The sequence below is a fragment of the Brassica napus genome, chromosome C6 (genome assembly GCF_020379485.1).
Source record: "Brassica napus cultivar Da-Ae chromosome C6, Da-Ae, whole genome shotgun sequence".
In the NCBI taxonomy this organism is placed as follows: Eukaryota; Viridiplantae; Streptophyta; class Magnoliopsida; order Brassicales; family Brassicaceae; genus Brassica; species Brassica napus.
Window position 1 is genome coordinate 3,849,425 of NC_063449.1, and position 72,089 is coordinate 3,921,513.

The window sequence follows — 72,089 nt, forward strand, 5'->3', positions numbered from 1 at the left end:
ATCACTCATATGAAATATCCCAGCTCTCTCCTTTCCGTGTTGAGACTATATATATATATATATATATATATCCCAACCCAACAATCCCTTGCTCAGCAAACGCATCCCAGCACTATGGCAAATCAAACGACAGTCACCACCGTGCAAGCCATTCTCCACTTTTGTTTCACCAGGACCAGGAGATTCCAAGTTGATGTTTAGGCTACTCCATTTCTGAGAAACTTCCATTAAATCCAAAGGAGGCATCCTTATCGGAACCAAGTACGTGACAGTCGATTTCTTTAATCATCATCATCCACAGTAACTTGATCGCTTTGGTTACAGAATCGACCGGTGGAGAAAATATTAGAGACTTAGACTCAATTCTTTATTGACTTCGTCATGGAGAAAAAGATTAGGAGTGGTTATGGGAGTTATAGAAGGTATGTTTTATCTATTGGAACAATGGCATAAGATTACATTTGATCTGAATACAAGCAGTGTTTTGTTATTGATGATGATCAAGAACCATTGATTTCTCAATTCATGATTGGAGATGAAACCAACTCATCAAGTAATGGCTCTTTCTTCGAAAATATAAAATACAAAAAATTCAAAGTTAAGTGTGTTTTTGTTTGTGTTATCATCTACAGATATATTTAACTTTGGATTGTTTATTTTGGAAAGGATTACAAATCTGAAACCTGGTGAGGAACAAGAAGATCCAGAAAGGAGGTATGTTGAGTAAATAAGAGTTTATGGTCGGATAACTTAGAGAGAGTGGTTGATGAGAATATGAAGATTGAAGAGAGAACATTGTAAGCAAGTAATTACACTTGGACTTATGTTCACTGACAAATCCCCGTTAAAGCAAACCAAGCTTCAACGCAGATTTATGACATGGTGTTTCTTCGTATGAGTCTAGCTCAAGGCATCAATCAGATATTGTAATTAGGTTGGGTGTATTGAAGAATTGAAGCTTTATTCTTTTGTTTTGATTTCTAATAGATAAGATAGTTCTGTTACGATTTGAAGACATCTTTTGTGTTCCTTTCATAATGAAATTAAATTTCTATGATTTTTTTCTTTGATCTTAAATTTCACATAAACTGGATCCAAAGTTACATTGTTGTCGGTACAACAGACATATACAAGTACAACCAATACAATTTACTTTTTAGGTAAGATTTGCACAAATAAACATACATGTTGTCTGGTTTATCAGTCACCATTTTCAGTCCAATGTGATCTCTTTTATATAATTAATAGGCAAAACCATCTGTGCATACGAAAAGGGTTCTAACGAGGTATCTAATGAGTATATCTAATGAATCTAAGGTTATAGGAAAACATGGATGAGATGACATGATGAAAAGTTTTGCTCAAGTTTGCGGGATCAAAACAAATTCTAAAAAACACATGTACCTATTATTTGTATAACTAGGTACTGAAAATATGAAAAAAATTTCAGCATACAAAAACAAATATTGTAAAATTCCGAGATAAAAATTCATATTAATATGCCTATGATCAATAAACAAAACTTTCAACAAAACAAATAATAAAATTTGTATGTATACAAGAGAAAACAACAAAATATACATTTAATCCTATAAATTAAAAGTCATGAATTTGAATAGTACTCACTCCGTTTCAGAAAGATGTACATTTTAGGTTTTTCACACTTATTAAAAATATATATCAGATTTTAGTTACCAATGCATTATTTTCAGTGATCAAATATTCTCCAAAAATTTTAACCAATAAAATTTTAATAAACACAATTATATTTACAATTTATAATTAACTTATGCATTGAAAATGTAAAACATGTATCTTTTTGGAACAATTATTTTTTCTAAAACATAGATCTTTTTGGAATGGAGAGAGTATTGTTTAACATGAAAACTCAAATATTGTAACAACAAAACTTATATACACTCACCAAATATAATACTACATTACTATGAAATAAAAACTAATCAAACAAATTTGTTAACTATGAGCAATAAATAAATCAATTTAATATTGTCCAAAAAATCACAAATAAAATCATAAGCTGATCATATGATTTATTTTCTTAGCTATATTTATGTTTTTTTGGTATAAAATAATGTAAATCAAACGTTAAATATTTTTCAAAGTTTTAAATTAAAAAAAATTAAAAAAAAAATCTAGTATAGATAATGCTAGTTGTAGGCGTTATTAAAATGGCTCAGTCATTTTTCATTCTGATAAACAACAGAAAGTTGATGCATAAAGAATAAGAATATGATTGGTTTGACTTTTATACAATGCGAGGTAAATGCTAATGAGATGAGGAGATCATACTTTCGTCTAATAAAAATACCTCTTGAATAGCTTTTACAACTCCTGACGCTGGAGCGTCTACCAGTTGATCGACAACCAAATATATCTAGTGTTCCTTCATTCCATTAATTCTACAAATTCACTATCCATTTGGCAATTCCAAAGCATCCAAATACTATCCAGCTCACATAATAATTGAGAAAATGTGAAATGAAAGAGACACAGAAAGATCAACATACCAAGTCAGAGTTCATTTATGAGTTACCTAAAGCTGAGTGAAGGTAGGAAACAAAGTGCAGAGAGCTTTCTCAGCTTTGGACTTCCGTAGTTACCCATCAAAGATGGATTCAGGACTAAGGGAATGTATGGTATGGGAGGAGTAGGCAAAATCCTACTTCAATCTTACAGACCACAACCTTATCATCTGTGATCTGCGTGAAAATGTGTGATTTTGCCACCTCACCCATACCTACAGACGCGTAACTCCGAATCCATCTTTGACGAGAATATAACCCATTCGACAAAATTAATACACAACAACCTCCAATCACTGCACAAACAGAGAGAGAACATAGTATTACAAAGCAATACACACACCATAAGTTAATTCGAATTAAGTAAAAATAACTAGCAATGTATGAAAATATAAGACAGAGAACAATGATTAAATTTTCAATCTTTTATTCACTAAACCCTTTAGATCCTAAAATCTACATTAAGTATTTGATAGTGATCGAGAGTTTAATCAGGAAAAGAAAAGATGATGTAGGCAACGATTTCTTTATAACACAACGATGTAATCAGCTTACAGTAGGCAAAGATGAATTTTATTGATGAATAAGGTCGAATACAATAGGTGAAATAAGATCGAACGTTACAAACGAGATTGGTAAGAGAAAAGACTTAAATCTCGGTGAAAATGAGGTCGATGTGTGTGTATAGCTCTCTCTAGGGTTTTCAGCATGTCCTTCTTCGTATGCATCGATCTCCTCTTATAGTGGATTGATTCCGCGATCTCCGTAACCGCTCCGTGATCTCCGGCCCTTTGAATCGATCTCTTCTTGCTCGTCGGAGTCGAGCTTCTTGATTGGGTCGCACGGCCCAAGTCACTTAGGCCCAATTACCTAGTTGACCGAAATTGGGTCCAACATTTGTCCCCAAATCTCTTTTCTTTGGACTGAATGAAGAGAGATAATTTAACATAGATTTTGTACATTGCTTTGCGCGCGTTTTTTGGTTTGTCCGTGTAACGGCTATATGCGCCGCCTTAGGGCAAATCATTAAATTTTTCGGGCTTAGCGATAGAGCCGTTAGGGCTTATGATGGTTTATAAGTACCCGATAGCGTTCCTTCGCTGTTTCAATCTTCTTCTTTTTTCTTCTTTTGCGGCCAAAGACTTTTAATTGTCGAATTATGATAAGATGGCTCCATCGTTCTTCTGTCCTCTTCCAACGATCAAGGCTGGCCGGCTCGAGGAGCTTTACACCGTTCACGGCGTCGATCGGGCCGCTGTAGTTGACTTTGGCTTCCACGAATGAGTCTCCGGAATCTGTTCGTGATGGATATGGTGGGGCATATCTCCCCTTCTTTGAGACCTGTGGTCTTTTCTTCCCGATCCCAGAGCCTATCCTTAGTATCTTGGCGGAGCTGTTTGTCGCTTACTCAGATGTGCCCCAATTTCTTGAGACATCTTTTGGCACTTCTGGTCAAGGCTCACGAAGAGGGTTTATTGTTCGGCCTCGACGAGGTTTGTCATCTCGTTCTGATGAAACGAAACAACCAAAATCCTGGGACCTTTCTTATGTCTCCCCTTCCAGGACGTCACATCATACAGGGTATCCCGTATCGTGATCAGAACTGGCGAGAAGAGTTTTTTGTCTTTAAGATCGACGAGGCGTCTGTGGGAAACTTTGATTTCTCGAGGCTTCCCTGCTATTGGGCTGAGGACATAGGTGAGTTCCTTCTTTGATATTTTCGCTTTCGCTATTTTTTTTTTGCATGTGTGGACAGTTCTTGATTGATCTCGTCATTTTATTGTTTATTCTAGTTCATTCAGGGAGATTGGATATGACCAATGGGCTTCGGGGTTTAATCGGAGGTCTCCGGAGAGGTCGCACGAATTGGTCCTCCTTTGATCGTTCCCGAATTTGAGCTGCCTTCTTGATGCCAGGCGGATCGGGTGTTACCTCGAAGATCGTGGGTGCCTCTGAGGATGAAGTGGAGCACTCTCAGGAGGAAGTAGAGGCTTCCTCTAGCAATCCTCCTCTCTCTGATAAGTTGGAGAGGCAGCTTTCGAGGAGGTCGTTGTTTCGTACCTCCAGATCGGTGTTGGCGGGAAAAGCCTCTAGTGGACTGCCTCCGATCCCAATTCCGGATTCGGATGATGAGGGTTCCCCCGAAGATCAGAGGCCCCATGTCCCTTTGAGTTCTGGCTTGCAGGATAATTTCTGCTGCTGCGAGCCGTAAACAGCGTCGATCGTCGAAGGTCGTTATGCAGGAGCCGTCTCGTTCCAAGCGAGAATCGAAAGATCGGAAGTTCGTTCTAGAGGGCGACAGTCCTTTATCCATGGGCCAGGACAATCTGGTTTCACTTGCTCGTTGTACGAGGTTCGTGGGTTGTCGCCCCCCGTCTCTTGCTTCTCCTGAAGAAGAGGGAGCTTATGCCAAAGTAGTCGTTGCGAGCTCCAAGGTCGGTTTCGTTGGGCTATATGTGTTTCTGTTATAGGTGCTAGTCGGTAGTGTCTGTGTCCCCCAGAAGGGTTGCGATTAAGCGTTCGTGTGCTGTCTTTTTTCTGAATTTTTGGGGCAATCGGTCTTTCTAGTATTTCCCGGCTTTTGGCCATCTTATGTTTTCGCTTAAAGTTGGGGATTTTCCTGAAGGGAGACTTCTTATTTTGGATAGTATTGAGTGATGCCAGCAGAAGGAGGGGCTTTGTTGAGGTTCTCTAATGTGCGGATTGCTACTGTGATATCGATGAATACTTTTCCTTTGGTCTGACCTTAGATTTTGTTAGAGGGATATCGCATTTTGGTCCCCATGAAATCATGTCGACTCTTTTCTTTGCTGCTGGGGGTGGAGAGCTAGGTGATTCTGGCTCGGTTTCCCTATTTATTTTATTTGAAAAGCCTTTAGTTTTTCGATTGGCTTTTGGAGTCGCTGGCGCTTCCTCTTCTTCTCCAGTATCTTCGTTGGTCTCCTTATTTTCGTTTTTACTGCGAAGCGCTGCTGGACATTCTTCGGTCGAATGACCCTTCCGGTTAAGGAAGGAACAAAATTTGTTGAGGTCGTACGTCGATGATTTGTTTTACGGCGAATTTTTTATCGCATAGGAGTGTTGCCCTTTAGTTGCTGGTTCTTTAGGAGCATTAGTCTTCTTGGCGGAGTTATTTTTGTTTGCACTGTACTGTTCTTCTAAGGCTGTGACCTCTTCTTCGTGGGTTGCAAAGTAGGAAGCTCGGTGTAGGGCGTCGTCCAGCGAGATTGGTGCTCGCACTGCAAATTCTTCTCTGAATTTGGATGAGAGTCAGACGCTGTTCTTCAGTGCTGCTAAGGCCACGACTTCGTTTTGATGCGAAATCTTGGCTTTGATTTCTCTGAACTTGTTTATGTATGCTCTCAGCGGTTCGAAGGGCGTATGTTTGAGATTCCAAAGATATGCCTAGGTAACCTTTGTTTCTATGAAAACTGAGTATTGTTTGAGGAATGTTGACACCAACTGGGTGAAGTTGTCGATTGAGTTTTCTTCTAGGCCAGCAAACCACTCAAGAGCGGCCCCGGTGAGATTTTTGGCAAAGAAGTGGCAATAACCGACTTCTTTTTCGTCATCGTTGAGATGTGCTCTTGATATCGCTAGTCGGAAGGCTCGTACGTGAGCTTTTGGGTCTGTGTTCCCAGCGTACTCGGAGAATTTCAGTTTTCCCACATGGTGTAGCCTTACGCTGGCGATTCAGTTCGTGAATGGAGTCCTTTTTGTCTCTTCGATGACCATATCTATGTCCGGGCGGAGCTTGTCGCCATATTCACGATGGTGTGTATCCTCTTGAGCTCGGCATCGTTTTTTTCAATATAATTCTGGAACGTTCCGGTTTTATTCGGGATCCCCAGGTCTTCTCTTTGAGGATCCGCGTCGATGGATCTGCAGAGGTCGTACCCTCGAGCTTGTCCTATTGGGTCACTGAACCCCGTTTGCTGAAAAGTTCTCGCAGCAAATGGAGTTCGATTCTCAGAGGTTGGATGACCCATCGGTGGAATTCGCGTTCTTGGCTCCCCAGGTCTTTCCGTATATCCGTTTTGCGATTGGATCGGAGTACTTCATGGACCTTATAGCCCGGTATCTATTTCATCCAGCCCGCTGTAACTTAAGCTTCGGTGGGCCATGCCCTGCTGCAGAGGTTGTTGTGAGTTTTCTCCCATGTAGCGCCCGGATCGAGCATTTGGGATCTCTGGAGATTTGGGGATTTGGCGTTCCCCTTAATGGATCAGACGGTGGTTAGTTTCTTTCTCGAGCGTTAGCTCGGTGTTCCGCGAGTTCCCGTTCGGCCTGATCCAGTCGGTTAGCGATGGTCCGATATGCGACCTTTTGGTTGTGAGTTTCATCGATTAGTGATGAGACCATTCCTAGAAGTTCGGTCACTTCTTCCCGAGTGTGGGCTAGAGGGGTCGGAGATATCGTTCTAGTTGATTGAGGTCGGGTTAGGTCGTCGGTGTACTGCCTCTCTCTGGGACGGTTCCAGACTCGAGCTCCAGTTGAGTCAGGGATTGAGGTTTGATCTGGAATCGAGGTCCGATCTAGCGGTGAGGATCGATCTTAGCTTGATGTTCGGTCCTGGTTTGAGGTTCCGATTGGAGGGATTTGTTGCATCTGGGTTGTTCCGGCCGCCCCATCGGTACTCCTTGGTCTAGTGGGTAAGGTTTCGGTTCTCGAATCGGATCTGATAGGATCGACGTCGTTGACTCTTGATGGCGTGGTCCCGATGGTTTGATTATGATCCATAGTCGCACTTAGGAAAATTAGATCAGTTTCTTAGCAGATATGTTTTTCGTTTATCTTCCCCACAGTCGGTGCCAAAATGTAGATCCTAAAATCTACGCTATGTATTTGATAGTGATCGAGAGTTTAATCTGGGGAAGAAAAGATTATGTAGGAAACGATATCTTTAGAACACAATGATGTAATCAGTTTCCAGTAGGAAAAGATGGATTTTATTGATGAATAAGGTCGAATACAATAGGTGAAATAAGATTGACATTACAAACGAGATTGGTAAGAGAAAAGGCTTAAAGCTCGTTGAAAATGAGGTCGATGTGTGTGTATAGCTCTCTCTAGAGTTTTCAGCGTGTCCTTCTTATCGTATGCATCGATCTCCTCTTATAGTGGATTGATTCTGCGATCTCCGTAACCGCTCCGCGATCTTCGGCTCTTTGAATCGACTCTTCTTGCTCGTCGGAGTCGGGCTTCTTCATTGGTCGCACGGCCCAAGTCACTTAGGCCCAACTACCTAGTTGACCAAAATTGGGTCCAACAAACCCTAACACAAACACACATTCGATCCAGAAAAATGTGAATACGTAATGAAGCCTAAAACGCGAAGCTGACTTAATACCCAACTGTTGAAGCAACACAAGTTCCTACGAAACGAGGTTTTATTATGTAGTATCCCAACTTATCTTCTCTTCTGCCGATGATTCGATCCCAACAGCTTAACCCTCGATCAAAGGTTGACATGATGGGGTGTAGCATCCTTCAGATTCCTCCCACCGAGTGACTTCGCTTTGGGCTTTGAAGAAGAGATGGGGGCCGTTATCACAATATGCCCAAACAAACTTTTTTTTTTTTTGATAAACCCTATCGGCTGATGGTCGACCTGGGGAGGAACGCACTTAGTGATACAAAATAGACTGACTATCAACACTGCCTGACCAGAGTTTGGACTAACTTCCGACTAATGCTATGAGTGAATCGATCATGTGTTATGATCCACCCTATAAACCATTTAGGCCGAAGTCCAAGCCCAGACTGACCAAATGATGATAATTTAGTTCCCAAAGAGAATCAAACCTAGGACTGATGTGGGTACATACTACATACCAAGCCCCAAGAGAATGTCACTAGGATACCACCACTTGGTTGAAATTGTTGTGGGTAAACTTTTTATAATAACTAACTCCACCCACGAAAGGCTCCATATCCAAAAATCCCCGAATGATTTATTTGGAGAAGTATAGTATCACTATATCGATATCGAACCTATGACTTCTGGCAGTCGTCTGTGAGAATCTCAAGAAACTATTAGACCACCTTGATATCTCGCCCAAACAACCTTAAGGGAGATATTCATTCATAACGTCATCATGAATATTTATGTTGTTTTACTATACAAGGAAAGTGGCATTCTCTTGTATTAGAGGTTTTTGTGTGCTTAGTCTTTAGTAGATCCCCTTGTATACTATCCGTCCATAATCTATGTGGGGTGACAAAAATTGTGTTCTTGAGAGGTTTGCATAAGACTCCAAAACTAGTTTCATCATTGTTTTATTTCACCGGTTCCTATTTTTCGCATGGTAAGCAGTGCCGTGCAACAAGAAACCTTCGCTTGTGGCAACAAAAAGGTGTTATATGTTTTTGTTAGATAGTAATTATTTATATGTTTTTTCTCATTTGTAATATGTAGGGTGTGATTGGTGACCAAGGGGATAAGGAGAAACACAATGTTTCTTAATATTCCTTAAACTTTTTACTTTTCATGAGGAATAGGTTTTCCTTCTCATTCCTTTATTTGTAGAGAATTATAGAACAAATCAATTCTTCATTAATTTTGATAAGGAACCATCATTCCTCAACATTCCTAAAATTTTATTCATACTCATTCTTTTTCTCTCCGTTCCTATTGTTCCTATGATGGTTACCAGTCACACCCGTAGTATTATTATTTTTATGTTAGCTTATTGATATTAGGAGTTTTCAAGGCTCCTAAGACAAATGTTGTAGTATAAGTGATTGTCGAACCAGTTCTGAGGGATATCAAAGCAACGAGAATGCAAATACTCACTTAATCTAAGTGCAACCGATGATTTAAGAGGTTTCTAAACAAATGATTAATGATAAATGAAATGACTTTTTTTACTAAGGGAAAAGAGAACTCATGGGCATAGGGATTAGACCTTGGGTGATCAAGTTTCGAACTAAGGATGGCAAACGATCAATCAAACTATCAACCTTAAGCTTAGACACAATCATAAACAAACTCTATGTCTAGATGAATGTTCATTTACTAACATATCTCAAACATCAAATGTCTTTGGTTGAATAATATGAAAGCAATCATTACTAACAAGTCTATTGGCTATCTTAACACCTTTAACAACAAATGTCTTTGGTAAAGTATGTTAAAAGCTTAGGAGAGTTGTCTCAGGCATTTTATCAAACACCTTGTGGGTGAGAAATGCCTAAAGATCAACTTTTGAGAGGCCAACTCAGAAGATGCATTATGAATACTCTACTAGCAAGGAACAAGAATGATCTACACTAAAACATCCTAGAACTAACCTAATCACCCTTGATCTCCCTAACCCATGAATTCAAAAGGTGATTACTCACTAATCTCCATGATTCCTCTTAAACCCATTTTGGATTTCAGATTAATCATACAGAGGGATACAACAACGAATTGGAAAACACAGAATTGCGATAACTAGATGAACAAAGATGATTCAAGAGATGAACTTTCCAAAGGTTTTTCTTTTTAACAAAAGATAATGTGTCTGGTGGCTACCAAAAGTACTTAAAACATAGGTTTTCAGAAGTAAAAACGTCCATAATGAAATGACCAAAAGGCCATTGAGTAGAAATGAAATCGAGCAAACAGAAGGCGCGCAGCGACCTCCAGTAGTCGCTCCGGGAAGTCGCTCCAGGCTTCGGGAGCGACCTGGAGGGGTCGCTGCGAGACGTCGCTCTGGGTCGCTCTTCGCGAGCGACCTCGCTGTGTCGCTCCGGTCACGTCGCTCCGGGTGATGGAGACGCGAGCGACCTCGCTGTGTCGCTCCGGTCACGTCGCTCCGGGTGATGGAGACGCGAGCGACCTCTCTGTGTCGCTCCAGTCACGTCGCTCCGGGTGATGGAGACGCGAGCGACCTCGCTGTGTCGCTCCAGGTCGCGTCGCTCCGGGTGATGGAGACGCGAGCGACCTCCCTGTGTCGCTCCGGTCAAGTCGCTCTGAAAGGGTGTCACAGCGACTTCACGGTGTCGCTCCGGTGAGGTCGCTCCCATGCACTGCTCGTCCAATGATCACCTTTATCACCTCTTTTGAGCTCCAAATGCACCCAAATGTCTCCAAAAACTTCATGTGGTACTCCAATACCTGATAAGGACTCATGTATGCAAAATGCAACCTAACATGGCTAAATCCTAGTCTATATGATCAAAATGCACATGGGTGAATGGATAAGACAATGAAAATATGTAAGATATCAACTCCCCCAAACTTGTTCTTTTACTTGTCCACAAGTGAACTTTCTAGAACTCATAGGGAGAGTTGTTTGAAGGTGGGAGCTCATAACCAAAAGAAACACAACTAGCACTCGATTCAACATATAATCTTACATGAGCACACTCTCTTATTACACTCTAGCTTCTCTAGGCCTATCTCAACTCTTTTTGCCCTTATACTCATCATCAAGCATCCACACATTCAAATCAACCAACTCTCACATTCATTAAGCATAAAACATCAAGTGAATTCTTGCAAATGGTCAATTGGTCCAAATCATTTGGTTGAGTAAGGGAAGGCTTTTATTCAAGTGGGTCAAGAGGTTCAAAATCCATGATCTTTTAAAGTGGGTTACTCTCAAACCAAGTAGCCTTGACATTGCACATAATATATCTAAGAAAGGGACCAACTCATGCATACAATGCTCAATCTCCATTGTTCTACCCTTTTCCCAAACATACAAGTTACACAATCACTTCATAATGTCAAACCCAACTCTCATCTCTCACCAAAAGATCCCAAGAATACTTTGCACATTAAACTCTTTTTCTTTGAAATCTATAAAGGATTTTCTCAACTTCTAAACAAATCTTAGCTCTAAACAACTTTGCTAGCCCCCTTTTCTTTCTTTTTCTCTTTTTTTTTTCGGGGGCCAAGACTTTTCATAAACTCGAGCTAGACGTTTATCTATTAATTCCAATAAGATTATCCATTTAAACACAAAGAGTCCATTCTTTTCCTTCGAACTTTTCATGCTTCCAAAGCATAGTCACAACACTCACCCCCACCTATAGCTAGACAATAGAGTGCCTAATCTAGCAAGAATGAAGACCAAACATTGTCGTTCCCGATACTCTCAACATTATGCACATGTAAGGCTTTCCGAAAAAGGCCTCACTCATCAAATAATGAAAGCTCAAAAGGAGGGAAGGGTTTTGGGAATGGTGTACCACTCGAGTTTGTCAAAAAGATTGGCATAAAGGATGTGACAACTCAAGTGTGTATATCCATGACTCAGTACACAAGGGACCATAAGCAAGAAGCATTAAGTTCGTTCAGTTCAAACAAGGTTGTAGTTGGCTTCAAAGGTTGAGTTTCAGCAATCAACAAGTTTCAGGAAGAGTTTTCAAGGCTCGAAGCATACAAGTCATTTTTTAGAGGTGCATAAGCTACTCAGGTGCAAAGTAATGTTCTTTACAAGGCATCTCAAATCATTGCTCCCAATGCAAGTAAATGCAACCTATATGCTCTAGACTCTCCTAGAAATGCAAATGATGCAAACTAAATGATTTTTTTTTAATGCAAATATATATGTATAATGCAATGCATGAGACTCAAAATCATCAAAGCAAACGTGATCAAATACTTGGTACCTCCCCCACACTTAAATCACACAGTCTCTGTGTGAGTGAGAGAGATACCCAAAAGACAACTAAAATGCAAAATATGAACTGGTATATACAAGGGAAAGTAGTGGGTTACCTTCTATGGGGAATGAGTAGAGGGAGATGCTCCCTCCTCGTCGTCCTCAGGTGGTAACTCTTCAATGTAGAAGGCTTGCCCGAAGACAGTTGGTTTTCTCATTTTCTCCTTGATGTCAAAGTGGAGGATGTCTCTTTACCCAAATGGAGATCAATCGTACCTTCCTTCACATTAACAATAGCTCCTGCTGTAGCTAAGAATGACCTTCCTAGAATCAATGGGTCTTGAGGTTCCTCACCCATCTCAAGCACCACAAAATCTGTAGGTATCTCATACCTTCCAATCTTCACAGAGAGGTCCTCTAAGATACCTACAGGGTACTTCACTGAACGATCAGCTAACACTAGAGAGAGTCTACACTTCTTGTACTGAGTGAATCCAAGCTTCTTTGCAACAGACAAAGGCATCACGCTGACACTAGCTCCCAAATCGCAGAGACATTTCTCAAATACCATAGGTCCAAGAGCACAAGGTAGTGTGAAGCATCCTGGATCCTCTAACTTCTCTGGAACATCAAGCCTCTGGATGATGGCACTGCACTCATGGGTAAGAATCATCATGCTTTCCATCTCCTTTTTCTTTGCAGCTACAACATCTTTCAGGAACTTGTTGTATTGAGGAATCAACATGAAAGCATCGATGATGGGCATTGCAACCTGAGCTTCACTCATTTGCTTCTCAAACAGAGCCTTGTACTTCTCTAGCAGCTGCCTCTTGAATCTACCAGGGAATGGTAGTTTGGGTTCATAGGGAGGAGGAACAAAAGAATTCTCACTTGCTGGAGCAACAACTTCACCATCTTTCACTGTTTTCTTTTCTTCCCCAACCTTTCCTTTACCTTTAGCTTCCATAATCTTGTCCAAAATCTCATCATTGGTCTTCTCATCAACAATTACCACATCATCATCTAAGTTGAAGGCCACCTCCTCACCTAGTTTCTCAGCATCCCTGGTGAGGGTTGTAGGAGGTAACTGCTTACCACTCCTAAGGGTGATAGCTTTGGCCTCCTTGGGGTTTTGGTCAGATTTTCCAGGTAGAGATCCTTGCTGGCGATTCTAGTGAGTGTTCATGGAAGCAAACTGATTCTCTAAATTCTTGACTTTAGAAGCAAGATGTGAGAATTTGTTGTTGAGCTCATTGTAGCTCCCATCAATCTTGGAATGAAGGTTCTTCAACTCATAACCAAGATGCTTCTCACTTCTAGTCTGAGACTCCAAGATTTGTTTCAGCAAGGTATCAGTGCTGCTCTCTTGAGGAGCAGAGGAACCAGACGAAGGGTTTTGCTGAGGCTTATAGCTGCCTTGCTGGTTGTTTCTAGGCGGATAACCACTCTGTTGGTTGTTGGGGTAGGATTTCTGTTGGTAGTTGTTGTACTGAAAGTTGGGCTCTTTTTTGTACCAGCTACCATTGTTGTTGATGAAACACAGCTCTTCCTGACCTTCCAAACCCTCAACCTCATGGACAACAGGTGGTGTCTCTTGGCTTGGGTTACCAACAAAGTGCAGCTGCTCTTGGGTGGCTTTATCAGCAAGGAGGATGTCTATCTTATCCTGTAGAGCTTTCAACTCCTTCCTCGTCTGCTTATCATCTGTTCGACTGCCTCTGTCGTGGTCTCCACTGTAGACTGCATCACTCTTTACCATGTTGTCAACCAGCTCCTCTGCATCTTCCTCAGTTCTCCCTAAGAAAAACCCATTGCTAGCTGTATCCAGTCTGGCCCTGTACTTAGGAAGAGCACCACGGTAGAATGTGCTCAGCAAGCTCTCCTTAGAGAAACCATGGTGTGGGCATTGAGCTTGGTAGCCCTTGAATCTAACCCAAGCTTCACTGAAGCCTTCTAAGTTCTTCTGTGGAAAGCTGAAAATCTCATTTCCCAGCTTAGCAGTTCTTGAAGTAGAGAAGAACTTCTTCAAGAATGCTCTCTTGCAATCATCCCAAGTGGTGATAGAATCGCTGGGTAGAGACTTCTCCCACTGACGTGCCTTATCCCCCAGAGAGAAAGGGAATAACTTCAGCTTTAAGGCATCCTCAGACACACCATTGGTTTTTGACAACCCACAGTAGCTGTCGAACCTGTCCAAGTGATCAAATGGGTCCTCTAGAGCCAAGCCATGATACTTGTTGTTCTCGATCACGTTGAGGAGTCCTGATTTGATCTCAAAGTTGTTGGCTGCTACAGCTGGTGCTCGGATTCCCAATCTATGACCATGAATGTTGGGGCGGTCATAAGTGCCAATGGGTCGAGCTGCTCGATGTTGGTTGTGTGGAACGTTGTTGGCATCATTTTGAGGTATGTCTCCCATATCAGTATCCAATCTCTGCAAGTGAGACTGTTGCTCTTCTTCTCGTCTCTTTCTAGCACACTCTCTCTCTAAAGCTCTGATGTCTGCGGCTCTTGGAACTAGGTTTGATGGACCCCTGCTCCTCAAGTTCATACACCTGTAAAGTAAAGGGAGGTGAAGAAGGAGAATCAGTAACAAAAGAAAATAAAAATGACTTAGTCTCAAGCAAGTGACTAAATCTCAATGTTTAAATCTACTTAGAATTTGGCAACGGCGCCAATTTGATATTAGGAGTTTTCAAGGCTCCTAAGACAAATGTTGGAGTATAAGTGATTGTCGAACCAGTTCTGAGGGATATCAAAGCAATGAGAATGCAAGTACTCACTTAATCTAAGTGCAACCGATGATTTAAGAGGTTTCTAAACTAATGATTAATGATAAATGAAATGACTTTCTTTACTAAGGGAAAAGAGAACTCATGGGCATAGGGATTAGACCTTGGGTGATCAAGTTTCAAACTAAGGATGGCAAACGATCAATCAAACTATCAACCTTAAGCTTAGACACAATCCTAAAATCTAGATGAATGTTCATTTACTAACATATCTCAAACATCAAATGTCTTTGGTTGAATAATATGAAAGCAATCATTACTAACAAGTCTATTGGCTATCTTAACACCTTTAACAACAAATGTCTTTGGTAAAGTATGTTAGAAGCTTAGGAGAGTTGTCTCAGACATTTCATCAAACACCTTGTGGGTGGAAAATGCCTAAAGATCAACTTTTGAGAGGCCAACTCAGAAGATGCATTATGAATACTCTACTAGCAAGGAACAAGAATGATCTACACTAAAACATCCTAGAACTAACCTAATCACCCTTGATCTCCCTAACCCATGAATTCAAAAGGTGATTACTCACTAATCTCCATGATTCCTCTTAAACCCATTTTGGATTTCAGATTAATCATACAGAGGGATACAACAACGAATTGGAAAACACAGAATTGCAATAACTAGATGAACAAAGATGATTCAAGAGATGAACTTTCCAAAGGTTTTTCTTTTTAACAAAAGATAATGTGTCTGGTGGCTGCCAAAAGTACTTAAAACATAGGTTTTCAGAAGTAAAAACGTGTATAATGAAATGACCAAAAGGCCCTTGAGTAGAAATGAAATCGAGCGAACAGAAGGCGCGCAGTGACCTCCAGTAGACGCTCCGGGAGGTCGCTCCAGGCTTCGTGAGAGACCTGGAGGGGTCGCTGCGAGACGTCGCTCTGGGTCGCTCTTCGCGAGCGACCTCGCTGTGTCGTTCCGGTCACGTCGCTCCGGGTGATGGAGACGAGAGCGACCTCGCTGTGTCGCTCCGGTCACGTCGCTCCGGGTGATGGAGACGCGAGCGACCTCGCTGTGTCGCTCCAGTCACGTCGCTCCGGGTGATGGAGACGCGAGCAACCTCGCTGTGCCGCTCCGGTCAAGTCGCTCTGAAATGGTGTCACAGCGACTTCACGGTGTCGCTCCGTTGAGGTCGCTCCCATGCACTGCTCATCCAATGATCACCTTTATCACCTCTTTTGAGCTCCAAATGCACTCAAATGTCTCCAAGAACTCCATGTGGTACTCCAATACCTGATAAGGACTCATGTATGCAAAATGCAACCTAACATGGCTAAATCTTAGTCTATATGATCAAAATGCACATGGGTGAATGGATAAGACAATGGAAATATGCAAGATATCACTTATGGCAACATAAATGCACGCACGGCTCTTGATGGTAAGTCGAAGTTTGGATGTGGCTACAAATGGAAGTTACTTTTTTGTGTTATCAACTAAATGATCATAGAAACTGGTATTAATCCGGTAACTTGAAACAATAATCAACCGTGCTTTGCTTAGAACAAAGAAACTAGGGGGAAACTATGTGACTTGAGAGAAATAATAAAAGTTATAATGCTTTGTACATACAGTATTCGTAAGACAATATGACAATTTATGACAAATCATTCAAAACATCCAAATAAATTGGTCAGCTAACATAGACAAACACCAGATACTGGACTGTGTATATGAGAACATGCAGAGTATGCATCTATCAAATCAAATTTTGGACCTCGCATGATTGCATTGGATTAAAATAGCTTTGGAATGGTTTAGAAGGTTGCCAATGAAGAAGAGCTTACCAGAGCCTAGAAGGTTCCATTTCTGAGCTTAGGAGCAGATCGTGAAGAAGAGAGTATAAAGAGAAAGCTTCACATGGAGATGAGTTTTATGCTTTGATTGTTGTATGTTCTTAGACGTTATGTCTGGACTTCTCAGTCGCCATGAGACTGATGATCTTAGTGTAGCTCGCCATGAGAGGGAAGCTAAAATTGTACTTCAAAACTATAAACGTTGTTCTTTGTTACAGAGTTCTATAGATCCGGATAGTCAAACTCTATCAGTTGCTCTCTTGGAACATATCTAAAACGAAAGGGTAAAGTTTGCATCCATTTTGTCTGCTTCGATGTGGGACTCCACCGCTTTTAAATTCACTTACTCCCATATATCATCCAGAAACAACACAAACTTTCTCCTCCTGAGTACATTGTGAATGTCAAGGGCTTTCTGGTTTTCATTTTATTTTTTGGTCCTATTCCTCTTCCTCGAGGCCTAGCTTTTTGGCAATGTTTCCTTAAATCCTATGGATCTCTGGACTTTTAGACTCCACAGCTGATATATGGTGTTTTTGGCACCATTGTACATATATTTTCTAACTTGTTTTCAATGTTTTATCGAGTTAATCATGTCTTTTTCGAGTCATTTCAGGTATGGAGTAGGCTAAAAGCATGAAGAAAGGAGCAAGAATTGGAACCTTTCCCCGCGGAACAATCATGCGGAGCAGTCTGACGGTTGATCCCACTAGGAGCAGCCAGACGATTGTTCCCGACATTTATGGAAGTTTCCATATCTTTCAAAGATTTGCCCTAATCACTTATTCCCTCCACTGAAAGTCGATGGCGCCTCCGTATAAAAAGCCATCCCTATCTTTATTCTCTTTTACGCCAGTTTTGCAAGAAGACCTAGACTCATTATTTTGGATTTTGCTATTGTAAGGGAGACGGCTCCTCTTCTCACCAAGAAGATCATCCTGAACCCTATTGATTTCTCTCCGGAATTATATGCAGTATCATTCAGTTATTATGTTTGGTTCATCTTGTTTAATGGCTGAGTAGTCGGCTAGCTTGTCTAGGGTTCTAGGGTGTTGGTCGTAAAAGCTAAACATAAATAAGCGATCATATTGTGTCTTTGTTCATCTCTGTTATTAATGCTAGATTTAACCTGATCACTTACTGCTAGATCTTAGGTTTAATCTGCTCATTAACCATGTAGTAGATAACTTGATATTGGGTGAATGAGACGAGCATCCCTAGTCAGCGAAAGTAGATATTAGGGTGCTCGGTGAACCTATCGGACTTGATCTTTATTGCTTGCAGTCGATCCCTTTACCAAACGAGAGTTTAGGTGTCAGGGTCGATTCGCAAAGGGAGCATCATCACGATAGTGAGCTGTTCCACTCGAGTGATCCGTGTTCTAGATTGTGTTGCATTGTGCTTGAATAAATGTTTGGTTTAACATCGACACCCGATGAGAAACCCTAGACTGGCTTCTCTTTAATATTGAATTTACTCTTTGCAATCATTTACTTTACTTGCACGTCACTACTTAAATCAAAACCCTACCATTAGTTTTAGCTAAGTTGAAAACTCATAAGAATAAAGTGTAGACTGGTCCTCTGGATTGAATCTTAAATACTACAATTACCACTGTTAACTTGACAGTATGAAAGGTTCAGTTTTAGTGTATCAACAGCATATCACAAGTTCACAACCTCAAATCTACACATGTTTCAGTAAACATGTTGTTGACTTGTGCAAGAAGGGTGGTTTTGCCTATTCCACCCGTGCAATACATAACCACAATATCGACTCCTTGTTCCATGAAATTTGCCCATACCCTTCGAGCATTAGTTCTTGACCAACAATAGTGGGTTGAACAGGCATCTCATCCACCTTTGGTCTCGAAGTTGTCTCAGTCACCACAGTAAATTCACAATGAGAACTGAGACTCTCAACCTCCTTCAACATGAGAACAACCCTTTTCCCATAAAGATAGCTCAATCTCACATTTCTAGAGCAAAAACCCACAAAGACACAACCTTTGAAGCTCAACGTTATTAGCGCTAAGTGATGGATCAATCTCATAGGATTCTGCCGTTAGTTATCTAATCTATTAAAACAGGAGTACAAATAGTAATTATTTAATAGAGTACAAATAGTAATTAACCCTTAATTTTTTTTAATATTTACAAAGAATTGCCATTGAAATAAAACACTGTCGTTTTAATTGCTCATTCTAATGATTTTCATTGGGATCAAACACACAGTCGTCTTCAAATTATATTCGGGTGTATTAGTGTTTACCATACTTTCTCGTGTAGGCCTTGAATGTTGGATATCCTTGGAGTCCAGTAATTGTATACAATGTACACCTATTATTTGGGCCGATATAGTTTAACATCTTATACTTAAAAACTATTTCGATTGTGCACAAAAAATATATATTTCGATTCTAGAAAATATGCACATCGTATAATTATGACCCTTAAAAGTTGAACGCGATATACAATATATAACTTAGGATACTGATGCGATCCTATACATATATTACAAATATAATTTTGGTATAAGGCAGACAACATGTTTTTTATTTTTTTGGTTTGAACAGGTTCTGTTTCGGTCATTATGTATTTAAATTGGGGAAAACTGTTTTTTTAGAGCAAAAAAATAGTAACTATATCCCTTTAGATTAATCTATATTTTGTGTCATATTTTCCTATAATACCCTTTAATATTTATGAAAATAATTTTAATAAATAGTTTTAGAAACAAAAAAAATTTGGAAAAATAGTAACATTTGTTAAAATACCTATATGAATTTAATGGTATATTTTCCAGTTATAAAAAATTTAAAATTATAAATTTCAGATTATGTTCTAAAAAAAGTAGAAATGACATTCTACGAAGTAGAAAACGAAATCTACTTTTTTCATTGAATCTACAATGTTTAGAATACGTGATCTACGAAAATAGGAGTATTCTACAAATATGTAGAATACACATTCCGCGCTTAACCTACCATTCTAAAATTCTTAGAAATCAAAAACTACACATTAATCTAATTCTAAAACATGTAGAAACCGACTTCTACAGATTTACTATAAATCTAAAACATGTAGAAATCAAATTCTAAACATTACTATAATTCTAAAAAACTGTAGAAACTGATTTCTACATATTAGTTGTATTCTACGGATAAGAAATCAGTTCCTAAAAATATGGAAACAAAATATTTGAGAATATTCACTTTTATATTTTTTAAAAAAATCGATTTTAAAAAAAAAAACAAAAAAGGAACAAAAAAAAGCGACAAAAAAACCTTTGCAGAACGAACTAAAGAGTAATAGATTCGTAAAAAGCTCACGAAATCGTATGGGTTAGGTCAAATAATCGTCCAAATCATAATGAAATTGAGTGAGTTAGGGTTAATGAACTTGGGTGAGAATTTGATTTTTTTCCCCCTTTGTTCGTGAATGGAAAATTATGGGTTTCATCCCAGAGAAATCGAGTTTAAAGAGTTGAAAACATGCTTGGTCGGTTCAAATCAAGTGGGAATCAATCCAGATATAATCATACAAAACCAAAAAAATTCGATTTGGGATTCTTTCCTGGGCACGGGATCGATCGATCTATCCTTACAGATCGGTCGATCCGTGTAAATCGACCTTCGCCGATCGAGTGAAATGGACCAGGTCGAGCAGTATATATTTCGCGTTTTTTTTGTTCTGAATAATGATCGGGATCGATCGATCCACTATACCTTGTAAAGTGGGATCGATCGATCCCCCTTGTCGAACTCAATATATATCTTTTAAAAAATTTACAATTTTAAGGGCATTCCTGCCATTTTGGAAAAAAATAGTCTAATAGAACATAAAGTAGTATAGATTAGTCTAAAGGGACATAATTACCATTTTTTTGCTCTAAAAAAACAGATTTCCCTTTAAATTGTACGGTTTGAGTAACCAACCAGTTCGTTTGTATCACATACTAGGAAATTTTGAAAGTAAACTAAAATATAATCTATTCTCTAGAAAATCTTGCAAATATGTAAACAATATTTACCTGCAAAAAAAGTTATGACAGTCAAATATGTATTAATTAGATTGCAGAAATATGTTTTCATATGTTTTCTTATCTATACGTAATCATTATAATATATTCTTTATATAACCAAACTGAATTTTTTTTATATTCTAATGCTATAAAGTATCAAATAGTATAAAGCCTCATTTTGTTGATTAATATTTTTTTTATACATACATAATCATTATAATATATTATTTAAATAAGATATATATATATATATATTGAACCAAACTGATTTTTTTTTGATATTCTAATGCTTCAATTATAAAATATCAAATAGTATAAATATATAACAATAGCTTAGTTTTTAAAAATATTAAGGTGAAGTTTTTTCATTTATGTATAATCTATCCAACTATATTTAAAGTAAACTATAAGATTCAAAAAAAATAAGGTTAGTAGCTTCATATTAAAATACTAAACTTATTTTTGGTCAAAATATTATCAGAATACAATATATTAATTTTGGGTCAAAATACTTATTTATTTGCAAAAATCTAATCATAATTTTTTTACCTAAACAAATATAATATATATTATTCAGGCACACACAATATGGATCAAAGAAAAAGTAACTTATATAATATATCACTTGGATCAATTTATGAAAATGCAATACTTGAAATATAAGGTTATACATATAAAAACCTAAAAAAATTGTTAAATAATAATAAAATTTAATATTCAAATTAAAAAAAAACACCCGCGCGGATGCGCGGATCAGAATCTAGTTAGAGTTATTTACAATGCATGCCACTCATTAATGTAAACTTTTCTTTATTTTTTTTAAATCACCTAGAATAGATACACTCCTATAATTATGGCATCTTTTTTATTCTTCATTTCATTATTTTGATTTTTTTAAATAGTTTTAGGCAACAATCCATATCATGTAACCAATTGTACACATAAACATATTTCATACGATTTTCCAAATGTGGCTACAAATTTTTTGCATTTAAAAAATAGATATTTAAACAAGTAAATAAAATCTATATTTAAGGTTCAATAAATCTATCATAGTTAGATGCGATTTGGGCTCAATACGCTCATGTTAAACGTTTTAGTTTATGAGTTTTGAGTTTGATTAAATTTTGAAAAAATTAATAATTATTTTCACAAAATTAACATTTTTTGATATTGGTCATCCAAAACATATAAAAAAACTATTAAATAATGTTTTTTGCAAATAATTATTAAAAATGTTACAAAACAAATTATATACAAATTCAAGTAAAACTTGTATGTTATAAAATAAAATCTTTAAAAATAGACAATCTAGCTCTTTTAAAGCAGGGTCAAAATCTAGTTATTATTAAAGCTCATGGCTTATTTGAATAATTGTGAATTAGTGAAAAGAAATGGACATCGGCCTTAATTGTGCTAAATGAAAAGAAAGAAACAAAGTCCCACTTTGGGAAGAGGAGCAAAAGTGAGATATATATATATATATATGTTATCACACTCTCACTTGATTAAACAGCTCAGAGGAAGAGAGAGCTCCCAACGCGCGCACCGCCGCCGTCTAGCTTGGCTTGGGCTTGGTGAAGGGCCATAGGCTCAATATGGTTCTTTTGGACCAAATTAAGCCCAACGTTTTTGCCCATTTAATTCAAAAACATCATGTTTTTTAATATTTTAAACAACATGTAGTTCGTTTTAAAACAACACGTTGTCTCTCTTCTTGACGATAAGATTAAACGAGAAAGATCGTGCGGAGTAAGTTTTGTAAGGTCTTAGCCCTGAGATCTTCGCGAGATTTCCGCCAACATCCGTATATGCTGCATCAGTTACGGAAAGTGGCTTGTCAGATAGAGTGTTTCTAGTCATGTTGTGGGTTGGATGAATTGTACTTGTGGCTTCATCGGTCTTTCTGATTATCTTGAGATGAGGATTAAGCAAGATATTCATCTTTGCTTTTTTCCAGTCAGTTTTATGCTAACATGAACTTCTGGTCACTTGAGCATACATCTCTTATTAAGAACCAAATAGCGACAAGAATTGCAGATAGCATGACTTCTGAATAAAGGTATCAATCATACATTTCCACTAGGGATCCTTCGTGGCTTCGACTCTTACTGAAAAAAAGAGCGGGGACTACGGAAGTTCGTCTCAATTAATCCATGAACTATGTTCTGGTTCAACGGTTTTTTTTTGTGTGTTTCTGTTGCTCATACGAGCTCTTTACACCATCAATTGGGGGTTGTGATAGATCCGGTATCTGTCACCAAACATTTGTGTTTTTGATCAATTGAATTACTTAGTATTGAAAAAGAAAAAAAAAAATTAATTTCTTACGGTAAACCTTTATTGATAAAGAATTTCTCACGGTATACCAACATGTGGAATATAACATTACTATATTAGCATGTTCCTACATCTTAGTACAAATAAATTAATGTATTTGATAGTGAGAGTGTCACATGCCCTTGCTAATTAATTGATCGATTCACATAATCTCTCTCATAGTCTGTTCCTCTCTCCTAAAGTTAGAGATAAATTGATGTATCTGACAGTACCATATGTTATTGAAGAAATCAATTTACACAAATTTCTAAGTTTTGATAGACGCAAATTAAAATATACAAATACAATCGAATCGAATCAAATCGCTTGAATACTTTTCTATAAAATACTACTAGCCACATAAAGAACCTTATACTTGAAGTGAATGAGAGCATAACCAAACAAAAATGACTTCGAGCTTCAAACTCAGCGATCTGGAAGAGGTAACGACGAACGCAGAGAAGATACAAAACGATTTACTGAAGGAGATACTTACACTTAACGCCAAAACAGAGTACCTGCGACAGTTTCTTCATGGAAGCTCGGATAAAACATTTTTCAAGAAACACGTACCGGTGGTGAGCTATGAAGATATGAAGCCTTATATTGAACGTGTCGCGGATGGAGAGCCGTCAGAGATTATTTCGGGTGGACCAATAACTAAATTCCTCCGAAGGTATTCTTTTTAAAAACATGACTAGATTTTGATCCACGATTTCAAAGCGCTGGTTTATTTTTTTTTTTTTTTTCAATTGACAAATATTTAGCGTCATATTTCATATATTTGTGTTTTATTTTATAAAAGACTTAAACTTTTTATCTTTCTTTATCGTGTTTCATTTTAAATGACTATTTATGTTTAAAAAATTAAACTGTATTTCTTTAATGAATTAAGTTGGTATAACTCTGATAAATTAATTTTATTATGTGGTTAATATTTTTAATAAAAATAATTATATACTTTTAATAAAGATTTATACTTTTCAATGAAAAAATCAATTTTTTTTATGAATGCTTAAATTATATTAAGAAAAAAAAATTAATTAAGAATGGTTGGAAAAAAATTATTTGAACTTGGACTCAATGGCCCAAAGAAAAAAAAATGTGAGAATTGGATCTGATTTCTTAATCGGCCCAAATGGCCCAAGAGAGATCTGATGTGGACAGTAGGCTTGATAAAAAAAATGGTCCAATATAGATGTGTTATTAATATTACTTGATTGTCTTTAATGAAACATGCAATGTTAGTAAAGAAAATGGCAGACTAAAGTAAAAAAGACAATAAGATCCTGCTTTAATAGTATATATAGGGTGATAGTTGCTTGATTTTAAATAATTTTGAATTTTCTGTGTGTAGCTCTGGAACTTCAGGGGAGGGGAAACAAAAGATTTTCCCTGTGAACGATGATTTCGCTAAGAAGATGGGATACATTTTGGCTCTACGCTCTCTCGTTATGTCCAAGTAAATATTTTCTAGGTGTTTTTCACAATTTATAATGATTACACTAAGAAAATGGGATACGTTTTGGCTCTACGCTCTCTCATTATGTCTAGGCATGGCGTTGGGGTATCAGGTCAGGTTGGTGTCGAATCCTTTTGGATCCAGGTCCTTTGGATCCTAGATAATTAGATCCAATTATGTGTTTGGAAATTTTTGGTTCGGATTCGAATCGGTTCTTTCGGATTCACTTCATGTATATAATTAAAATACTTATAAAAAACTTGTAACTTTCAGGTCCATAGCTATCCATTTCTGATTCAGATATTTAGGATTCAAAAAAGACATAAAATATCCGAACTCCATCAAAATTTAGTCGAAATCCGTTATATTTATCTAAAATTTTGCAAAATAACTAAAAATAAACTAGTAATAATTGAAATTAAATATTTTAAACTTTAAATTTGACTTTAAAGTTTCATATTACTTTATTAAAACAATAGTAAAAACATTTCAAATAAATTATAAAATTGAATATAGAAAATAAAATACATAAAATCATAGTTTCGGATATTCATGTTTCTGATCAGGTATAAATCGGTTCTTATGGGACCGGGTCTATTAGAATCGGTTCTTTTTGGGTCCGGGTCTATTTGGATTGGTACTTTTCGGTTTTGATTCTTTTCGGTTTTGGTTATTTCGGATAGACTAATTTTGGACTCAATTAAATACTTACAAATTTGATTTGGTTTCGGATCAAGTATTATTGACTCGGTTCCGGTTCAGATATTTGGTTGAGGTAAAATGCTGAGGCCTTGTCATGTCCAAGTAGTTACGTCAAACTTTGAACTGTCCCATTAATTTGATTTTATAGGAGGTATGTGAACATTTTCATTAACTTATAAATGAATCACTAGGTAATAATCTACGTCTTACGCGAAATAAGATTATTAATTTTGTCATTTCTTAAGATAAGAAGATATTAGGTCTGCTTAATATGGATATCGGTTCGGTTTTAGGTTAATTTTTTGGTTTTTAATCTACTAAAATATAACTATTATTCTAAATCAATATTTATTTTGTTTATTCGGTTAAAATGCTTGAGGTTTTTGGTTTTTTCGATAATAACCAAATACTATTATTATTTGTTTGGTTTTATCTTATATGAATTTTAGACAGTCCTGATGTCGAACCAATGGTTTCATGTTATAATTTTTAAATGCATAAAAACTCAAATTAAATTTAGATAATAATTGAAGAAAAAGAAAAGAAAATTATGAAGACAAATTATTTCATTACAATTTGGTCGATGGTGAAAAGAAACATTAAAAAAAAAATATTCCAACTTCCAAGAGAATTAGAATCCTCACTTGTAGTGAATATTTATGTATATAGGTGCTCACGTTAATGTGCACACGTATGTAGGGCTGAGAAAAATATCTGTAAATTTTGATTCGATTTGTTATCATTTTCGATTCAAACATAGAAATATGTAGCTCTACGAAGCAAAGCAAATACTAATATGCAATATCCGTAAAAAACGAAGCAAATCATAAATAATAAAAAAAAATTAAACGGATGTCCGATCTGATCTGTTATATGCATATATATATACATATATTTAATGAATTAAATATATAAGTTATATAAATATTATACTTTATATGAATCTTCCAATATTTTTATTTACTTAATTTATTAAATTAGTTATTAGTATTCAAAAAAGTAAATAAGTTTTTTTTTTGTAATAAAAATATTATTTTATTTATATTTTTAATTTATTTTTACGGATCGAATTGGATACTAGTTAAAAATCTAAAATTTTCCGAATATCCGGGACACCGTATATGCAGATGGCTATGAATCTAATCGAATCGGATAATTATTTTTCGGACGAAACAGATCGGATCATAATACCTCCAAAACCCTGAATATCCGATTCGTGCCAACACCTACATGTATGTGTATGTAAAAATATATAAAAATGGTTTATAAATATATAAAGATACCGTTATTTAACATTTAAATAAATTTTTGTTCAGAAAAACACATGAAAGATAAAATTTTAAAATTAAAACTAAGTAAAAATAAAACTATACATTAGTGAATTTTTTGCAAATTGTCTTTTTATGTAGAACATTTGTATAACCCGTAGAATCATGCATGTGAGTTTAGATTGAAAAAACCGTAAAATAGTATATTGTGTATCTTTATGTAGAGTTTGGGTAAGAAGCTCTTTGCACTTGATACGTCAGCGTATTCATTATTAAATTGATGTGAGGCTGCCACGTGGCGAACATAATATGAACATATTAACGTTTTTCTTTTAATATATAGAAGATTAAAAGGCGAAAAAAAATCAGTAAAAAATCAATCATATTTAAATATAAGAAAAGTTAGTTATTTAGGGTCCGATTGGTAATGGTTGTAGCTTAAAAATTTTTGCTGTAGAAATGCTGTGGCTTTAGATTTTAGTGCTATACAGCTTTAGGTTATTTCAAGAGTTGTGGTTTCAAAAAAAAATTTAAATCTTGATTGCTTTGAATTTGGTGTTGTAAAAATAAATAGGGTTGTGGACAGCACCTACAGCAGCTACCGATCACCCGCTTATAATTTTCTGAATATTTTAACATATATCACTTCGTTTGTAGGCATTCAAAAGACACAAGCGCCGAAGAAGGAAAATCAATGGAGTTTCATTACATCAAACCAGAATACACAACCCTCTCCGGCTTACCCATTTCTACAGTATCTACATGTTTTTTAGTGAGTGACTATTTCAAAAACCGGCCATCAAAAGGTAAGTCAGAGGTCACAAGCCCCGACCAAGTCACCTTGTGTCCGGATAGCAACCAAAGTATGTATTGTCATCTTCTGTGTGGGCTTTGTCAGAGAGATCAAGTTGTGAAAGTTCGTGCTTCTTTTGCTTATACTTTGGTCCGAGCAATCAATTTTCTTGAAAAATACTGGAAGGAGTTGTGTAGTAATATCCGATCAGGTCATGTTAGCGACTGGATCACTGACCTGAACTGTAGAAACTCTGTTTCGGTCATTCTCGGAGGACCTAATCCTGAATTAGCGGATTTGATTGAAAAAATATGCAGCCACAAGTCATGGGAAGGTATCATCACACGGCTTTGGCCCAAATCCAGGTCTTTGGAAGCCATTTTTACAGGACAAATGGCTCAATACATTCCAATACTGGAGTTTTATTCCAACAAACTTCCCCAAGTTTCCACAGTATATGGATGTTCTGAAAGTACGTTTGGGTTTAACGTGGATCCTCTTAGCAAACCACAAGATGTTTCTTACACATTTTTGCCCAACATCTCCTACTTTGAGTTCCTACCTATTGACCATGAGAGAGACATAGCCAGCATTGTTGATCTTGTGAACGTCAAACAAGGGTGTTACTATGAACCTGTGGTCACTAATTCTTTCGGTTTAACAAGATATCTGATTGGAGATATTCTACAGGTTGTTGGGTTTTACAATAGTACACCTCAATTTAGATTCGTGCGCAGAAAGAATATTGTTTTAAGTGTCGAAACAGAGATGACAACTGAGGAAGACATTTTAAAGGCTTTGGCTCGGGCGAGTCTTGTTCTTGAGTCTTCTTCAGATGTAATGCTGATGGGCTTCACATGCTATGCTGATGTCTCCACTTTTCCAGGTCACTATGTTTTCTACTGGGAACTCAAAGCTAGAGCCATCAAAGATGTTGAACCTGATAAAAAGGTATTGGTGGAATGTTGCTCTGTATTAGAGGAATCATTTGATGCTCTTTATAGGAGACTTAGGAGTAAAGGTGGAGTCATTGGAGCTCTAGAGATAAGAGTGGTGCAGAAAGGAACATTCGATTCTCTCATGGAATATTTCACCTCCGAAGGTGGTTCGACGGCTCAATACAAGACACCCATATGTATCAACTCTTCAGAAGCCTTGGCGGTTCTTGAGAGTAAGGTTCTTTCTCGATTCTACAGTGAAAGATCTCCTCCTCTTGACTCATAGTTGTCTGCATGTCTTTTCTTATGGTTTTATGTAACAAACATCTGGTGCAGTGTATCCTTATCCTTTTCAGGGAAGAACGTTGTACTAGTCAAGGCTCTTTACAAAAAAGAAAGACGTTGTATTAGTCTTTTTTACATGTGTTTTCTTACTCTAATGTTGCTTTGGGTTTTCAATTTTCAAAATCTATTTAGTTTTATGTTGTTTTCCTTTTCTTCCGGTATGATGTATTATGTATCCTTTTTTAGAAAAAATTGCCAAAACGGAATAGAAAAACAAGTACATTGTCCCTTTGCCATAAATCTCTTTTTGGTCAGATTTGGACTTAGGTACCCCTGATGAACTTTGAAAAATCATATCAATTATTTTAAGAATCCTAAAAATATGGAAAAATATACAAAATGTATATAAACAAGAGACAAACATATGAAAAATACTTTGGTTGACTAAATAATTGTGGAACACAATTTCATATTTTGGTCTACCGATGGCAGAAAACATAATCTAGTGTCTACGAGGATGTAGATTGCATATTCGGTTAACTACATAAATATCTGCAAACAACAGAACTTTAAATCGACCATTTGTTATAATTCTAGCATGATAGAATTGAACGACTACTCTTTCTTTTATTTCTGAACTTCGGTAGACATGGTAGAAGTAAACGACTACCATAACTTTTATTTCTGAACTACGGTAGATTTGATTAACTATTATTTCCTAATATAACTACAGAGGCCAAATGACAAAATCTGCCATGTTTCACGAGTCTGCCATAATATTATTCCATAATCTACCACATTCCTTTATTCTTCGGACAACGTAATGTACGTTCTACGAATTTCGAATTGTATATTTTCCTTAAATATCTCCATAATCTGGTAAGAGAATATCTTCTAAATCTATTTTCCTTAAATTTCGTGTATTCCAAGTAAATTTTTTTTTTAAAAATCGTGGTCTTCTTCTTGGTGAGAGGATTTTGATATTTTTCATCCAAAAAATTTGAATTTCTTGTTGAAGAAGATGCATATCTATGCTTCTTGTGGGTTGTGGAAATTTGATCCCCTTAAAGGATGGGGATTTGCGGTTGATAAGAACAAACGAGGTAGAGTATTGTACATGGAATTGACAAGTTCCTTTGAAGACCTAAGGCGTATGGTTTTAGAAGATTTTGGAATTGACCAAAACCTTGTCGAGCTTGAGTTAAGCTACTTACCTATGGAGTTAATCGGTTCAATAGACTGTCCCCTGGTTATCATTGAGAGTGATCGGCAAGTCAAAAAATTTCTTACTTATGTACGTGGAAAAACTTCTACAAGCTTGTGTGTGTCTACTTCACCTATCAGTGGAAACAACAGCAACATTGGGGTTGATAATGAGAAATCTAGCTCGCCTATCAGAGAACAAGGTGAACCTTCCTCGTTTCCACCTCGAGATGACAGTGTTCGTTCATCTGAATCAAGCAAGGATGTTGAAGATAATTCCAACTCAAACGCCAATAAAGAAGATGATGTTCTCGCCATTAAAGCAAAAGAAGACGATAATGGAAAAAGTGTTCGGTTTTCTATGGTGGATGTTGTGAAGAGGGGTGAAACGTTTCAAAACAAAACCATGTTGAAAGCAACTATGGAAATGTCGGCAATGACGCATAATTTCGATTACAAAGTTGTGAAATCTGACAGAAACCTTTGGTACATCCGATGCAAATACAACCCTTGCAAATGGAGTGTTCGAGCTGAGGGGTTATCAGGTTCCACATATTTCATCATCAAAAAATATGTGGCGGATCATACATGCGCTGCGTCGAGTATGAATAATGGTGGTCGGACAGCTTCTGCAAAGACAATTGGCAGTCTAATAATGCATAGGTATGATGGTGTGAAAGAAGGTCCCAAAACAAATGATGTCATACAGATTATGAGGATGGAACATGGATGTGAGATATCTAAGTCCTTAGCATGGGATGCTCGGGAGTTTGCAATTAGCATGGTTAGAGGTATTCCAGAGAAGAGTTTCGGAAAAATTCCAAAGTACTTGCACATGCTGAGAGAAGCTAATCCAGGAACGCATACGTTTTATGAAACCGATGTTGATGGTAGATTCAGATTTCTCTTCGTTTCGTTTGGCCAATCAGTACGAGGTTTTCAGACAGCCATGCGACAAGTTCTTGTGGTAGATGGGACATTTTTGAAGAGCAAATACAAAGGGGTCTTACTTGCTGCGACCGCTTTAGATGGAAACTCTAACTTGTATCCTGTTGCGTTTGCGGTTGTGGACTCAGAAAATGATCGTTCATGGGATTGGTTTATGAGACAGCTAAAGGTTGTTATTGCGGGCGAGCATTCTCTAGCTTTTGTGTCAGACAGAAATGCCTTACTTTGTAAGGCAATAGAGAATGTGTATCCTCTTTCTCATCATGGAATTTGCATCCACCATTTGTTGAATAATGTGGTCACACATTACAGAGGAAAGGGACTGGCTGGATTGATTGCAAAAGCTTCTAAAGCTTATAGAGTCATTGATTTTCAGAAGCGATTCCAAGCTGTCTGCAATATTAGTCCAGCTATTGGAAAATATTTAACAGATGCAGATGTTACAAAGTGGGCGCGCTGTCAGTTTCCAGGATTCAGGTATGACATCAGAACGACTAACCCAGCTGAATCAATAAACTCTGCTTTGCGCACACCAAGAGAGTATCCAGTCATTCCTTTGTTGGATAGCATCAGAGAAATGCTGACCCGTTGGTTCTTCGAACGGCGCACACGAAGCAGGAAGCACACAAAACCATTAACTATTGCCAACGAGAAAAAGATAGACAGGCGGATTAATAAGGGTAAAACGTTTCTGGTTCAGCCAGTTGATGAGTACCGTTTTTTTGTTCGCGGAGATACAATCGACTGCCTGGTTGATTTGGATAGAAGAACCTGCTCATGTGGGAAATACGACCTACTGAAAATCCCATGTAGACACGCAATCAACGCTGGTTTAACAGTTGGTCGAGCCCCATCCTCACTAACGGATGAAATGTACACGACTTCCACTTGGAGAACAGCTTATGAAGAAACTATCAATCCAATAGGTGTTCCGGAGGATAGTTGGGTTGTTCCAGATGATGTCTGGAATGCTAATGTGGAACCTCCTGAATCAAGAAGAGGAGCAGGAAGGAGAAGAAAGCGCAGATACGAGACGGTCGAAGACAAACTTCGTTCATCGCAAGGAGCTGAAGAAAAGAAGAGGCGCAGATGCAGTCGATGTGGCGAAGAGAATCATAACAGAGCTACATGCGACAGAGTGATTTAGCCAGTTCGTTGTTTTGGATTTTTCTTGCTTTTGATTAGCTTGTTTTTCATTATGGTGTTGGTTACTTGATTTACTCTTTTTGCTTGGTTTTGGATTTTTTTGTTCTTGGTTATGGATATTAGACATCGTGTTATCTCTCTTGTATTTTTACTAGCTTCGTGAACAACATGAAGGAGAAGAAAATTGTGAACTGAAGCTACTAGCTTTGAAACAACATGAAGGAGAAGAAAAGTATTAGAATGTGAACTGAAGCTGATAATAGTCAGCAACCGAGAGTCAACAAGAAGCCATCAAGTGTATTATAGGCGATCATAATGAAAACAATAATGCAATCTTAAGCTATTTTGAACCCATCAAACTCAAACGACAAGCAACCAATCACTGAAACTTGCTCAGACAGTCAGAGAAGTCCATATTCCCACGATTGCTCCCACAACAACCATAGCAACCGTCGTAATCTTTAGCTTCTGTTTCATATCCTGTGCAACTCTAGCAATCTCCAAGTTCACCTTCTCTTTGAACTTTTCTGACATCTCAGCTTCAACTCTAACAATTTCGGACTTCACTTTTTCAATAACCCTTTCTTCAAACTTTGTAATCTCTTGAGCAACTCTCTCATGTTTCGCATCTACCATCCGTATCTCGCCAATCAAAGCTTCATCAATCCATTTAAATAGATGATTCTCAGTTTTTCTCTATAGCAAAAGAAACCAAAAAACAGTCAGTATGGTGTTATGTGGAACACGAAATTGAATCATGGACTTACATCTCTTGCGATTTGACATCTGTAGAATCGTCGATACCTATTCTCCGCCGTCGATGAACCAAAAGTGGTTATACCCTCGCCACACCAACATCTTGTGGGCACACCATGATTAGAGATGCGAGGAAAACGAGCAGAAGAAGTCGTCGAACTGGTCATTGTTAATTCGTTTCGAGACTCACAGGATTCGCAGACAAAGAACCCTAATCCCCTTTTCTCTCAAATTTATTTTCTTAGGTTTCGACAACTGAAAGTACTCTGTAAAAAGAAAGCATTGCTGAGATGTTAGTGAAGAGGTAGATTTGAGGAAAAATAAATAAAACAATTCAAATAACTTACGTGGGATTCAATGTCCATTCAGTTAGTTTGACCCATTTCTCTTCTGGAAGGAAAACTAATTCGTAGTCTTTCGCTTTGCAACGAACTTCTATATCATCACTATCAATCAAGAAAGGTGTTTTGAAGATCTGTGGCCGAAAAGAAGTCATTGGCGTAGTGAAATCAGAAGGTCCTTCGGACTGCTTGTCTTGAGATGGATCAAAACCGTCAACATTTGACTCTTGTGTAAGGTTACCCATTGTCTTCTGTAAGTACTCTTGGGTCCCTATATTCACATCTAAGGTGCTAAATAAGCTGCCAAACACATCAGACAAATCTGCATCCTGGTTATGAAACACAAAACATGACATTAATATTTTTTAAAGAAAGATTCCATCCTTATAATGATATCACACAAATGATCCAAAACATCATCCTTACATAATTATTACACACAGCAAAGACAACATCATTCTTAAAATAATATTACAAACCGCAAACCGAGTACATGAAAAAGAAAAGCAACCAAAGACATGAAAATATAACAGCAACCGAAGACATGAAAAATGATCTACTTCTTGTTTACCTTTGTCTGAGACCTTGTCTTCGCAGCATTCGCAGGACCACCATTGTGAGCAGTCGCAGAAGCTCGACTGCGATAAGGAGCAGAAGCCGCACTGCGAGAAGGAGCAAGACCTGGAGTAGAAACCGAAGCAGGAGCTTCAGTAGAAGCCCGAGTAGGAGCAGGAGGACGACCAGAAACCGAAGCCGGAGCAGTGGCAGCATGGCAGCAGCAGCAGCACCAGCAGCAGCAGCAGCAGAAGGAGTCCAAAACGGATCAGTACCACGAGTCTGAGTATTAGCAGGTGCACCACCCTGAGTCTGAGATGAAAGGATCTTCTCCTCTAATTTGGTAAAGCGGTCTTCAATAATCTCGCGTACCTCGAGGCCTAAGGCAGTAAAAGAAGAGTTAAACATACTCTGGATATAGGACTTCATTTCCTCTTCAAGATCTCTATATTTCTCGGTTGATCTTTGGCAAAGTAACCTCTTCTTCCTCGACTCCGCACCAGTATCCCGAAACCTGTTCTTCCTCTTCTTAGTAGGAGACACACGGGTGCTTTCTATTTCTTCTTCAATTTCAGTTTCACTTGTCTCTACAGCCGCTTCCTCATCTGAACCATCTTCCTCAGAACTGTACTGAAATGGTTTCACTGTTTCCTTATAAGCCCAAACATGCTTACTCCAGTCATACTTGTTTCGCTGCATGTCAATGATTAGATCAACTCTTTCATCCTTCATCTCACAGACTCGAACAAACTCGGCATCAGTAATCACGTCTTTGAAATTTCCAGATGTAGAAATGGATGGAAACACATCTCCCTACAAAAAAAAAATTAAAACAGGTTAAAGACGCACCAATTTAAGAACTATGCACATCAATAACATCAATTAAAGGAAACAGAACTTACGGTGGAAGCAAAATTAGACTCTATGGTAATAATATCCTCATAGGAAATCTTAGCAGATCCTTTCCAATTTCTGCACCTCATGGTTTTCACGCCTTCTCTCAGTTTCTGACCCAAAAGAGACCCAATGTCCGGAACAGCTTCCATCAACCAAATCTGAAGTGCATACGAGAATCCATCTACGACATAACTGTTTTGCGTCTTCACTTTATCCCTAGCGTTGATAATGGAACTCACCAGCATATCAAAAGAGTGAAGACCCCACGGATATTTCCTCATCTTCTCGAAGTTCATCACGAGCTTGATGTACTTGTATGGGATCCACACCTTCTCATCCTTCGCCATAAGAATACCAGCAATCACACACAAATAGACCAACCGCAGCCTATCAACACGAGACCATGTATTACACAACTTCACATGAACCTTCCTGATTTGCTGAACCGAAATATTTTTCTGTCTCCTTAGCAACTTACTCCAAAACCCTCCATCATATTCCCAGTCATCAATCTCCAAGTCAGGCTCGTCATTGTATTTCAAACCTGTGATGGCATAGAATTCTTGCATTAAAAATCTGAGAGGCCTCCTAGCATAATGGAACCACAACTCATAACGCTTTGCGGACAGAAGCTGCTTGCAAACGAAGGTGTGGATCGCTCTTGCCGAAAACTGAAGCTTGTGTACATGAATGGCCACAATCTGAGCAAATAGCGGATCCTCCGACACTTCTTTGTACTCGTCTGGACAGTACTTCGCCACCTTCGCAAGTATGGAAGTTCGACAACTGTTGTTGACCTTCTCAACTTGTGTTTCAGTTCCCTCTTTGAATAAGCATTTAGGCAACTGATCAATCGTCATACCTATAAACAATGCAAGAAACACAATCACTACAGTCAATATTTATAAACGCATGCATCATAATATAATTCACAAGATAAAACAAGAGTTACTAGAGATCGGTTGCTACAAAAACAAATTAACCAAAGCTCAAAAAAGTAGGAAATTTTGATAAGATTGAAGCCTAAATAATAATTCACAGAAAAAAGAATCGAAACTTATGACATTCAAAATCGATCTTAAACAAGCTCAAGTAAGAGATACAAAGACATGCAAAAAATTCATAAACAAACCTGAGGAGAATCGATTGGTTTGCTTGAAACTATGGCTGAGAGAGTGAGAGCGGAGCGGTGAGGCACGAGTTCAGTTATCGGCGAGGTACGAGCTTCAGCGGTCTTCGGCGACTTAATTGAGAACGAGTCGCCAAGTGAGACGAGGTCTCTGACACTTCGATTAAGAAGAAGAAGAACACCGGCGGAGTATTACCGGCCAAAACGACACCGGCGACGGCGAGATCCCCTTCAAATCGTCCTTTCTCTCTATCGCCAAAGGAGGAGACAGCAATTAGGGTTCATCGAGCTTGGGGAAAATTTTAGTCGATTTTTTCCCTTTTGTATATATTTTTTTTTAATAATTAAATTAATTAAAAATAATAATAATATTTTATTAACATAATTAAATTAACAAAAACGTTTAAAAGATTAGATTAGGGGTTTAATTGGGTTTACAGAAAACATTATGGCATTAGGACAACTTATAATTCATATTATGGCAAAGGGACAATCTACTTGTCTTTTTATTCCATATTTCCAATTTTCCCTTTTAGTAATAACAAAAACTGTTGATTAGTTTTATCTAAGTTACTATAACTATGAATACAAGATCCGTTTATATAAAAATGTTGATTGAATTTGCCAAGATACCAAGTCTTTCATATGGAAACATCTGCTCAAGTAGGATTTAAACAATGTAATGAGAGCAGAATCATTCCCGCCTACTATCAAGTCGTCGACGTAGACTAGTACGAACAGTGAGGCTCCTTTGCGAGTCAATGTGAACAGAGAGTAGTCCTTGTAGTTTTGTTTGAACCCAAATTCAAGAAGAGCTTTGGAAAGCTTTGAGAACCAACATCGAGGTGATTGACGAAGACCGTAGATGGCCTTCTTAAGTCTGCATACACGGTTGTCATCAGTCGTAGAGAAACCAGGAGGCAACTTCATATACACCTCTTCTTCTAGATCACCATGCAAAAATGCATTATGAACATCCATTTGTGAAAGTTCCCATCCTCTAGATACTGCAACTCCAAGTACAATTCTCATAGTAGTCACTTTTCATAACTGGTGCAAACGTCTCAGTGTAGTCAATCCCTTCTTCTTGATTGTTTCCACACACAACAAGTCTTGATTTTGGTTGCTCCAATGTTCCATCGGCATTATACTTGTTTTTATAAATCCATTGACATCCAATAACTTGTTTGTTTGGAGGTAAAGTTGTTACTTCCCATGTGTCTCTGTCTTCCAACGCAACAATCTCATGTTTCCTAGAACCACGCCATATTTTGTGTTTGACAGCCTCTCTATACGACTTTGGTTCAAAATGCTCCTTGATGGTTGCAGAGAAACTCTGCATCGCAGGAGAGAGACGATGACATGACATATACTTAGTTAAGGGATATAAGGACGTACCAGACTTTGATGGAGACGGAGTAGAAGCAGGTGAGCTCAGGGGTTTATCATTGTGTTGTGCTGAGTAAAGCACATATGGAGAAAGCAAAACAGATTGTTTCTTTTAACATCTACCACGTCCTAGGTGTCCATCTGTTTCTGCGGTGGTATTATTCTGGACTGTCGTAGTAGCAGAAGAAGACTCCTGATCAGTGACTTCTACCGGAGAAGAACTAACTCCCCCTGTCTCAGTGATGTCTCCCCCTTGCTCATTACCCGATGGCACGACTGTATCTACAGAAACTTCCAACTCTCCAGGATCTTCCATGTCCACTATTTGTGGGATCATATGATTAGGAACAGTCGCGTCAGAGGATTTGTCCGTCGGAGAGATGTCTCTGTATGGAAAAATATTCTCGTGGAAGACCACATCACGAGACACAAACAACTTGTCTGACTCCAAATCGCAAACCACCCAGCCTTTTTTACCCATAGGATATCCAAGAAATACACAACGAGAACTCCGAGGATCAAACTTGTCTTTGTTTCGCGATATGCATCGAGCATAGTAGAGAGTACCAAACACTCGTAGGTTTTCATAAGAGAGAGGAGATCCGTAGAGCAACTCATATGGTGTTTTGTTCTTCAACACAGCCGTAGGCGTTCTGTTGATCAAGTAGGTGGCTGTCATCACACTTTCGCCCCAATACTTCTTAGGCAAGTTACCCTGAAAGAGAAACGCCCTAGCCACATTCAAAATATGTCTGTGTTTTCTCTCTACCCGGCCGTTTTGTTGTGGAGTCTCTACGCACGATGTCTGATGAACAATTCCTTCGTCAGCAAAGAATTTCGCAAGCACAAGAATTTTGGACCATTATCGCTTCTTATAGTCTTGATATGTTTCTGAAACTGTCGTGTAACAAACGCACAAAACGTTTTAAGTGCATTTGGAGCCTCTGATTTTTCTAAGAGCAGTATCGTCCATACAGCACGCGAGAAATCGTTAACGATAGTAAGGAAATAACGTGATCCATTAGTTGATGGTTCCCGATATGGACCCCAAAGATCGCAGTGCACTAAATCAAATTAATCAATTGCTTTATTAAGACTGAGAGAAAACGTGTCCCGAGTTTGTTTAGCTCGCAGACAAACACCACATGACTGTTCTAAAACACCCAAATTATTAGAAAAACCACCAATTGAGGCTAAAACTGAAAGAACTTTAGATGACGGATGTCCCATACGATGATGCCACAAATCTCTGCTTGAATCCACACTCATGCGACCAGCCTGAACTGCAACTGCACCTTCGTAATGATAAACCCTGTTACGCTCTCTACTCGCTCCAATCAAAGTCTTCGAAACGAGGTCATGTATCACACAAAACTTTTTAGTGAACAACACAGAGCTTTCAACAGCACGAAGAAGCTGAGCAACAGAGATGAGTGTAACAGATAAAGAAGGTGCAAAGAACACATGTCTTAAAGCAAGACGACCCGCAAGATTCAGAATTCCGTGACTTGTAGCCCACGCAATTTGTCCATTTGGAAGAGATATAGGACAAGGTGCAATTTTCATTACGTCTATAAGGAGTTTGACATCTCCCGTCATATGATGTGAGGCTCCGGAATCTATGACAATGTCAAACCGTCGATCCTTTCCAAACAAAAGTAATTTTTCTTCTTTACCTGTAAGTTTCTCGTTTTGAGCTGATTTTTGATTGTTCAAGAACTGAGCAAGAGTTGTCCACTGGTCTGCGGTAAAGTTTGGAATTCCTGTTCCCTGAGTGTCAACACCGTGCGTAGATTCCGCAATCTGTGTGTTGTAAGCTCGAAATCCCGAGCCTCGTCCACCGCGACCTCTTCCTTGAACATCTCTGCCTCTGGTTCCTCTGTCTCCTCCTCGTCCACCGTTTGGTTTGTTCTTATCCCACCAATCAGGATAACCAATATCTTGGAAACAATTCGTGGAATCATGGCCTTGTTTTCCACAATGAGAACAAACCATCGGTGACTTCGTAAATCTTGTGGCAGCTGCCTGCGCATTCGTCACAGTAGGTTGAACAAGAGAAGATGCGGTCGTAGCAGAGAATCCCACAGCCGGTATCTTATCGTCCGAAGTTCTCATGGCATTGAGATGTCTCTCCTCTTGAATAATCTGAGAGTAAACAGAGTCAAGATTGAGCTCCATTTGTCTACTCAACAGATTCGATCTAGTCGTTCCGAACTGCGAGTTGTCTAACCCCATCAGGAATTGATGCAGTCGATTTTTTTCTTGCATCTTCTCATACTTCAACATCGAACCACACTCTGAGCTCCCGCAACAGCATGAGAACCCTTTTTCAAAATCAGCAAGATCATCCCACATGATTTTGAGTTTACTGAAATATTCTTCCACCGTTTCACCGTTTTGCTTACATGCCGCAATATCAGCATGTAACTGATGAATATGTGTATCATCACTCACCGAGAACCTCCTCTGGAGACTTCCCCACATTGTCTTAGCGCTATCGACCAACGATATTGAAGGCCGTAGCTTAGGTTCCATGGCGCTATAGATCCATCCAATAACCATAGCATTCACCATATCCCACTTCTCTTCCTCTTCAGGTTTTCCCACTGGACGTTTTAAGGTTCCATCCACAAACCCAATCTTCCTTTTGGGACGAAGAGAATTCATCATTAGCTTCGACCACCTTTCGTAATTCACTCCATTCAACATAATCGGAGTTTGAATAGTCCTGTACTGTCAGACGGATGCAGATAGTAAGGAGACATGCGGACATCTGGAGTAGCAGAAACCGATCCTGCTACACTACTTGTCAAGCTTGATTCTGTTCCAACCATTGTTTAAAGATGCAGAACGAGATCAAGAGATAAATCGAAATAAAAAATTTTGGTTTGGCTCTGATACCATGCCAAGATATTAAGAATGTTTCTGTGTTATTCCAATCATAGTTTACAATGGTATTTATACAAGGAGAGTTCCCTATAAAATATGAGATAAACATGAACTCAAACTTATCTAACGAACTACACTTATCGTATCGTATAAACTTCATCATTATCCTAATAGAATTGAATAAAAAATAACAAAGACCGTAATATATAAGATCATACTTACACTTCTGGAAATTGTTATGCCACCTCTATATCTAGCTAAATTTTTTTTTTAAAGTTTTTTTTGTACGGCCGTCATAGGCCGAAAGCACCAAGTCATAAGAATCTATAGTGTTATATTTAAGTGTAGTTGAATCGGATTAATAGTCCATTTAATATATTAACTTATAAGAAAATTACTGCTTTGTTATGGTAAACCTAAGACTTAGTGTTTAGATTTTATGTCCAACGTCATTCCTTCCACAATCATTGACGTCTCAAGCTCCCACAAATTCACAAACTGCAAAATCAACTGTAATGCAGTTTCATAACAAAAAAAAGTATAAACAAGGCCGATCCTGAAATTTTGAGGATTATAGAAAATTTAGGAAATGTTTAATATATATATTTTATAAAAATTTGGATGTTTATATATATATGTTTCTTAAAATTTTAGTTGGCTATAGACAAATGCTTTGGTAAATTATGGTTAAGACTAACTCTGTATACAAGGTATAAACCCAGACCCCTAGCAATGAACCATTAGAAACAGAAAACTATCAGTCAGTTCTAGAAAAAGGAGAAAAATGCTGAAACATACTCCACATAAATAATAAATAAATAGAAACTAAAAATTAAAAAAAAAAATGTCAAAATAAATCCAAATGTAAGAGTTGCTATAGCCAACAAAAAAATAGTAATCTAACAGAGAACAAAAATAATAGAACTCACCAATAAATATTTTGGACATGTTCAATCAATTCATGTACATTCAAAAGAAAACTAAATAATAACCAACCAAACTAAAAGTAGTAAGCAATTATGTATTTTGTTATAAACACGTACACTGTAACAAATAATAAACCTTATAATAAACACATACATATATGGTGCTAAAAGATACATACATATATGACAATCTGATTAAAAAAACAGACAGATAAGATATGTTTATAAGAAGGGATTTGAAAAGCAAGGTGTATGATTATACACATAAAACATATCATAACTAAGTGGTATAGATTCTCAAAGATCAAAATCACATACAGGGAAAAGAGCCTAAAACGACCCAACAATTTTCGTCTTGCTAAATACGATCCAAACAAGTGATCCATGCTAAATACGTCATTAATTAGACTGAAATTCAAATAAACTATATGAACTTTAAAACATAACTAAATTAACATTTACCGTGACAGAAGTTAGACACCCATTAACTTATACAATCGAAACGATGACGTCCATTTTGGTTAATTAAAAAAAAAATCTCTTATGGAGGCTTGAACTCAAGTATTATTGACAATTAACAAATGATTTTGACCACTAGGCCAAATTAAACAACTGATAATATATATAGCAATTATAAATAAATAACAACAAAAACAGTGTTATGAATTTCATGTGAAATTTAATTCATAAAGAAAGAAGATCACAATTTAGAGAAAGCAACAGAGACCTGGTCATGAGGAATGAGCTTGGCTTTCTCGAAGACATTCTTGTCGAGTCTCTCGATAGCACCATTCCATGCATCGTGCCGTATGTGCTTCAGCTGCTCAATCCCAAATTAAAATCATCAAACTCAAATTTGGACCCAATTTGATTAAATTGTCAAATTCTTAAGAAAGATAGAGAGACTGAATGAAATTAGAAAGGAGAAAAAATTCATAGATAGCCATAATAAAATTTGTGGATGTAATACTGAGAATTTCCCATAGTGCAAAGCATCCCGCCGATGATTCCCAAAGGCAGAGCCGCTTCTAGCCACACCAACGACATATTCTTCTTCTTATTCCTTAGTGATCTTCCTCGTCTTTGTACCTAATCACATTATGTTATTTATTTTGAATAGTTTACTTTGGCATAGTGGTCAAAGTGTTTGGTTTATTCTTTCAAAGAAAGGGTTCGAATCTCCATAAGAGATGGGTTTTTTATTAAGCAAAACGATCGTTTTGGTTAAGGGTTGACTAACTTCTTTCACAGTCAATATAGATTTAGGCATATTTAAAAAGTTTCAGGTAGTTTATTTCAATTTTAATCAGATTAATGTCACATTTAGCACGGATCATTTGTTCAGGTTGTATTTACCACGATAAAAATTGTTTGGGTAGTTTTAAGCCCTTTTCGCAAACACATACATATCCACCAAAATTGAATAAACAAAAGTCACATAAGAAAAATATCATAGGAACAAATTTACTTGAAAAAGAGCAAGTACAAACAAAACAACAAGAAAAAAAATCACAAAGCACTAGTCATAGTCAACCTAACGCCAATATAACAGTACACAAATAAAAAATAGAACTCACCAGTGAGAGCAAGTACAAACAAAACAACAAGAAAAAAATCACAAAACACTAGTCATAGTCAACCTAACGCCAATATAACAGTACACAAATAAAAATAGAACTCACCGGTAAATATTTTTGGAATTCATTTGCGCCAAATCTTTTTTCCACATGTCTAATCAATTCATCGTACATTCAAAGTAAAACTAAATAATAACCAACCAAACTAAAAATAGTAAACAATTATGTATTTTGTTTTAAACTGGTACACTGTAACAAATAATAAGGGTTTAAATGTAAGGCATACCAAAATGTGGTTCTTCTACCTAAGTGGAGCCTCCATCTACCGATTTTCATTCAACAAAATATAAATAAATGTGTATCATCCACTTGTAGATAATTTTGAACCACAAGCAGCCAAAACTAATGAACAAATGAATGGATATGTCTATTAAGAGTAACTATGCTCCATAAATGGGGTGTTATATTCAGTCCATCTTTCACTTTTATTTTTTTCAATTTTTAAAATAACAGTCTTATTTAAGAAGAAAAAAGTGAAAAAGGCTCTTATATGGGATATGAAATGTATGAAGAATTTACCTCAATAACGAGTTACGTTTGCAACAGATTGTTCTCAATTGGTGAAGATGGTTTTAGCACCAGAAAAATGGTTTTCCTTTGCAACTTATTAAAAAGACTCAAGATTCTTCAAAGAAGTTTTCATCAATCATAACTCATTCATATACCCCAAACGCAGATTCAAGGGCGGACAGTCTTTCCCGAAGTGGCAGGAAACAATCGTCTTTCCTCGTTCATATGGATGCAGAGTTGTCATCTTGGTTTGCAGAGTCTTAGTTGAATCTGTTTATATTGATAAAAAAAGTAAAATAAAAATAACATTGTCTTTTAATTTTTCATAAGTCCATATCTCTCATTTATGATGTGGTTGACATCCTTCCCATTTCTTTAATTTTTTCATCGTCTGCTCTATGTAACGTTCCTAATTAATGAAAGCGTTTTAACCAAAACTTTCATTAATTATTCACTATGTATTATTTTTTCATTACTTGAACCAGTAAAACAAAATACATAAAAGAATTTTTCAAAGTGATTATGTTTTCTTAACAAATTTCTAGATTACATATTATAAAATTAAATATATTTATGATTTCTAATTTACATATATATTTATTTAAAAGATTGATAATATACTATAGTAGGTTTTTGTAATTATTTCATGTAATTTATGAATATAAAATATTAAATAATAATGTTAAAGAATATATTTTGAAAATCCTCCAAAATTTAGATATATATATATATATTATATATATATACATATATATATATATATATATTAATTTAAAACCTAAAAATAATTATACATCTCTCTTTAAATTATTTTCTCATATTTTAAATAAAATTATAATTATGGCATCATAGTTTTTTTTTTAAATAATTACTTTTAATTATAAAAATAGGAGTCGACAATTTATTTTCCCCTCATAACTATTATATAGCATCAAATAACTATGACATTGTTTCAAATCTCCATGAACTAAAAATTGTAAACTTATTACTCCCGAAATAAAAACTTTAAATTTATTTCTCCCTCGGTCGATAATTCAAAACTTAATTATCCGTAGACTATGGTTCTAGCCGGTTTAGTGTTAATGAAAACAATTTTAACCAATTAAACCAAACCAAATCCAATTTAAACCAAATCCGACATATACAGACCCGACCTGGTTTCTTTTTCCTTCTTCTTCACCCGACTCAGATTTTTTTTTCTACTTTTTCTTTTATTCTGACATATGTGTTATTGACCTGTGATTCCTGATCATGAGACTCATTATGTAGTTTCTCATAATTCAATCGTGTTTGTTTCTTGTTTTGTTTATGGATTCAATCGGGTCGGTGAATTTGACTTTGGTGATTCGCATATCTGTTATGGATTTAATCCTTGGCGATTGCTAGTTCATCAACTTTTTGTTAGGATTGGAGCCAAAATCATTAGTTTAATGGAGGAGCCAAAATCATAGTAGATTATAATAAAATCGGATGGCTTATGTTCGTAGATTTACAAGAGTCTGTTCATCTCTGTTGTAGTCAAAAACAGATTTTCTTTGATACTCAATAAAATTTTAAGATTGTTTTTCTTCTCTTTCACCAACTTAGCTTTCGTCTTCCTCTTATTTATTCAACTTCAAACGTAAGCTTTCTTCGATACATAAGAATGAAAAAAGAGGGAAAAATATGAGTATAGTGAAAAAGAACAAAGAAACCGGGTCGGATTTGATTTAATATTGGATTTTGTTTGGTTTAATTGGTTAAAAAAAATTTGGTTAGCATTAAGCTGGGTAGAACCATGGTCTACGTGTAATTGAGTTTCTAATTTTTCGATTGAGGGAGAAATAAATTTACAGTTCTTATTTCTAGGAGAAATATGTTTACAACTTTTAATTCATACATATTTTACAGTAGGTCATAGTTCTGTGAGGAACTGATGCTATATAATAGTTACAAGGGGAAATAGATCGTCGATCCTAAAAATAGTAACATAAATTTGATATAGTTATTTAAATTTTCTACAGTATTTTATACCGCTTTTATCTGTTTTTACCATTTAAATATATGTTTTGGACTGCTAGATCCGCTTGATCCACTCTTGTACCCTTAGTTTCATTCTTGTTTCTCTTGATCTGCTTGATCTGTCAGATCCGTTATTGTCGATCCTCTTTTCCCATTCGGAGTCTAAACCTCATAATAAACACTTATATATATATATATATGGTGCTAAAAACACATACATATATGACTACCTAATTAAAAAAAGAAACAGAAACATAACATATGCTTATATGAAGGAATTTAAAAAAAAAAGGTGAATAAAATATACACATAAGACATATATCATAACTAAGTGATATAGATTCTCAAAAATCACAATCACATACACATCTACTAAAACCGAATTAACATAAGTCACATTAAGACCAATAACATAGAATAACAATTATTGGAAAAAAGTGCAAGCACAAACAAAATAACCAGAAAAAAAATCATAAAGCACATTCATCATCAGCCTGACACCAATTTAGTAGTAGAGAACAAAAAAAAATAGAACCCACCAATAAATATTTTTGGAGTCCAACTACGTCAAATCTTTTTTACACATGTTAAATCAATTCATTATACATTAAAAAAACTAAATAATAATCAACCAAATAAAAAAATAGTAAGTAATTATGTATTTTGTTATGAACCGGTACACAGTAACAAATAGTAAACCTCATAATAAACACATACACATATATGGTCCTGAAAAAAGAAACACATATACATACATGACTACATAATTAAAAAAAAAAAAACAAAAACAAACACATAACACAACCACACAAGAGTGGTCGAGTGGTACAACATGTTTGGAAAGGTTCTAACCACTCCGGATTCAAAACCTATCAAATTCAGATTAGCCGCTTGGGTGGCCAGGTGATATGGGTATCTAATTTACATTGCGGGCATCAGAGAGTCTCTGTTTGATGCCAATGGACATCACCCATAAGATTAGTCGGTTTGAAACGATTTATAACGTGTTTTGTGATTGTTGTAAAATGCTAACAACCGTTACCAACCACAAAAGTTGTGTTTACGCTTGGTAGTGGAGAAACTAATCGGACCCTAACTCAACCAAATATTTATTCCAAATAATGATCAACATAAATTATTGAACCAAATAATACATGGGTTTATTCCAAATAATTCTCATCATAAATTAATAAGATGTCACTATGTTTTCGTAAAGCTTATATTTGATTTTTTTACACTTGCTAATATTTCAATCTAAGACTACAGTAAAAAAAAAAAGAATTTCAATAGTACATAGTCGGTGTAACAATTAATTTAGCACTATAAATATAACATGTGAACTATTTATTTATTACAGACCACAAGTATATTATTGAATCAAATATTCCTCATTTTGAATAGTGTAATAGTTACTGTTAATGAAATCTAACAACAAATTTTAAAAATATGTAACAGAGATTTCAGATTTGCGAACAAAAAAAAGCTAGGAACCTTAATAATTCTGGCATTTTTAAAGAAGATTTATGTGTTTCCTTACAATTCCAAGATCTGCGGCATATAAAAATTCATATAAACGATTTGAGTAATAATCTAAATTGGTGATATTATATTATTTATTTTTACAGAATATATCAAGATTGTGTGCGGAACACAATCTTTTCAAATTTGGTGTGAATCATTTAATGAAATAGAAAATTTTAATTATGGCAAGATTTGTACCGCAAACCTTTCAGATAAAGTGAAAGTATATATTTTCATACTTCGACTCGAATTAAACCCATATTGCACAAAATCTTTTCAACCCCATTCATCCTATTAGTAACTATCCCCAAGTACTTTAATAATTTCTACAGTAAAATGCACGTGTTTGAGAGATGTAAAACCCAAAAAAATTTGTTCGGTGGATTCTCAATAATGTAAGTAGTACACTTTGCAATTCGGTGAAATGTTGGAGATCAATTTTTCAAATAAGAATGGAAGTATCCAAACATAAATAATTTTATATAGGATTGCATCTGCTGTTACATATGTTTTTTTGGCTTCATCTTTTCTAACTTCTATTCTAATCCAAACTTAAAAGGATGTTGAAATACATGCTTAGTGTAAAAACCTTACATCAGTTATCAGAGAGGCCTGTTCATGTTGAAGAATGGAGAAACACTGATTTTTTTCATTCAACCTTGCATCTCTCGTATCTTGTATATCCTAAACATTTGTTACTGTTAAATCGGAATAATACATCAAAGATCATAAAAAAAAGTTTTATAAAAACTATATTTCTAAACCAAAATTGGTTTTTTGTTTGAATAAAACAACTTATCTTTAATTGTTTCAGTGTTTTTTAACTTCAAAAGATCAACTTAGACTAGCGCAAACCGTAAAATTATGTCAAAAATCATAAGTTTAATAAAAATTCTAATCAAAATTAAATCGTGGAACAAAATCTATTATAAATATATTTTTAGTGGATGAAGACGCAGAAGATGAAAGTAAAACGAAATTGAGAAAACACACATTATGAAATAACCATAAGTAATTAGTGATCAAAAACCACACCGAAAAGTATTATATAAGAAATAGACTTTTACAAAGTATTAGAAAAAAAACAAAGGAACAAATAACAATGAAAAATCTAAGCAAAACATCACATCATCCACCGACAAATCCGCAGAAAAATAAAATTTTCAATTGTTTGAGCAGTTAATCACTATTTGTTAACTTAGGTTTTCAAAGGGGACAAGTGCGATATGGTTTTCAAGGGTAATTTTTGAAATTTCACTGATGTCAGCATCTCCAACTCATCTCTATAATAGAGATTTCTAAAATACAGAAAAAAATAGAGATGATATTTTTGTTCCAATGTATTTCTCTATAATAAAAAAATGCTATATTTACCTCTATAAATAGAGGAATCCTAGTTTTTTCTTTAAATATAGAGAAAAAATAGCATTTATCTATTTATGGAGACAAATATAGTATTTCTCTATTATAAAGAAACACATTGGAACAAAAATACTATCTCTATTTTTTCTTCTATTTTATAGATCTCTATTATAGAGATCGGTTAGAGATGATATGATCACTATGTTCTTCAAAAGTTAGTGATTTATAAAAAAAAATGTGGTGCACATTTCGATGTAACTTTACTGAGGAAAAGATAAATTAAGCACTTCAAAGTTTTTTGTAAAACGCACAAAATAAAATAATATTTTATTTTTATTAACAAAAAGCACGATAAATTTTTGGTTTATCACATTGGTTTATCCATTCTCATTTAAAAGAAAATAAAGAAACAAGACGTGTTGCTCAAAAAGAAGAAGAAAAGAAGACATGATTTGCTTTCTACTTGGAAGAACAAGTTTTTAGTTGTAATTATTTTATAGTATAGGTATTACAAATGAAGTGATAATGTAATTTTGTTAATAATTAATCTAGAAATTTAAATAAACAAATAATACATCAATTATACATAAAGTGAAAGTATAGTTATTTAATTTTAAAAGTGTGCACTTTGTAAAAATATATTTTATTATCATATTATGTTTAAAAACTATAGTTTAGTGTATGTAAACTATTAAAATTATAGTTTAGGTTATGAAAATTTATGAAAATTAATTTTTATGTAGTAGGGATATTGAAGAATATCACATATAGATTTTTTTTACATCAACCTACAAATGTAGTAATAAAATTTAAAAAATTACAATTAAAGTTAATTATTTTATATTATAAATTAACTACTATAAAAAGATAACTCATTATTGTTTCATATTTATATATGTAAAAGAACAAGATATTAATTATTATTTTTAAGTTATAAATATTAACTGTATACCATATTTATATATGTAAAATAATAGGCTTTCACGATTGTTAGAATATATTAATTACTATAAACTATAAAAATTATAGATTACAATATTTACATAATATGGTTATTTATTGTAAAAGACAAATTTACAATCAGGCGCTACACGTGGGACTCCATCTCATATGTATCAATTCAACTTTGGTCCAGCTCCTAGAATAAACAAGAACTATTCAACCGATATCATGTGTCATTGCGTTAAGTCATTGAAAGAACATTTGGAGTTTAAAAGAAAAAATGGAAGATTCTATATGATTTTCCAAGATTAAAATATGCACTTACTAAAAAAAAGTTGTAATGGTTACAATGTGATTACATAATTTTATCAAAATATCGAACAATTCAAATGAAGTTTTGGCAGATATAATGCCAAAAATCTGACTTTGTTGCCATAGAAGAACCTGATGCAGCACACAGGGAACAAATGACACAAATAAGAGAATGACTGCACCGCTATAAAAAATGTCAAAACCATAGATAAACCTTGTTACAAGATAATTTTTTTTTGAATAGCCATTCGAACATGGTATATTGTATGACAAACATAAATTTCATAATTATCTTAACCATTTTATGACTATGGATGTCAACCGGGCTGATACAGTCCATTTCAAAATCCGCAAAGACCGATTAGAATCTGTTTTTAAGACAGTTTAAATTTGATTTAGTTATTTTTATGACAGTTTTAAGCAGAATACACCATCACACAAGAAAACATTATTTGGTAGATTTTTAATCCTTTTAATTCTTATTTTAAAAATAGTTAAATATGTAATTATTATTAATAAATATATACCTAAATATTAACACAGTCGTAGTCATAAAATAAAAAATACAAGTTGAGCTTATATTATTGTTAAAACTCAATAATTAACAAAAACAAATAGTTTATTACCCAAAAAGTAGAAACAAACTAGTTTACCAATATAAACAAAAAATAATATTAAATAATCGAAAGTAACAGCTTTCAGATATATTAATGTTGATAGTTTCTCGACATATTGTTGTTGACGATTTATGATATATCTTCCTTGATGGTGATGACTTTCGACATGTAACAATCATTAGTTATATGTCGAAACTCGAAAACCATCACCATCAAGGATGATATGTCAAAACCATCACCAACGATATGTCGAGAAACTATCAACATTAATATATCGATGGTAACAGTTTTCAAATATATTAATGTGAAGTTGATAGCTTATTGACATATCGCTGGTGACAATTTTTGATAAATCAACAGTAACAGTTTTCAGATATATTATTGTTGATGTTGATAGTTTCTCTACATATTGTTGTTGACGATTTACGATATATATGCCTTGATGGTGATGGCTTTCGACATATACCAATCATTAGTTATGTGTCGAAACTCGAAAACTATCACCATCAAGGATGATATGTCAAAATTCATGACTGTCATGGGTCATATGTCGAAAATTATCACCAACGATATGTCGAGAAACTTCAACATTAACAATAATATGTTTGAAAACTGCTATCGTTGATATATCGGAAATTATTACATATGACAAATATGTCAAAAGCTTTCATGGGCATATGTTTAATTTTTTTCTACTTATTTTGAATTTTTGAATTTTATTTATTTTTATTTTCTGTACATTTATATTAATTTTTAATAAATTAAATTTATTTTCAGAACTTTTTCTAAATTTTTCTCTAAATTTATTTATCATTTTGAAATTTTTTTATTTTATTTTTAGTTATTTTAAATGTTTCTTATAATTTGGATATTATTTTTAAATAAAATTTAAAATAATGGACACGTCGTACCTTCTTCCATTCGGATGAATAGTATCGGTTACATTTTAATGTTTTAAAAACTAATTTAACTTCAAATTTTAATGTGTTAATATAATTGGTTTGATGGTTTGAAATGTGAGTTTTAAACACCAAGGTTTAAAATGCTACCTCTTCACACATTCATGGTTTAAATGGCGTACTAACAGATTAATTTTTCCGTTTTTCTACTTGTTACTTGTGGACATAATTATTTATCTATTTTAGCTAATAAAACTTTGGACACAACTTTAAGAAAACCTTTGTTAGTTCAAATTCCGTACTAAATAATTCTTTTGTTTTATAAGAATTTGTTTAGAAGGAAAACAAATTTCATCTTACATCCAGTATATAAATGAGTTTAATTAATTTATTAAATAAATAAGTTATATCATAATTTAGAAAAAAAAAATTGTTTAAGAGTGAAAGGGGGTGAAAAGAAACTAAAAACCAATAACTTGAAGTAGTAATTTTTATTTTAGTACTTGATATATTTATACTTTTTTATTTGAATGAAATTGAAACAGAATATGTTGGTATTTAAATTTTGGGGGTTTTTTCAAAATTGACTCAAAACTCAAAGTCAACCACAAAACTAACCAATGTTTTTTTTTGGAAATTTCTTTGGCCCTATTCACACCACAAATTCAAATTATTCACGAAAATGCCATTAAATGTTTTAATTTATTTTGTTCAAAAATGACATTTTTACTCTCTCAACCTCATCATCTTCAAGTATTTACAAGATTGGCATTGCCATTAATACACCAACCACCATGAACAACCAATTTGAAGCTCTTAATGTACCTAAAATCGATTTACACTTCCTCTTTATCAATTCTTATGAACTAAAAACAACATCTCTTTAGTTTCTCTCCATATTCATCCAAAAAAACCCAAGATTTTGAGTCTAAATTTTTTATGGTTCATAGAGCCATTGAAGTTTACGATTCTTGGTGGATCACTTATGTGTGCTAAACAAATTACTCACTGGTTGAAACTATGAAATCGGTTTTTTTTCCAGATCTGTTCGCCCATACGACTTCCGGGTAAGTCTTCTGGCTGTAGACGACTTACATGGAAGTCTTCTGGTCAATACAGAGCTAGTTTTGCAATTGACTTTTAAATTTTTTTTTAGGGACGACTTACATGGAAGTCGTCCATCTTTATTTGTTAAAAAAAAATTTCGAGACGACTTCCATATAAGTCGTCTAGGGTAAACGGGTTAGTTTTGCATTTGAGAGGATTGTGTCAGAAATTTGACTTTTCCTGGACGACTTACACATACGTCATCCAGTAGAAAATTAAAAAATCAATATTTTGTTATATCTAGGCGACTTCCATGTAAGTCGGCTCAGGTTAGTTTTGCAATTGAAAAATAAAACATAAACATTTTTTTTTCTAGACGATTTACACGAAAGTCGTCCATGATTTTATTCCGAGATTCTGGTCAATTGCAAAACTAACCTGAGACGACTTCCATGTAAGTCGTCTAGGTATAACAAAATATTGATTTTTTTTATTTTCTACTGGACCACGAAAAGTCAAATTTCTGACACAATCCAGTCAAATTCAAAACTAACCTGTTTACCCTAAACGACTTACTTGGAAATCGTCTCGATTTTTTTTTAAACAAACAAAGATGGACGACTTCCATGTAAGTCGTCTAGATTAAAAATCAATTGCAAAACTAACCCAAATTGACGATTTCCTAGAAGTCTACCAGACGACATCCGTGGAACTCGTCTGCGTCAATGTTTAATAAACTTTCATTTTGTTTAAAACTATAAAGACATTTTAATATTTTTTTTGTTAATTCACGTATATTAGTCAATATTTGAGCTCCTGAATGAAATTCTTAACTTAATTGGTTTTAATTATGAGTTTACCGACATTCATGGGCATTAATGTTTCCAGAAGACTTCCATGGAAGTCTCTACGTTAGTTTTTGTAAATTTGTTAAGTAACTTTAAGATATGTTTATTTAATTTTCAAAAGTGTTAAATAACTTCAAGAATATCAAGTAACATTGTTTAATGTGTCTTCTTAGATCATAAGATATACTTTTTAACTTTCAAGAAATTTCAATTTTCAATTTTCACTTAAAATTTTGACTTTCCTGCTTAAATTTTAATTTTCCGCTTAAATTTACAGCTTATATTTCAATTTCCTGCTTTAAATTTAAGTCTTCCGAGAAGACTTCTCAGAAGACTTCTAATGAAAGTGTTATATCTTTGAACTTATATAATGGTTTATATTTTGTGAATTTGACTAAGTTTTCTCGAGAATTCTTCTCCCTTTGTTGTAATAAATTTGATTATTTTTTGTGTTATTGTGTTTTGCTATTGACGTTATATCAATAACTTCAATTATGTAAAGTAATTTTGGCAAGATAATATTGTGGAATATGATCATATTTACCAAATTTTTTTATTAATATATTTTCAAATTTACAAAAAAAAATCACAACTAAAGGAGTACACATGCAAATTACAAAACAGACCACAAACAAAACTATTATAGATCATTTCTCTGCAAAGACAAGCTTGGACTCCACTTGATATGGAAGAAGACTCCGTCAGAAGAGCACATTATATTTTAGAAGACTTTGGAAGACTTATGGAAAGTCTTCTCGAAAGTCTTCTAAAATATAATGCGCTAGAAGACTTTCAGGAAGTCTACTTCCGAGAAGACTTCTCATAAGTCTTTCAAAATTTGCTCCAGATCTGAAAAATATGTATATCAAACCCGAGATCAAACCCAAATCTGAAAAACCTGCATATCATAAGATGTTCAAACGGCTTAAAAATAGAGAAAATGAGTGGGAGATTATTTAAATACACTTTTATAGAACAAACAAATTACATATCTAAGTGGAAAATGAGAACCATCTGATTAAAAACCTACAACAAAAAGATAGATTAGTGAGAAAAACATGAGACAAAAATGAAAAATTCATATAAAGTTTGGTGTTTTCAAGTCAAAGAGATTAGAGTGGGTTTGGAGAGTTTTAGTTTGGGAAAAATGTAAGAACTTTATGCAAAAGGAAGTTACCAAATGAAGTAAAATCAGACATAAAAACTTACCAAAACTCTCAGATCTGTTATGAAAGGGAGACATGTGAGAAGACTCCGTCAGAAGACTTCTAGGTAACTCGTCATGGAAGTCTTCTAGGTAACTCGTCCTGGAAGTCTTCTAGCGCATTATATTTTAGACGGCTAATAGGTAAGTCGTCCCAGAAGACTTCCAGATATGAAAAACTTGCATATCCAAATCCAGATCTGAAAAACCTGCATATCCAAAAACGTTCAAATGTCTTAAAACAGAGAAAATGAGTGGAAGATTATATAGATCTACCTTTATAGAACACACAAAAATACATATCTAAAATTAATAGATCTACCTTTAAATGAGTGGAAGATGAAAACAATGTGATGAAAAATCTGCAAAACAAGATAAACTAGTGAGAAAGACATGAGACAAAAACAATAAATTGATATAAAGTTTGGTATTTATAAGTTTAAAAAGATTAGAGAGAGGTTGAAAAGTTTTAGAATGAGGAACATACCATTTTTGTTGCAGCCATTTGAGAGGAGGAGAGAGAATGTGTAAATTTTTCTTTATATATAGAGACAAAAATAAGGTTAAATATTTTCGATTCAGAAGACTTACTAAATGACTTACTTGTAAGTCACCCAGAAGACTTCAATATTTTTAGCAGGAAACTAAAATATTTTTAGCGGGAGTTAGAAGACTTTCAGAAAAGTCTTATAATCACCAGACGACTTACTTGTTAGTCGTCTAGACCCTAAACATAACTCCTAAACTAAATTAACTAACCAGACACTTCATAAAATCAAATTAAACTTAAAAAGTATTTACTATACACAAAAATAAACACATATACGTAAAATTTTAATTTTTCAAAAAAACATTTAAGCTTTCCAAAATCTAACCCTAAGAATACATACAATAGTACAACATACGTTGTCAAATCCTAAGCCAAAGAATATCATGATTAACTACTTTCACTCATCTATGTTGAAAACTATTCAAATTTATTATATCTTAATTTATATCACTTAAAATTGTTTATAATTACATGATTTTAATTTTTCACTTGTCAAAATACTTTTTTTTTTAACTTTATAAATTATTTTTAAGATCAAGTACACCAGATGACTTCACTCGAAGTCGTCTACACAGCTTACAATATCTCAGAAGACTCAGACGACTTTCCGGGGCTATATTCGTAAAAATGAGTTTTGTTTTTTTGTTTGGTCACAAGAGGCTGGCTGTAATTTCACAAGGTTTTTAGGTTAGTTTTGCATTTGATTCAAGTTTGGGTATAGTTTTACATTTAAAATCAAGTTTTGAGTTATATTTGGCAAATCCTTCTTAAATTTTAGTACTCGATATTTGTATATTTAATTTGAAAAAAAAACTGAAACAAAATAGTTGATATTTGACTTGGTAAAAAGAGTACTCAATTTCACGAGTCAAATGCAGACCAAATCTTACCTAATAAAATAGAAATCATAACATTTTTCATGCGTGATTTTTTAAGTTAGATTATTCATTAAAATATTTATTAAGTATAATTTTGTTATTATTTTATAATATCTTAACCATAAATTTGTTCATGTGTATATTACATAAATTGCTATTAAATTTAAAACTATTCCTAGGATTTAGGTTGAATTAATGTTAACTTATTTCCTACTAGGGTCGGCCTGCCCTACGGGCGGGATATTAGTTAATTTGATATTCACTAAATGTTCGAGTTGAAATTTGTTTTAAGATTCAAAAATTTGGTTATCTGTTATGTGTTACTTATTAGTATGCGGTGGTATAGTTGTTTTTCGATTATTCTTGCTTTGATATTGTATCAAATTAACTAATTGTCCAACTCATAATTATAGATGTATAAATGGGGATTTGTGATAAAGTTTGATGACAATACTGTTTTTTCTTTTTAATTCTTATTCATAGTGGAGTGTGCATGTGTCAGAAAGAGACCTATAACAACTTTTATGTTTTTGCGTATGAATTTTAAATATATATTATTTTGTATAATGCATACTTGCTATACAACATTTGCTTGTAAACTAAAAAAAACTGTTTTCTATATTTTTAAAAGAGAAAATATTTAGTCTATAATATAACATGGACATATGTATTGACTATATATAAAAGTTGGGTGTTATTTTAAAATGACATATGTATAGAGGTTTTTCAACCATTACTTCACTGGCACAAAACATTTATAACTGTAAATATCTTCTTTTAAAAGCAAAACTAATAAAAACGTGTAAAACAAATGTATTTTGATATATATTATATGCATCAAGTTATAAAGGTTGGAAACATTGCAAAACTGTTTGGAGCAAAGTTTTTAACTTCACGATCTTCATCTTGACGTCAGTTCAGTGTCGGCCCTGGCCACAAGCAGAAGAAGCATGGGCTTCCAGCCGACACGATAATAAGTATTTTCGCGGCCACATATTTATAAAAAGTGACTTCAGCTTATTGGTTCTAAGAGAAATTACCAGTGCTAGAGGTGCTGGGTTCGATTACCCCTGACTGCATTCATTTATTTTGGCTCCAAATATAAAATGGGACACGTGTCACTCCCATAACGCACGACTTGATGACGTGGCTTCACGGGAGAGAGGCGAACATTTCTTTATATATATAGATAGATTACTAAGTGCTTGGAAAATCATTTTTCACTTAAATAAATCTTTCATATTATGTAAAACAATTAGATTATAACAGTGAAACTATCATATCTACAGTTGCATTTATTTATGAATCGTAATATATTATAAATCAGTCTATAAGTTAAGTTATTTAGAATCGGTTTAGATTATTTGACACCATTTTACAATCAATTCCATCTAACCGGATTAGATAGAGTAACCCATTTAATTTGAAGGCATCTATATAATATCGATATCATAAATCGGTATATAAATGTCACATATTTACCATATATTTATGTAACTGATTAACTTTATCATATAAAATATACATTATAATTTCCTTAGACTAATACAATCTGGTTTACAACCCATTCTTATACTCTGGTTTAAATAAAACTGATGAATTATCTACATATTCAACCGGTTTAGTTTAATGAAGTAATTTTTGATTATTTTTTTGAATGCATATACACGATTTATATATGTATTGTATTACTACAGTTAAACTTTTCAACTTTATTAAACTAAAATGTATATGATGAAGTATAAATTTTTTTTTAGAGTTTATTTAGCCTCATTACATGTAGATACTTTGTTGAGATTCTATGGCATTGATTGGTAGAGCATTAGCATTAGCACTATGCTCTACATTATCCAATCAACAATTGTTAGAAAAACATTTAGAGAAGCATTTACTAAATGTTAATGTTCTCCAAATGCTTTTTGGCCAATGCTCTCAAATGCTCTCAAATGAAGCTTTTAGAAGAGCATTTGCATTTATAATTTATAAAATTAAGAAAAATATATAATTAATTCATTTATTTTATTTAATAATATCATAAAATTATTTTTATATCCAGAAATAAAATTTTTGATTTCTAAAATTAATTTACAATAAAAATATTTTTTTAAATAGTATTTCACATTTAAAATATAATATAATTTATATAATTTAATTTCATTCAAATGTGAAATGTTATTTTTAAAAATAGATATTTTAATTATAAAATTTATTTTAAAATAATATTTTTTCGATATAAACATAATTTTTGAATTATTAAATAAAATAAATTAATTTTATATCTTGTTAATTTTATATGTTAATATATTTATATATATATATATTAGAAATATATTCATTAAAAATAAATATATTATATATTATATACTAATTTTTATAACAATTTTAAATAGCATACTCATAATGCTCTACCAGTCATCCTATTATTTAGTAAAAACATACAGCTCCTGCAGCATACTCCTTTTGTAGCATAATGCTACTGCTATTGCTAATGCTACTGTTATTGCTAATGCTCTACCGATCAAGGCCTATGTCAATATCAAATAATATATTGGTTAATTATATTTAATATCAACTACTAATAACTATATATCACCGAACAATATTAAACATACTTATAAAAATTATGCAAATATAAATAGAAAACGAAAAAATGCTTTAATACAATTTCTAATTCTATGTTAATCAAAATTAAATATATATTTTTATTTTAGATAACACAATTACTTATTTTCATATGAATTTAAATTGATACAAAATTCGTCGTTATCTAGTTACGATTACGGGACCATTGGCAAGTGATAGTGTCTGAAAGTGCAAGACGGGTCTGATACAGAGAGTAATACATACAAGTACAATGCTTTATTTCACAAAATACTACAGCAAAATAATAATGAAGGTTTATCTTTACTTAAATAAAATATCTTACTAGCTCCCTTATGATTTACTTATACTAGTAGATTTCATGGTTAACCTTAACTAACTTCCCAAAGAAAAGATATTACCATATCTTATTTTATGGAATATTTCTAAATTTTCTTCAAATCATTTTGGAAATCTTCAGTTAATGATTTATTTTTTCTCCAAGGTAAATTATAGTTTGCTTAACCTCCAAATAGTCGACTCCAGTTCTGGTCTTCAAATCAGCTACACAACTTTGCGTAACATAGCACTTCATGTACTACTTCATGTATTATTTCACGTCTAGTACAAAAACACCTTGATGAGTTATTTTTCTTTGACTTCTAAAAACTTAGTCTGTACTGCACTAACAGTGTACACCCCAAAGCATAATTAATTGATTAATTGATTCTTTTTTTGGTCGAACATTGATTGATTCAAATAGCATAACATCAACATTAAAATGCACAAGTCGTTAGATAAAAAAAAGTAATGTAAAAACTGACAAACAGAGGCCATACGAATATATTCTCTAATGTTATTTGATCACATTTTCGTCATGTACACATACACAGTTTCTTATACTCCTCTCTTTTATTTAAAAGGCTAATATCCTTGTTTGGAGGAGAAGAACCAGCTGATTCCCCTGGAGCCTTTCTCTTGTGTTGGATTACCAGATGAACCTGATCCTGAGAGCCTTGAACCCACACGTGATGGCGATGTCATCAAATCACTAGTCTCTGAATCAGGAGGACATTTTGGAGATTCCATAACTCTAGGGACCTCGTTAACCCAAGTGTCAGCTGAATCTCCTTCGTCTCCGGCATAGTTCTTGGTTCCTAGTTCATCTTCAGAATAAGATTCACTCTGTCTTTGTGGTGGCCTCATTTGTTCAGGTTGTGGCTGCAATGACTTGAGCTGCTTCCCCAACACAAATATGGTTTCTTGACACTCTGCTAACTTCTCTGCTGTTGCTGTTAACTCTCTCTCCTGTACAAAATTTCATGTTAGTCTTCCTTTTTGTATGTGCAGTCTGTTGAAGTGTATTCTTGTGTCTGTGTGTATATAATGCACCTAAACTGATTTGCATGTAAGTAGAACACATATACGAAAATTCTAGAGCTAAGTTGATAAAATGCAAAACATGATTGTTTTGCATTGAATAAGAAGAGTCTGACGACATTACCTGTTTGGTCTTTGTAATACCCCGTCTTTTAAAAAAAAAAAAAAAAACTCGGGGAAGCCGAAGGCTCAGGAAATATTTATCTTCAAGGTTAAAGTTAGTCTGGAGTTTATTAAAAATATTCAGCTCATCAGATTGGGAACGGAAAAATATTCGGGATTGATCACGGGGCAAAAATATGCCGGAAAGGTCGAAATCGCACAAATCGACCGAGAAGCTTAAGGTGTCTCAATGCAACGGATCAGAACGTGGTGTCAATCACTTAGCAAGCTATCTGTCTACAAAGCACGACGTGTCTCCGCATGAAGGAGTGTTTCACGCAGCTTGACAAGTAGAAGCACGAGGTGTCGAAGTATCTGCGAACAGCGCATGCGAGCTGACATCCAGTGGCCCGTGTGTCGCAACACATGAACCCCAGACATGTTGAGAGCCATGTGGACGTGGTGGTGTCTCCTGGCATGTAAAGGAGGCATGCAACATGGCATGTGGACGCCCGTGTGTCGCCACTCATGCGACCGGAAGCATGCAGGACAACACACAGGCGATCGGGTGGCTCATTCTTATTGGCCGGAAACTTCTATATATACCCAGCTTCCCTGGTTCATTTTCACTCATTCAGACACACCAAGGACACTCCAAAACGTGAGAGAGAGAGAGAGAGAGTAATACACTCCTAGGATGCTTCTCTGGTTGGAATGGGATAGATCCTTGCAAACAGAGAATCAAAGACTCAATCTGCTTCAAGGTTTGTGGAATGAATGGTGACACAAAGAGATGTGAGAGGTCTCCTTGATACTCCTAAGTGAATCCCTTGGATATGACACACCAAGACAATCACTCTTGTGGTTTTGTTAGATATGACACACTAACAAAGACTCAAGAATTCTCAGATCTACAAGACAAGCTTGCGGCCGACTAGAGAGAAACAAGAGTTCAGAAATAAAGATTGGATAGTTCTATTAGGATTTTCAGACACATATTTATAGAGAAGGCAAGGAACAGGCTCCTTGGTCTCTAAATGGACCTTAAAAATAAACCTTATAAAACCTTATAAAAACCTTATAAAACCTTATAAGGGTTCTCAAGTCTGGCAGCTTAATTCTCAAGTCTAGCAGTCTAATTCTCAAGTCTAGCAAAGATAAATAATTAAAATAAAGTCTTGAACTGAGATCATCAAATGAGTGATAGGAAAGCAACATATGGCCTCATTAAAAACCTATCTTTGGAAAACCCAGTGGGACAAAACCAAAGATAGGGAAAAAGAGCACACATATGTTACTTGCTCATTTGATGTCTATCTTGGAGCTGAGATGGCTTGAATTGTGGCAAGTGTGTCTTGGTTGATCAAGCTTCTTCCAAGACTCTCTTCTTGCTTCAGTGATGTCTTAAGTAATCCTCCAATGGCTTCTTTGAGTTGCTTGCTTCTGGCTCGAGTCATAGGACCTTCAGATATGGCTAGAGCTCCTCCATCAGTTGGATCATCCATGCTCTCATTATCTTCTTTGTTTGGCTGGTCCATGATCATATCATCCCCTCCCTCTTGAAAAGGATTTGTCCTCAAATCTAGCTCATCTGCAACAAAAGGAGCCAAGTCAGTAATATTAAAGCTATTACTTATATCATACTTACCTTGAAGATCAAGCTTGTAGGCATTGTCATTGATTTTCTGGATGACTTCAAAAGGGCCATCAATCCGCGGCATGAGCTTAGATTTTCTTTCATTTGGAAACCTCTCCTTGCGCAAGTGAACCCACACTTTATCACCTACATCAAAGATCATCTCACGCCTGCCTTTGTTTGCTCTTTTAGTGTACTGCTTGGTTTTCTCCACAATGTTTCTTCTTGCCTGCTCATGAATCTGCTGCACCATTTCTGCTTTCTTTTTCCCATCCATGCTCACCCTTTCACACTCAGGTAAAGGCATTAGATCCAAAGGTGAGATGGGATTGAACCCATAAACAATTTCAAAAGGAGAATACTTAGAAGCAGAATGCTGAGCATGATTATAAGCAAATTCACAGTGAGGCAAGTACTCTTCCCATGATTTCAGATTCTTTTTAATGAATGCACGCAAGAGAGTTCCAAGAGTTCTATTAACTACCTCAGTTTGCCCATCAGTTTGTGGATGACATGTAGTAGAGAATAACAGCTTAGTACCTAGCTTAGACCAAAGAGTCTTCCAAAAATAACTAATAAACTTAGTATCTCTATCAGAAACTATAGTCTTAGGCATGCCATGAATGCGCACAATATCTTTAAAGAACAGGTTAGCAACATGCAATGCATCATCAGTTTTATGGCAAGCAATGAAATGTGCCATTTTTGAAAACCTATCCACAACTACAAAGATAGAATCCTTACCTGTCGTGGTCCTTGGCAAACCCACAATAAAATCCATGGATATATCATTCCAGGGGTGAGTAGGAATAGGTAAAGGAGTGTACAAACCATGTGGTTGAACCTTAGATTTGGCAAGCTTGCAAGTGGTGCATCTACCACAGATTCTCTCAACATCTCGTTTCATGTGTGGCCAGTAAAAGTGATCCTGCAAGACTTTAAGAGTTTTTGCTATACCAAAATGACCCATCAAGCTTCCTCCATGGGATTCCCTGACAAATAGATCTCTCAAAGAGCAATTAGGCACACATAAACGATTGTCATAGAATAAGAATCCATCATGCCTAAAGTAATGTCCAGCAGCATACTTAGCACATGAATTATAAGCTTCTTGAAAGTCAGGATCAGATTCATACATTTCTTTAATCTGCTCAAAGCCTAGCAACTTAACATCAAGAGTATTCAAGAGGACATACCTTCTGGATAGTGCATCAGCAACTATATTTTCCTTACCTTGTTTGTATTTGATCACATAAGGGAAGGTTTCAATGAATTCTACCCATCTGGCGTGTCTCTTGCTGAGCTTGCTTTGTCCTTTGAGGTACTTGAGAGATTCATGGTCTGTGTGAATGACAAACTCCTTTGGCCAGAGATAATGCTGCCAAGTCTGTAGAGCTCTCACCAAGGCGTAGAGTTCTTTGTCATAAGTGGCATAGTTGAGAGTAGCTCCACTGAGTTTCTCACTGAAATAAGCAATAGGTCTTTTATCTTGCATCAACACAGCACCAATTCCAATTCCTGAGGCATCACACTCTATTTCAAATGTTTTAGAAAAATCAGGAAGTATGAGAAGAGGAGATTGAGTAAGCTTCTCTTTAAGGAGTTGGAATGCGGCTTCTTGAACTTCTCCCCACTTGAATCCTACATCCTTCTTGATTATCTCAGTCAGGGGAGCTGCTAGAGTGCTGAAATCCTTCACAAAGCGCCTATAGAAACCTGCCAGTCCATGGAAACTCCTTACTTCTCCCACTGTAGTTGGACTCGGCCACTCTTGTATTGCTTTGATCTTCTCCTGATCCACCTTTACACCATCTGCACTTACAACAAAACCTAGAAAGACCAAGTTATCTGTGCAAAAAGTGCACTTCTTCAGATTGGCATAAAGTTTTTCTTTTCTCAAAACATCCAAAACAGCCCTAAGATGTTCTATATGATCTTCTAAGCATTTGCTGTAAACTAATATATCATCAAAGTACACAACAACAAAGATGCCTATGAAAGACCTAAGGATATGATTCATCAGTCTCATGAATGTACTAGGAGCATTGGTTAATCCAAATGGCATAACTAACCACTCATACAAGCCATGTTTAGTTTTAAAAGCAGTTTTCCACTCATCTCCTTCTTTCATCCTAATCTGATGATATCCACTTTTCAAATCTATTTTAGAAAAGAAGCAAGAACCATGTAACTCATCAAGCATATCATCTAATCTAGGAATAGGGTGGCGATACTTCACTGTTATGTTGTTGATTGCTCTACAATCAACACAGATGCGCCAGCTCCCATCTTTCTTAGGCACAAGGAGCACTGGAACTGCACAGGGACTCAAGCTCTCTCGGATATGACCCTTCTCCATCAGCTCCTCTACTTGTCTTTGCAATTCTTTAGTCTCCACTGGATTAGTTCTGTATGCAGGTCTGTTTGGTAGTGTTGAACCAGGTACAAAGTCGATTTGGTGCTCAATCCCACGAACTGGAGGCAATCCAATGGGGCTATCTTCTGGAAACACATCTGCATATTCCTGTAAAAGAGAGACTAGTTCACTCGGTTGATCCGGTGTGTGATCAGTGACTGTTAGTAAAGTCTCCTTAAACATAAGCAAGATAATAGAATTTTGAGAGTAAAGAATTCTTTTGATATCTCCCTGTTTGGCATAGAGGCTGTGATGCTTGTTCTGATCAGGTTTGAGGTCTATCTCTTTCTCCTTCTTTTTCTGAAGCTGGAGTTGATCTTCATGAACCTCTTTAGGAGATAAAGGCACTAGTACAGTCTTCTTTCCCTTGAATTCAAATGAGTGCTTGTTGGTGAAGCCATCATGATTCACACGTCTATCATACTGCCAGGGTCTTCCAAGGAGTATATGACTGGCTTCCATTGGCAACACGTCACACAAGACTTCATCTTCATATCTACCAATGGCTATAGGAACCAGCACTTGAGTTGACACTCTCATTTCGCCCTCCTCATTAAGCCACTGCAATCTGTATGGTTTCTGAATCTTCAAACCCAATTTCTTCACCATTGTCTCACTAGCTACATTGACACAACTTCCTCCATCAATAATGAGACTGCACACCTTTCCCTGAACCATACACCTTGTGTAAAACAGATTCTCACGCTGCTCAAGGTCTCTATTCTTAGTTTGCAAATTCAAGAGTCTTCTTGTCACCAACAACCTTCCTCTCACTGGTTCTACTTCACTTTCTTCTCCAGATTGATCAAGATCAGATTCAGACTTCTCTTCTTCTGATTCATACTCTCCATTCTCAAGAAGAATCATGACCTTTTTGTTGGTGCACTCATTGGCATAATGCCCACGCCCTTGGCACTTGAAACACTTAACATCTCGGGATCTGGAACTAGTAGCTTCTGCTTTGCCTTTGTCTTTGTCTCGGTCTTTGCTGAATATGCTAGCCGGCTTACTATCTTCTTTCTGCGGAGGCTTACTGTCTTTCAGGTAGGATGGTTTCTCATCTTTAGAATGTTGGTACTTGCTGGAGCTATAGTTGCTACGGGAGTGATGCTTCCTTTTGATCTGCTGCTCCACCAGAATAGCTTTGTGCAACATCTCTTCTATCTCCACATAGTGTTGCATCTCCACACTGTCCTGTATCTCGCGGTTAAGTCCTCCAAGAAACCTTGACATAGTAGCCTCTCTGTCCTCAGATATACCAGCTCTCAACATCAGTAGTTCCATGTCCTGATAGTACTCCTCCACGGTCTTAGATCCTTTTGTAAGTCTTCTCAATTTCTGATGCAAGTCGCGGTGATAATGGCTAGGCACAAACCTCTTCCGCATAAGAGACTTCATCTCATGCCAAGACTCAACCGGATACTCCTGATTCAACCTCCTTGTAGTAACCAATTGATCCCACCAGCTCAAGGCATAATCATGAAACTCAGTAGCAGCAATCTGGATTCTTTGAGCATTGGTGTAGTGTTGGCAGTTGAAAACGAGCTCAATCTTCTTCTCCCACTCGAGATAAGCGTCTGGATCAACCTTGCCATGGAAAGGAGGAATTTTAATCTTCAAACCAGCAAACTCATCACGGTAAGATCTTCTCCCATCACGATCACGATGATATCTCCTTCTATTATCTCGCGATGATGATGATGAACCACTCTTCTCAACTCTGTGGCGCTCATAATAGTTATCAGTCTCCTGTGATCCACCATGCTCTTGTCTAGTATTATCTCGTCGGTTCTGCCTTGGTTCACGCCTCTGTTCTGAAGGCTGGGCATCAAGTTCTTCGCGGAAAGAAATCAATCTCGTTTCCATCATGTTTTGCATACGGCGAGTCAAAGCTTCCAGTAAAGCTTTGTGTTCGAGACTAACTCCTTCATCCTCTTCTGTATCTCCTGCCATAGTACCTGAAACAACAGAAGAAAATCGACAGTAAGAAGTTCAAGAAACAAAAAGAAATCAATTCAAATAAGAAAACAAGAACAAAAGATTAAATAGGCGGAAAAAGAGATTTCTATCAGATTTGAATTTCCGGTAACTTATCCAATAAGAATCTCAAGAGTCTTTTCGAATTCACACGATCAACACCTCTACTTTTATCAGATATTAACAAAACAACAACAGATCTATCAAAGAAACAACAAGAGATGATCGGATCTATCACAGATCTAAAATAGAAACTTTCAGATCTATCAATTTAAAAACACACAGCAACAGATCTAGCAATACTGAACTCAGAGTGAATCAAATCGACAGAAACAACACAACAAAACTCAGATCTATCAATAGTTATGAAACCATGAGACAGATTTGAGTGAAAACTTAAAGAAAAACGAAAACTTCCCTAGCCAGAGTTGCTCTGATGCCACATAATACACTCCTAGGATGCTTCTCTGGTTGGAATGGGATAGATCCTTGCAAACAGAGAATCAAAGACTCAATCTGCTTCAAGGTTTGTGGAATGAATGGTGACACAAAGAGATGTGAGAGGTCTCCTTGATACTCCTAAGTGAATCCCTTGGATATGACACACCAAGACAATCACTCTTGTGGTTTTGTTAGATATGACACACTAACAAAGACTCAAGAATTCTCAGATCTACAAGACAAGCTTGCGGCCGACTAGAGAGAAACAAGAGTTCAGAAATAAAGATTGGATAGTTCTATTAGGGTTTTCAGACACATATTTATAGAGAAGGCAAGGAACAGGCTCCTTGGTCTCTAAATGGGCCTTAAAAATAAACCTTATAAAACCTTATAAAAACCTTATAAAACCTTATAAGGGTTCTCAAGTCTGGCAGCTTAATTCTCAAGTCTAGCAGTCTAATTCTCAAGTCTAGCAAAGATAAATAATTAAAATAAAGTCTTGAACTGAGATCATCAAATGAGTGATAGGAAAGCAACATATGGCCTCATTAAAAACCTATCTTTGGAAAACCCAGTGGGACAAAACCAAAGATAGGGAAAAAGAGCACACATATGTTACTTGCTCATTTGATGTCTATCTTGGAGCTGAGATGGCTTGAATTGTGGCAAGTGTGTCTTGGTTGATCAAGCTTCTTCCAAGACTCTCTTCTTGCTTCAGTGATGTCTTAAGTAATCCTCCAATGGCTTCTTTGAGTTGCTTGCTTCTGGCTCGAGTCATAGGACCTTCAGATATGGCTAGAGCTCCTCCATCAGTTGGATCATCCATGCTCTCATTATCTTCTTTGTTTGGCTGGTCCATGATCATATCAGAGAGAGAGAGAGAAAAAGAGAGAGAGAGAGAGAGAGAGAGAGAGAGAGAGAGAGAGAGAGAGAGAGAGAGAGAAGTGAGGTGTTTTAGAAGTATAGACATTTTCGAAAACCGATAAACTGTCGGGAAGTTCAGAAAGACTGTCCACAAGTGAAAGAAGGTTCTTTCCAAGTTCTGATCAGTCCAGACCAGTCCATTCAAGACATTGACGTTGGGTTTTGGGATTTAACATCACGGTACCAAGACGAAGATTTGGAGGGGATAAAAGGGGTTTGGTCAACATCCGGAATCAAAGAGTCAAGCCACATCGCTTAATCACTGTGAGTCACGGTTAATTGTTTGTTAACAAATTTTTAATGCAGGTTCCTGACATCGGAGACGGCTTCCGAGCTAGGATAGCCGGACCGGTCTAGGTGTCAGTTTGTGGATCCGAGGCTTGAGATGATGTCTGGGCTAAGTGGATAGCAAGACTAGTCTAAGCACCCGGGTTATTGTGTGATTATTATATGTTGTAATGGTATGTACCTCGTGTTGGTACTGTTGTGTGAGAACCTCGTGGCGGTTCTAGTAGTAGTTTGCAGGTCATTGCTTCCTCAAATGGTACCACTAAGCCGGTCGTGGTCCGGAAAGTGGTGGGCTCGGTTTAACTTGGCTTGATCACCAAGGCCGAGTGTCACACGTGGATGTGACAGCCCCCGGTGAGTCCGATAGAGGACCGGGGCACGGGGATTCCTATTGAGGACCGTGACCGGGCGATTCCCGAGCGCCTACGCCTGTGTGGTGTAATAGTGAAGGGATTGCCGGTGTCCCTTATGTGAAAGAAGAATGATTCTATTGGGCCCTAGGAGTATATATATATATGGTTGATTGATGTGACACTCATAAAGAGTGTTTTGATTTATTATGGTTTAATGGTTTATTGCTTAAATCGGTCATGCTTTATGATCTTGAATATTAATTGTTGAACTACCCATCTTGCTTGTGTTTGGGGTTTGGTTTAAAATGACGGGTAGTTGTATATGCTAGATAGGGAATCCTGGCTCACTGAGTGAAACTAGTTCACTCACTCCTCACATCCTTTTGCAGGTGACCAGTAGAAAGGACCATAGCGCTCGCGGAACTGTAGGAGCTGGTGTAGATTGGACATCTTTTGCTAAAGACTCGTTTTCAAGATATATGAATGTATGTTTTACTTTCGGCTGCGTCCATGGACCCTATGTATAATATTTTGGGCTTTGAACTTCATGTTTTATATATATGAAATAAAGTATATTTTATATTCATGACGTGTTGAATCTGATATTAGGTTAGTCCAACCTAACACAACTCTATGACTCGGTACGGGTTGCAAAGCCTCAGGCCGAAGATTAGAGGAAACAAATTTTGAATGGATATTCTGGGTTACAGAATTATGTTTGTGACTTGGAAAGTCTACTCTCAACCCGTCGTAACACTTCCAGACTTGGCAGAGGAAGGTCGTTCGGGTATGTTCTTGTTTGATTGTTTCCCGGCTGACTGACCGATGTCTAAAACAGTTCGGGGGTGTTACAGAGGTGGTACCAGAGCATTGTTTAGATCATGCGGTCAATCACGTACTTTCGTTGTTTTATCGAGTCAAATGTGTCGCAAAGGACGTGTCAGAAAACCAGTAGAGTTCCGTTTTAATTAGTATTCTTAATAGGAAATTTCTTGTTCGTGGATTGCAGATGGCAAGAAGGGGAAGGAGTGAAGGAGGACATGATTGGATGATGGGTACAAAAAGAGTCTCAAGAAGAAGAGGAGTGGGATATGAATCCGAGGGAAGGGTGCAAACACTGGCGTACACCAACCAAGGATCCAGTGAAGAAAATGTAAGAAGAAACAACAACCTGTTTGGACATGATCAAGAGATACCACCAGAAGAAAACTTTCCATCAAACGGTACTGTAAGGGGAAGACCAGAAACAGATGATAGCGAGTCAAGTATCAAAGGACCAAGACCAACAAGGCGGAACAACCCGATTGAACCAGAAGTTCATGATCAACCACAACAAGGAGAAGGAATGGAGCACACTTTGAAGATGCTTCATGACGTGATAGCGAGGTCACTACAACAACTTCAAGTGCAACCTCAGCCACTCGTGCCACCACAACCTTCAGTTAGTACACCGATGTTACCATTAATAACTGCCATGAAGAATATGAAGACACCACATTTTGAAGGAGGGACAGATCCATTTTAAGCCGACCAGTGGCTTCGACTATGGAGAAAAACTTTGAGACCCTGACGTGTTCCGAAGAGTCTAAGAAGAAGATGGCAGTGTATTACTTAGACAAAGACGCGGCCGAATAGTGGGAGAGTAGGGATCGCCAAGTGGGACATCTGGTCACCACTTGGGCGGCATTCAAAAAATATTTTGAACGCAAGTACTTCACTCCTGAATCCAAGCGAAGGCTTCAACGCCAGTTTGCAAACTTGGTACAAGGATATAAGACGGTTAGAGAATATGAATCTGAATTTATGCGGCTGCGACGACACGTGCTGCAAGGACAAGATGATGAGGAGACCATGATATCCAACTTTCTGTTTGGTCTAAAACCAGAGTTAGAAAATAGACTGGCAGTCGGGAACTACGAGAGTCTCACCGAGCTAGTGGAAAAGGCTGTGAATGTAGAGATCGGATTAGAAGCTGAGAAGGCGGCAAGTAAAAAATCCAAGCAGCATCAAGAAGGAAAGTATAGTGGAAACCAAAGATCATTTAAGGGTAAAGATAAGGAAAAGGAATCGGGAGGGCCAAGTCGACGATCTCTTTTCACAGGAAAGTGCTTTAACTGTGGCAAGATAGGACATAAGTTAAGTGAATGCTTCGGGAAGAAACCTGGATCCTTTCAGTCAAACTCATACAATCCTACATGCTACACGCGTGGAAAGAAAGGACACATCTGTACCCAGTGCAGCGTCAATCGTCCTATCCCATCTACGCCAATCACTGTTCATCCCCCTCCAGCTCCACATGTAATCGCACTAGCGCCAAAAAGGCAAGCTATAGGAGGTAGAGTTTACGCTTTAGAACTTAATGATACTAAACCTCCAGGCCCTTCTACGGGTCCCATCATAGGTATTTGGGTTCTTTAACCTTACTAGTTTGATTTTGTGTTGTGTGATTGCTTGTGATGTATGGTTGATTGCGGTTGGATAAATTTTTGTCTTGTTAATATATATTGATGTTGTGGCATGAACTTTACATGTTGCGGGGCGTCCCACACATGTATTGTTCGACGCTGGGGCAACACATAGTTTGGTGACCCCTGAGGTAGCTGCCGAGTTTGTGGGTTCATTTGTGATTGACAGGATGGATGTGGCTGTAATGACTCCCAGAGACCAAACCCTCCAAGCAAGAGAATGCATCAGAAGAGTTCTGTTAGTCATTTGCGAGAAGATGTTCTTGGCAGATTTGTTGGTGGTGCCCATAAAGGGATATGAGGTTATCCTGGGCATGGATTGGTTATCAGGCTATCGGGCACAATTAGATTGTGGAAAAGGTCATATTTTGTTCAAGGAGAATAGGCAACGGCAAATAGTGTTCTACGGGATCAGTCCAAGCAAGTCTGTGTCTTTAGTAGCTGCCTTGAGAGTGGAAGATTTGCTCAATGATGGAGAAGCGTATCTGGTAACAGTAACTGCTAGTGAAGGACCCGCTAGCAATAGAGTTGAAATTACGGATATTGCGGTAGTACAAGAGTTTGAGGATGTGTTTGCGGCGTTAAAAGAGTTACCTCCACCTCGGAGTAACCCTTTCACAATTAAACTAAGCCGATAGCAAACGCTCCTTACCGCATGGCACCTGCAGAGTTAGCAGAAGTTGAAGAACCAACTTGAAGATTTAATGGAGAAAGGTTTCATCAGACCTAGTTCATCCCCGTGGGGAGCTCCGAACATATTTGTCAAGAAGAAAGATGGTAGCATGCGGCTTTGCATTGATTATCGAGATATCAACAATATCACCATCAAAGATAAGTATCCTCTTCCAAGGATAGACGAGTTGTTGGATCAGCTAAGAGGAGCAAGTTGGTTTTCAAAGATCGACTTGGCGTCGGGCTATCATCAGATTCCAATTTCAGAAGGTGATATCATGAAGACTGCGTTCAGAACTCGTTATGGACAATACGAATTCGGGGCTATCATCAGATTCCAATTTCAGAAGGTGGTGTCATGAAGACTGCCTTTAGAACTCGTTATGGACAATACGAATTCGTCGTAATGCCTTTTGGTCTTCCTAATGCACAGGCGGCCTTCATGAGATTGATGAATGAAGTCTTCCAAGATTATCTCGACAAGTTTGTGATAATCTTCATCGATGACATTTTAATATATTCCAAGACAGAGGTCGAGCACAACGCACACTTGAAGCTAGTGTTGGAACAGTTAAGGAACCAAAAGTTGTATGCCAAGTTCAGCAAGTGTTCTTTCTGGAAAAGAGAGATCGGGTTCTTGGGACACCGAGTGTCTGGAGAAGGAGTTTCCGTAGATTCGGAAAAGGTGAAAGCCATTGAGGAATGGCAAAGACCATTAACAGTAACCGAGGTAAGAAGTTTCCTCGGGTTAGCCGGGTATTATCGAAAGTTTGTCAAGAATTTTTCGTCGATCGCTAAGCCCCCGACAAAGTTGACTGGAAAAGGAGTTCCGTTCATCTGGGGAAAAGAAAGCTTTGACCACAACACCGGTATTGGCATTACCTGAACAAGGTAAACCTTACACTGTGTACGCAGATGCTTCTAGGGTTGGGTTGGGTTGTGTGTTGATGCAGGAAGGCAAAGTAATTGCTTATGCATCAAGGCAACTCAGGAAGCATGAAGAGAACTACCCAACACACGATTTAGAAATGGCGGCAGTGGTGTTTGCGTTAAGGATTTGGAGATCTTACTTATATGGAGAAGTCGTGGAAGTATTCACAGATCATAAGAGTCTCAAGTACTTGTTCACACAGCCTGATTTGAACCTCCGACAAAGGCGATGGATGGAGTTCTTGGCAGATTACGACCTGAAGATTCAATATCATCCAGGCAAAGCTAATGTGGTCGCAGATGCACTAAGTCGTAGAAAGTTGGCATCTGATGTTGGTAAGGAAGTGGAAGCGTTATCAAGTGAACTCTAGTTGATGACTTTATGGGCAATTGAAGGGGAGCCAAGTGAGCCTTTAGGCATACGTACCGTGAACCAGGTAGGTTTACTCGCACGGATCAGACAGGAGCAACAACGTGATGAAAAGTTAAAAGGGATCATCACAGAAGTTAAAAATCAAGAAGCTCCAAACGCAAGTGGCTATCATGTGGCGGCATATGATACACTATTACTTAATGGGAAGATATCAGTACCACATAGAGAAGGGCTACGAGATGACATTTTGAAGTCGGCGCATCACTCGTTACTCAGTATCCACCCCGGGAGTACGTAAATGTACCAAGATTTCCGAAGGTATTATCATTGGCCAGGAATGAAGAAATCAGTGGTGCGATGGGTGGCTCAATGTCAAAATTGTCAACTAGTCAAAGTCGAGCATCAGATTCCAGGAGGGTTGTTACAAAGCTTACCAGTACCTCAGTGGAAATGGGATTCCATATCCATGGATTTCATCACTGGGTTACCCCCGGCTCGAGGTAGATAAAATAACGCAATATG

General features: G+C 36.2%; 6 protein-coding genes and 1 non-coding gene across 9 annotated transcripts; 4 read left to right on the forward strand and 3 right to left on the reverse strand.

Moving 5' to 3' along the window:
* The first annotated feature begins 14,031 nt into the window (after window positions 1-14,031).
* On the forward strand, window positions 14,032-14,138 carry LOC125589387. The gene has a single exon (XR_007325580.1). It is a non-coding gene; the product is annotated as a small nucleolar RNA R71 (small nucleolar RNA).
* A 7,838-nt stretch (window positions 14,139-21,976) lies between these two features.
* Window positions 21,977-28,713, forward strand: LOC111207327 (4-substituted benzoates-glutamate ligase GH3.12-like). The gene is made up of 3 exons (XM_022705353.2): window positions 21,977-23,751; window positions 24,433-24,537; window positions 27,165-28,713. Exons 1-3 carry the CDS (start codon window positions 23,483-23,485, stop codon window positions 28,522-28,524), a joined length of 1,734 nt encoding a protein of 577 aa, XP_022561074.1. The 5' UTR covers window positions 21,977-23,482; the 3' UTR covers window positions 28,525-28,713.
* An 831-nt stretch (window positions 28,714-29,544) lies between these two features.
* LOC106453372 lies at window positions 29,545-31,821 on the forward strand. Its single transcript, XM_013895624.2, has one exon. It carries the CDS (start codon window positions 29,545-29,547, stop codon window positions 31,819-31,821), a length of 2,277 nt encoding a protein of 758 aa, XP_013751078.2.
* Window positions 31,822-32,213: 392 nt separating this feature from the next.
* On the reverse strand, window positions 32,214-32,743 carry LOC111206818 (uncharacterized protein At4g04775-like). Its single transcript, XM_022704199.1, has 2 exons — window positions 32,588-32,743; window positions 32,214-32,516 (listed from the first exon to the last, which is right to left on the reverse strand). Exons 1-2 carry the CDS (start codon window positions 32,741-32,743, stop codon window positions 32,214-32,216), a joined length of 459 nt encoding a protein of 152 aa, XP_022559920.1.
* Window positions 32,744-33,276: 533 nt separating this feature from the next.
* On the reverse strand, window positions 33,277-43,257 carry LOC106350506. Of its 3 annotated transcripts, none has more exons than XM_048761211.1 (3): window positions 41,430-43,257; window positions 34,375-35,231; window positions 33,277-34,285 (listed from the first exon to the last, which is right to left on the reverse strand). In XM_048761211.1, the coding sequence occupies exons 2-3, from the start codon at window positions 35,227-35,229 to the stop codon at window positions 33,485-33,487; spliced, it is 1,656 nt and encodes a 551-aa protein (XP_048617168.1). In that variant the 5' UTR covers window positions 35,230-35,231; window positions 41,430-43,257; the 3' UTR covers window positions 33,277-33,484. The 3 variants fall into 3 exon arrangements, with proteins under 3 accessions (XP_048617168.1, XP_048617167.1, XP_022560228.2); XM_048761210.1 differs by lacking the exon at window positions 41,430-43,257 and adding an exon at window positions 35,502-36,051; XM_022704507.2 differs by lacking the exon at window positions 41,430-43,257 and having other exon boundaries at window positions 34,375-36,051.
* On the reverse strand, window positions 37,000-39,721 carry LOC111206819. The gene is made up of 3 exons (XM_048759556.1): window positions 39,630-39,721; window positions 38,097-39,570; window positions 37,000-37,602 (listed from the first exon to the last, which is right to left on the reverse strand). The coding sequence occupies exons 1-3, from the start codon at window positions 39,719-39,721 to the stop codon at window positions 37,000-37,002; spliced, it is 2,169 nt and encodes a 722-aa protein (XP_048615513.1).
* A 26,505-nt stretch (window positions 43,258-69,762) lies between the features above and the next one.
* LOC111206887 lies at window positions 69,763-70,230 on the forward strand. Its single transcript, XM_022704329.1, has one exon. The coding sequence runs from the start codon at window positions 69,763-69,765 to the stop codon at window positions 70,228-70,230; it is 468 nt and encodes a 155-aa protein (XP_022560050.1).
* Window positions 70,231-72,089: the final 1,859 nt, after the last annotated feature.

Bases quoted from the DNA above. Each gene is read 5' to 3' on its own strand.
- LOC111207327 (XM_022705353.2), top strand. From the start codon at position 23,483: ATGACTTCGAGCTTCAAACTCAGCGATCTGGAAGAGGTAACGACGAAC. The intron at 23,752-24,432 runs GTATTCTTTTTA...TTCTGTGTGTAG, and splicing joins ATAACTAAATTCCTCCGAAG to CTCTGGAACTTCAGGGGAGG. The intron at 24,538-27,164 runs GTAAATATTTTC...CTTCGTTTGTAG, and splicing joins CGCTCTCTCGTTATGTCCAA to GCATTCAAAAGACACAAGCG.
- LOC106453372 (XM_013895624.2), top strand. From the start codon at position 29,545: ATGCATATCTATGCTTCTTGTGGGTTGTGGAAATTTGATCCCCTTAAA.
- LOC111206818 (XM_022704199.1), bottom strand. From the start codon at position 32,743: ATGACCAGTTCGACGACTTCTTCTGCTCGTTTTCCTCGCATCTCTAAT. The intron at 32,517-32,587 runs GTAAGTCCATGA...CTTTTGCTATAG, and splicing joins GATGTCAAATCGCAAGAGAT to AGAAAAACTGAGAATCATCT.
- LOC106350506 (XM_048761211.1), bottom strand. From the start codon at position 35,229: ATGACGATTGATCAGTTGCCTAAATGCTTATTCAAAGAGGGAACTGAA. The intron at 34,286-34,374 runs GTAAGTTCTGTT...TTTTTTTTGTAG, and splicing joins AGTCTAATTTTGCTTCCACC to GGAGATGTGTTTCCATCCAT.
- LOC111206819 (XM_048759556.1), bottom strand. From the start codon at position 39,721: ATGGTTGGAACAGAATCAAGCTTGACAAGTAGTGTAGCAGGATCGGTT. The intron at 39,571-39,629 runs GTCTGACAGTAC...GAATTACGAAAG, and splicing joins TCTCCTTACTATCTGCATCC to GTGGTCGAAGCTAATGATGA. The intron at 37,603-38,096 runs GTTCTTTCAGTT...TTTCTCTTTCAG, and splicing joins TGGGACATCCGTCATCTAAA to GGTAACTTGCCTAAGAAGTA.
- LOC111206887 (XM_022704329.1), top strand. From the start codon at position 69,763: ATGGATGTGGCTGTAATGACTCCCAGAGACCAAACCCTCCAAGCAAGA.